This window comes from Cotesia typhae, unplaced genomic scaffold (genome assembly GCF_013202065.1).
Source record: "Cotesia typhae breed Kobodo isofemale line unplaced genomic scaffold, CoteBio_Ctyphae contig_81, whole genome shotgun sequence".
Classification (NCBI taxonomy): Eukaryota; Metazoa; Arthropoda; class Insecta; order Hymenoptera; family Braconidae; genus Cotesia; species Cotesia typhae.
In genome coordinates this window covers 366,145-431,782 of record NW_027423768.1, presented here as the reverse complement: position 1 = coordinate 431,782, position 65,638 = coordinate 366,145, and the positions used below count along the sequence as shown (strand labels likewise).

The window sequence follows — 65,638 nt, the reverse complement described above, 5'->3', positions numbered from 1 at the left end:
GTTCGTGGATGTAACTAGTTTGTTATCTAAAAGGAATGATTATTTAGGGGGAGAGAGGAAACGTATGTTTTCTTGCAGGATTGATTATTCTTTGAGGGAAAGAAAAAAAATTTTAAAGAAAAAAAAAAAATGTAGTAATTTTTGGAGGAAAAACAAATGATTTGCTTTTTAGCTTTATATTAAAAAAATTGTTTTAACTATAATTGGAAGGAGAAAAAAAGTATAAGAGAGAAAGGAAAAGAAGCGAAGAAAAAAATTTGTATTATTCAATTAATTTGCGGGATTTCTTTGTCGATTTTCTACAAATTATCTATTTATCCTTTTTCTAATGCGATTATCAATCTAACTTTTAATTATACTCTACTTTTTAATTCTAATTGGGGTATTAAAATATTTTCTGGTTAAGAATATTTTTCTCTCGAGATTTTTATGTACAATAGAGAGAGAGATAGAGGGAGAGAGAGAGAAAGATAGAGAAAAATATCTTTTTACATTACTTATTTATATATTTCTTAAAAATAAGATAAAAAAACTTAAAAAAAGGAATATATTGTTAAAAATTAGTGCTACTTTTATTTTTATTATTTACTATAGAACGATTACTATGTACTCTTGTTTTTTTTTTTTTTTTTTTGTTGATTAAGTAATCATTTAGTTTTTATCCGAATAATGCGTTTTACTTATAATAGTCATTGTGACTATTTATTTTTAATTGTATTTTATTTTCTTTTAAAGGGATTTGTTTTGTTTTTCTCTATTATCTAGAAGATTTTTTTATTTTTACCTCGCTTATACGTATAACGCTCTGTGTTTTATGCGTACGTGTTACGTAGCATCGTTTCTTGAATTTTTTTTTATTCTGAAATAAATGTACATCAATTATTATTTCGAATTTTCATTGTTTCTCGTTAATTAAAAATAATTGTTAATTTTATTATTAACATTTTTTTGGAAAAAAAAAGGTGTTATTTTATTAATTTCTCTTTTCGACTTTTGACTATATAGGAGAAAAAGTGTTTTATATTTATATTATACGTTTAAATTGGTAATTATTTAAATAAATTTTGTTTTTATTTAAATAAAAGTGGAAGTTTTTATAAGTTTCTATAGGAAAATTTATTAGTGAAAAACGAGAGTGAAATTTTTCTAAGTGTCGTTTTCCGGTGGTGGGGTCATCGGTCCCTTGTAGTTATTGGTCAGTGCGTTGCGTGGGTGTGTTTTACTGTGTCTTTGGGTAGTTTTCCTGGGAATGATTTCTGTAGTGGGGGTTTTCTTTTGTATCGCCTAGCTTCTTTAGCTGTTCAAGTGCGTTATTACTTCTCTCTGTTTACGATTTATAAACTGTCTCTTTTTTTTTTTTTTTTGTTTGAATAAAAGGACTTCAAAATAAAATATTTTTTTTTTTTTTTTTTTTTATAAAAAATGGTAATGGAATGGGGAGGAGGGAAATTTGCTGATTTATGGAAATAGTTTTCTTTGAACTGTTTTGTCTGTCTGGTCGATGTCTACTTTATTTGTCCCCGGCTCTCTTGCTCTCGGTCTTGATGTCTCCGGTTGTTCTTCTTGGTCTTTTTCTTCTATGTCCACCGTGGTTAGTTTTGACATTATTGGGTTGTTGGCTGTTTGCTCTTTTTCCTTCTCGTATTTTTGTTTTGAATGTAACAAGAAGTTTGTTAACGAATCCCATATAGACCCTAGTAACCATAGGCGCCATCCGAATACGGAGTGTAGTGCCAATGCGTGTATTACTGTGTCGGCGGCAAACTTGAAAGCTTTTATTATAATACAGCCTGCTATTATCGCTGAACTGTAATCTCCAATGACAGTGAAAATGCCATGTATTTTTGCCAGCATGTTTTTAATTTTGTTTTCTATATTGACTTCGTCGATGAATCTATTTATGTTGATTCCTGGCACATTTATTTGTCTGCCTATTGCTCCTCTGGCTATCGTGTTTACTACTGCGAATCTTTCTACTGGGAACATCATTGCTTCTCTTAGTTTACTCAGGTCTTCATTTGAGTATAGCCCGCTTTTTGCTAAGTATTCCGGTGCTGTGTACTTCCATGTTGCTTTTGTGTTTGGGCTAATTTCTTCTGGTTCTATGGTTGGCGTCAGTTGGGGTAGAATTTGGTACCATGCATTATTGATGTTAAATGTCGCAGGCGTCAATGTGTTGCAATCGATCTGATTTCCGGTCTTTACAAGCAGATGCGTTCTAGGTAACATGAAGAAGCTACCGTTTCCTAGCGTAACAGGTAGTTCTTGATAACATTCTTCCGTTTTCCTCGTTTTGACTTCGACTGGTACGCATTTTGATATTCTGATGACTTCTCCAGTGACGCTGGCCATATATCCTTGTTCTTTCATGAATTGAAACGCGAATTCTGCAGGCGCTATTGACGCTAGTGCCAGAGAATTTCGTAGTACTATTTTTTCTAATTCGCATTGTTGTTTAATGGCATCGTTATAACTCGCTACAATGTCCTTTCTCAAATGTTTTTCTAAATAGACTACTTTCGAATTTACATATGCGAATATGTCCATGTCTGATGTTGTTAATTCTGATTTTTTTAGTAAAAAATTATTGTCGTCACTTTCTATTATGAATAATCTGGGTTCCTCTGTGCGTAAGAATTTGTGGCCGCATACTGAGAGTGTTTCCTGTCTTGTTAGCGCAAACGTTATTTGATTTGATGTTACTGCGAAGAATTCGACGGTTTTATTTCCTGAACTATCCCTGATTCTTTGAGCTTGACCTTGATAAACTACCTTGAATCTTTCTGTTTCGCAGTCGTCTTTCCTTATGACGTCCCAGAACGTGTAGCCGCCTTCTGTATCCAAACATTTCTCTGATCCATGCCAACATCTTATTCCTGATTTTAGGATTACGCTGTTTTCTTTGAAGTTTACTGGGGCTAGGTAATCACGGATTGTGATTTTTATCTGTCCTTGTACCACTACGTCTGAGTATGTCCCGTATGGATCCGAGTATTTTCATCCTTCACAGTTTCCGGAGTTATCTGCTCTTCCTGCAAAGAGTAGAGACCTTATCGTCGTTCCGTTCGGCTGTATGTCTCGAATTGCCGTGTCGTACATGAAATGTGTTCGGGTCTTATGTATATCTTGACAGTAAGGTTTCGATATCTCTTCTATGTATTCTATGTGTGGATTTGCTACTGTCGCTACGTGACTCCAGGAGCCGCAATAATAGATTGATCTTTTGATTTCAATTTTACACTGAATTACTTTAGTGTGGGAATATTCTACTGTCTGTATAAGCTGAATATTAGATTTTGTTATGTTAGGAGTCGTTATGGGTTTTTCGCATTCTTTTATGTTGATTAATGACAATGTAGTAAAGTTTGTCGCTGCTGTTCCGCAATCGTATGCGATGAATGCATTTGTCGTTGTGGTTAGCATCAGCAAAGTGGAAAAAATTTTGGACGCTTCCATTTCTTCCTGTAAGAGAAATGTATTTATGGTAGTTGTTTTCGCTATCTGCATTGTTTTTGTACTATTATTAATGTGCGATTTTCGATCTGTCACAATGGACTATTTTTCTTTTATCCTTCTTTATTTCTATTTCGATATCGTTTCTGTCTGGGAATATTTCTGTTATTTTATATGGTCCTAAATAGTTATCGTCAAATTTTCCTGTCTTTTGGTTCTTAGCTAAATATATGTTCTGACCTATTTTAAATTTTACTGGATGTATATTTTTATCATATCGAATTTTTGATTTCTGTTTAGCTTTTTCTAGGTTTTCTCTGGCTATCTTTTGAGTTTCTAAAAGTCTGGTCGCGTGCGTTTTGATATAGTCTGCGTAGGTCGGTATTTCATCAAGGTAAGAAAATTCTGACGGTAATCGGGCTTCTTTACCGAAAACTAGTTGATAAGGTGTAAATTTTATACCTTCGTGTACGCTAGTGTTATATGCTAATGTAGCTTGGGGTAACCACTTATCCCAATCGTTTCTGCTAGTATAATGTTTAATGTAGTCAGTCAAAACTTGGTGACTACGCTCAAGAGCGCCGTTTGACTGTGGTCTAAATGCTGTGGTTTTTATTTGTCTAATTTTAAACGTTTTTGCTAAGCACGTCATTATTTTTCCTATAAACGCTTGACCTTGATCTGTTAATATGACTTTTGGACAACCGAATTTACATATAAAATGTTCAACTAAAGCTTCTGTGATATCTTTCGCGGTCATTGTTATCAATGGTATCGCAAAACAAAATTTTGATAGATCGTCTTGCATGGTTAAGATGTAAGAGTAACCATTAGCTGAAATTTTGTTGGGAACTACTATATCTAGAGCTAATTTATCCCAAACTTGGGCTGATGTGTCAGTAATGACCATCGGTTGTTTAGTTTTTATTCTAACTAGTTTCTTTTTCTGGCAACTAATACATTTTCGAACGAAATCTTCTACCTGTACTTTTATATTGTCCCAAAAATATCTTTGTCTTATTTTCTTGTATGTTTTTGTCACACCTTTGTGTCCTGACATAGGAGGTTCATGGTTTTCTAACATTATTCTATGTCTTTCTTCTATGGGGGGTATTATGATTAATTCTCTGCAAATAGTAAATTTTATTTCTGTTCCTGCGAAAATTTTTGTAATGATACTTTTAATTTTTGACCAAACTACTTCGCTTAAGTTACTGAGTCCTTGTGATACACTAATTGTTTTGATATTATTATCTATAAGAAATGACTTCAAGTTTATGAACGCTTTTAAATAATTTGATTCTAATGGTTTTTCTTTATCATGATTTTGTGTTACTACGGCTATAACTTTTCTTCTTGAAGAACCCATTTTTATTATGTCTCCGATATCGTGTTTGATATTTGGATTTAATTTATTTAAATGACCTACTCTAATTAATTTTCTCCCTATTTCACTAGATACGGTGCTATCTGCGTTTATGAAGCATAGATGACTGTTTTTCTGCATTAGTAGATTGTCTTTTGTTTCGAAGTTATTTTCGTTACTAAAGTCGTTGATATTGTTGAGTTTTCGGATGCTATAGAGCTATCTGAGTCGTTTGTTTTGTCGTTATTTAAATTATTATCGTTTCTTGGGATTCTGTTTGTGTTGTTTTTCTGTGATTTCTTTTTGTTTTGAGATTTTGTCTCTTCGTTATTGTTTATTTGTTCTTCGTTGTCAGTGGAATCGTTATTTATTGATAAACTATTTATTTTACTTGTTGATTTGTTTTTCTTTTTGTTTTTAATCCTATTTCTTGTTCTATTACTGTTATTTAATGAATTTTCGCTATTTGAGTCTGTAATTCCTGTTGGATTTATGTTGGAAATGTTTAGGGAAGGTTGTCTGAATTCGTGTGATTCGCGTGTGGTTGAATTGTATGTTCTGTTAGTATAACTATTACGTTTATATGAGTTATTTGTTTTATCGGTTGATTTATTATTTCTTTCTTTTTTTGTTTTGTATTTCTTTATGTTACTATTTTCCATTGAATCTTTGCTACTTGAATCTGTGCTTAGTATTGGATTAGATAAGTTTAGGGAAGGCTGTCTAAATTCGTCTGACTCTAATATAGTTGAGTTATATGTTCTTTGGCTAATATTTTGTTGAGTGTTATCTATTATTATTTTATTAATGTCTGAGTCTGTGTTTGGCGTATTTGGAATGGGTTGACAGGGATTTTCTGTTTCTGATTGTGTAACTGTATGTTGGCTTTGTATGTTTTGTATGAGTATAGGTGTCTGTGTTTTGTCTTCTTGTTGACTTTTACTTGTTGTTGTTTTTAATATTTTGTTACTTGAGTCTAAATGGTTAGGGATGATGGGGTCTGGTTGTATGTGAGTGTGTGAGTTTTTCTGTTTTCTTGATTGTGTTGATTTTCTTATGTTTTTGTTTTGTTTGCTTTGTTTAAGTACTTTTATTATTTTATTAACGCGATCCATGTGTTCGGGTATTGATGACAATCTCTTATTAATTTTTGTTTCTTTTATTTTATCGTAATTATTTGAATACTTTAGAGATTCTAAAGTAATCATTATGTCTGGTAGTTTTATGTTTTGGTTTTTCTTTGTGATTGTATTGTGTTTTATTTGATTTTTGTTAATTAGTTTTCTGATTTGGTGAGGTATGCGTTTGTGTGTGTGTACGCGTGAGTCCGTGTTCGTTTCACAAGAGCATGTTTTTGGTTTTCTTGTTCTTTGTGACCTGCGTAAGGGTAGAGGGTTTTCTTCTACCTGTGTCTGTATATTATTTTTGTTTATGTCTTTGTATGTGTGCTGTGTGTGTAATGTTTGAGAGTTTTCGTTTGGTGTAGTTGTTGTATGAGGTTGTGCTGAAATTGTAATATCGTTTTGATTGTTATTGTTTTCGATTACTGCTTCTACGGTAATGTATTGGGGTCTGTCTCCACCTTCTTCTGAGGACCATGGTACTGCTCCTCCCATATCATTTTCGTGATTTGTTGTCATGATGGGAATTGTTTCGATGGGGGAATCTGTGCTAATATTATCTGAATAATTTGAATATATTTTGGAATTAATAATTTCTGATTCGTCCGTATTTGATTCGTCGTCCGAACTGTCAATTATTTTGAAAATTTTTTTATTAATGCTTTTATTTATTTTTTTATGAGTACGCGAGATGGGTGATGGTGTAAAGTCTGCGTATTGTCGTGTTCTTTTGTATTGTAAGGGTAAAAATCTGTTTTTAGATCTTGTATTTTTAATTTTTTTTGAGGAGTCTGTGTTTCTGTTGTTATGTCCGCCCGAAAATTTTTCTTTTTATTTAAAATTCCCGCTTTAGTTAGAAGACCCACCTATGCGCGAAAACCACTTTAAAATTAATATCGTTGCGACTGCCGACTGACCGATGGGGATTTCTGCAAGCTAAGCAGCGGGAACTTTTAAAAGAGGCGGCAACCACCGCCCAACGTCTTTTAACTAATTCAATTCAAGTATCTTTGTTAACTGGCCCACGTTCGTAGAGGCTTTTGGTTTAATTTGCACGGCACTTAGATCAAGCGGGTCCTCGTTAATACGGCGAACGTGATAAAACTAAATTCAGGTCTTTTAATTAATTTGCACTGCACTTAGTTAAAGCGGGCCGCCGTCTGTAAGTGCTTTTATTCTAATTTGCGCCGCACTTAGTTCAAGCGGGTCTCGGTCATCCGGCAGACGTAAAATAGATAAATTCGTTAATATAAGGGATTAACCGTTTAATTTGCTCCGCATTTACATCGGTTCGAATCCATTAAGTTTAATTATTATTCGGTCAGTTACGCACTTTTTCCTGCGGGAAACTGGAAAGACGTTAACCGAAAATTAAAGCGTAAAATTTAAATAATTAGTTCATAAGTGCTAAATAAAATTATCGTGAAAGTGTAACATCCCGGTTGCTGCTGTTCTAATAAAAACAAACTACACGAATCTCGAGTCGTTCTTTACTGAGAAAGCAGCCCTTAATCATCCATTCCTGGCCCTCAAATTCAACATCCAGACTCGAGAGCGCTTCCAGCTGCCCTTCGAGGCCCGGATCAGTAAGGAACAAGCCATCTAAAGGTAAGTGAAAATTAATCTATTAAATCTAAGAAAATCAAATCTCTACAAAAATTCTCAGTCTCTTCAAAAGGCGTGGTATTTCGTCTCTCGAAAGCTCCCACAACAAATAATTTAACAACGAGAATAAAAACCCCTCGATGTGTATTCTTAAAAGTTAGTCCGATCCTCCACCGTAACTTCGCTACCGCATTTTTAACGCCTACGGACATAACATAAGAAAACTGGTGGCAGCGGTGGGATTTCGAACACGAAATTTCTATCGTTCTTTTTGAAAAACTGAGGAATTTTTAAATAATTTTTAAATTTCTCTAAATTTTAAAATTTTTACTTTCGGAAATATTTTTGCGCTATTTTCTATTTGCGATTTTTCTAAATTTTTCAAAACCAATATAAAAACATATTCCTCTTGAAATATCTCTAGCATTTCCTAAAACAAAATTTTTTTTTATTAACAAGTTGTCAATTTCGAAATCATCAAATATAATTTATACATACCTCGGATCAAATTTTATAAATTTATTTTTAACATTCGCTGATCTCGGGGTTTCCGTATAACAATTGATCGCGTTGGCGACTCCGTGATACGATACCCGCGAGCTCGTTTCAGCTCAAGACTCTCGTCAGCAAGTTTATTAATATCCTGAAAATAAAAGTCCAAGCATTATTACAATTATATCAATAAATTGCCATCAGCAATTTTAATTAAATAAATACAAATTTTTTTTTTTTATTTTAAAATATCTCGCTTCTTTTTGCAAAAAAAAAAAAAAAAAAATATTATATTCGAGTATTATAAAGTCTGATTTCGTTTTCTAATCTTATAGATCACTTTCTTTTGTCCAAGTGGCAATTATTTAGACGCGGGCGTCTTATAATTTGCTACAGCCGATATTCAAAAACGCGCCGTACAGTTGGCGATTCTCGTTATCTGCAACGGGACTCACCTAAGCCGATTTATAACATCTGGAGGAAAATTCTAACGATTTATAGTCGAGACATTTCAAAATTGAATTGTGCAAAAAAAAAAAAAAAAAAAAAAAAAAAAAAAAAGTTTTTCTTGTACGTAGAAATTTTTTTGTTATTATAGAATTCTGTAAACAATAACTTTAACGAGGTTAATTAGTTTTCCCCCAAGTTTTTATTTATTTGCTGACCAGAGTACTCCTATGGGAAAAGAGGTAAGCGCACTGGATTAAATTACTAGTTACGGAAAATTCACGCAGAGTACACATCTGGCAAAGTTTACCATCGCCCATTGATTGAATGGAACTATTGGGAAGAAAACCCAGTTCCTAGACGTACTCTAGACCAATTCCGTATAAGCACTACCCGACCCCATATAAAAATAATCGAAGATACTGTCGATTCAGTCGGACACTTTATTCCCATCGCGGCTATCGAACGAATCCGGAAAAATCAACTATCGGTAATCGATAACGCGACCAAAGATTCCCATCTGAACCCGCGGGGGGGTATCAAAATTAGACGAATCCTTTGAAAATCCATTAACCACTTCAACTTCCAAAAAAAAAAAAAAAAAAAAAAACAGGATAATTGATCCCTATAACATTTTCAAAGTAAACATGGCCGAACCGCGACCATTCCGGTTAGAAACCTCGTTAGCGGATGAGAAGATCGAACCGCATCACCTCTCCTTGGCTAAGGAGATGTTCGAGGCCCTTCCATATTTTAACGGAGAAGGAGCTAACGCGATCAGAGACTTCGAAGTCTTCGAAGGAATAATTCGGAACTGGCTAACGATCATACCATTAGATCATCAACAGCATTTCGCACATCGTCTCACTCAGAGAATTCACGGAAGAGCTCGCCGCATGATAGAACACACGGACCTCACCACCGTCGAAGACATCCTTCGTAAACTAGCTACGAAATTAAAGGGAGATCCATATCTCCTCTGGCAGAAGTAGTTAGCCTCAGCGTCCCCAGAGGAAGGCGAGAACATCGAGGAATTTTATTATCGATTAAGAGACATCCTACAAGGCATCAGCGACACTGCTCCGGAGGCCGATCGAGAGGTCGTCCGAAGGACTTTCGAACTATCAGCCGCTCACTCCTTATACGAGCATCTCCCGGACTTCCTGAAATGTCTGTGTAAAATTCAAAAATCAAAAACTCTTGATGAAATATTTAAGGCCGTCGAATCTGAATCATATCGATTTCCCAAACGCCGACATCCAGCTTACGACGAACCATCTCGGGCTAGAATCTTACCACCAGGATCAGATCATTTTGGAAAATCAGGCCCAGGTCAGCACCGATCACAACCGTCAAGAGGACCCAGATACGATGACCAAGGCAATTATCTCAACCGGGGTAGGGTTTTAGCTTACCAAGAAGCAAATCTAGCTCCCTGTGATGACTACTATTACTACGATACCTACCCGGATAACGCTTACGAGAGCCCACTAATTACATCGACACTAGCATATCTCCAAGAGCACGGTGTGCAGGGTCACCCTCGACTAAATTATTCCTATCAGTCCGGAATTCCTACAGGATATACATCGAATCCAGCCTTCCTTCCTCAAGTCGGACATACGCCGAAAATGGTGCATTTCGAACAGGATCTAAACCCTGAAGAGGAAAAGCTACGTCATAAAACCGACCCGAATATCGTTTGTAATTGTCCATTTTGTCCTAAAGGAGAGTTTAGAGGACTTCAGTCGGTTCCTTTAAACGAACGGGGCGCCCGTCAACCAGCCTCCTCGTGGTCCAATGCCTTATCCAATGAGACCCTACAACTCCCAATACCAACCACGCCCCCAAGGATACCGAACCTACCCACGGCCGATCCTTCAAAATACCAATCACTCCTACCCCTCTCACCAGATTCCAGCTACTCAAACAACTCCTCAGGAAATCTTGAATCCAAACCTACAGTTGAATACGACCCTTCCTCCGCAAAATCTTTCCTCCCTTCCTCAAAATTCAACTCCGCCTCGAACTCAAGCTCAGGCGATACCAGCGAAAGATCTGTAAATCCAACACCCCATGCTACTTGTCTGGCCACGGGAAAGGGCCCCATTATCAAAATAGTCAATCAAGAACTTAAAAATGGAAGAACGATGGCCCTTCTAGACACAGGCTCAGATTATAACCTCATCTGTATACCGGCACTTCTCGACACTGTGCTCTGTCATAAAGTAAATAATGGAAGCATAGGAGGTATAGGTCAAAGCAGCATGCCAATCAAAGGAAAAATCACATTACAAACATTAGGAACCGAAATAACATTCCACATCGTACCAAATCCCCCAGGAGGTTACAATGCCATCTTAGGTAACGAATTCTTTAAAAAGGAGCAAGCTAACATCTCATTTTACTGGAACACACTTGTGCTCCGTAAACGGCCTATAAAACCTATACCTATTATCATGCCTAAGGAATATCCAGAAAAACGAGTACTGGCATTAGGAATAGGCCCAAAGGTCTACCTATCCTGCAACTCACTCCTTGGCGATTATCAACGGTTTTTAATCGATACAGGAGAGGACGCTTCACTGACCAATTTATCAGCCCTTAAACCTACCACACCTATAAACGCAGAAAATTCGATACAATTGAGAGGACTCAATGGTTGGCCTTTAAAAACCAAAGGCACAGTCGATCTCAAGGTTTTAGGTTTAACAGTCATATTTCAAGTGTGTGAAGAGGATTTACCTTTCCCTGGAATCGGTATTTTAGGAAACGATTTTCTAAAACGAGAAAAAGCTGAAATATCTTACCATCAGCAATCTCTGAGTCTCATATCTCATCCGTCGAAAACAATTCATTTCAGTCTCGAAACTCAGCAACCCTCTAGGTACACCATACCTCCTCGAATGAAGATGACAATCTCGATCCCGATCGGAAATCCGGAAATAACGGAAGGATACCTGCCAAGAATACCTCTGCCTCAGGGAGTACTTTTAGGCGAAGCACTTGTGACAGTCGAAGACAAATTCGCTATGTGCATGGTAACCAACGTCACCAACGATGCCCAAGAATTAGACATCCCACCTCAGACGCTCGAGGAATTCGAATTCGACCATTCAGACTCAGAGGGGGACGAATCCAACGGACCCGAATCCTGCAAGTCCTCAAAAATAACAGATCCAAAATCCAGAATCGCCTACATCATGGATAAAGTAAAACTGAATCACCTATCAGAACAGGAAAAAGAAACAGTTAAAAATCTAATTCGTAATAATCACGATATTTTTCATATTCCTGGAGATAAATTAGGATGTTCCAAAAATTTTTCTTGTAGAATCGAAACGACTTCAGATATGCCTATCAGAATTAAACAATACCGATTTCCTCCCGAACAGCGAGAAGAAATAGCTAAGCAAATCGCGAACCTCGAAAAACAAGGGATAATAAGACGATTCAATTCTCCCTACACTTCACCGCTTTGGATAGTCCCGAAGCAATCCACTGATCCTCATGTAAAGAAATGGAGACTGGTCATTGATTATAGACAACTGAATAAAATCAGCAGGGGGGATGCATATCCACTTCCGCTTATTATAGACATCTTAGACCAATTGTCAGGAGCCAAAATCTTCAGTGTATTCGATCTGGCCAGCGAATTCCACCAAATACCGATGGACCCAAGAGACGCTCATAAAACAGCATTCTCCACACCAGACGGGCATTGGGAATACTGCTTTATGCCTTTTGGTTTCGAAAATGCTCCAGCTCAATTCCAAAGGATGATGGATTCAACATTCAGTAGACTTAAAGGAGTAGAACTGTTCGTTTATATTGATGATCTCGTCAGCTACGCGAAAACGCTCCCCGAACACGAAGCAAGGGTACAGAGACTATTCAATCGTTTAAGAGAAGCCGGATTAACCCTCCAACCAGAAAAATGTAAATTTTTCTGCCCCGAAGTAGAATATTTAGGGCATATAATAACAAAAGAAGGAATAAAACCGGATCCTAAAAAGATAGACTCCCTTAAAAATGCCTCAATTCCTCGTAATCATACTGAAGCTCGCAAATTTATGGGTTTAGCTAATTATTATCGCCGTTTCATCCAGAACTTTGCCGAAAGGGCGAAACCATTACGGATCTAACACGTAAGACTAAACCATTCGTCTGGACGACAGAATCACAAAAAGCTTTTGACGATATTAAAAATGCCCTTTGTGAGGACTCCTTTTTACAATACCCAGACTTTAATCAACAATTCATCCTGGCGACCAGCGCTTCAGATACCGGGATTTCGGGAATTCTGAGCCAAAAGACCCCTTCTTCACAGGAATCTACCGCGTCAAGCCTAGAATCCGAGGAAAAGATCGTCGCCTGCGTCTCCCGTGTCTTCCATGATACCGAAACTCGTTATACTGAAATGGAAAAACAAAGTCTAGCCGTCGTTTATGCCATACAGCAATTTAGGGCATACCTTTACGGAAAAAGATTCATCCTTATTACCAGCAGCCCGTGCGTAGTCTGGTTAATGGACAGCATAACAGTCACCGAAAGGATGGCAAAATGGAGGTCAAAAATTAACGAATACAAATTCAACGTTATTGTTCGACACAAAATCACGGAACAATATGCCGAGGGACTCTCCTATAATCCCAAAGGTCGTTCATTTCCAGAACATGAAACGGAAGCCGATCCTCTCGCGCTTCCCTTCTCGGTTAATGAGAACAAAAGACTAACATCTAAAATAACCGATGACCAAGCCATCAATGCTGTGAGGAGACCAGGACGCCCACCTGGAACTAAAAACAAACCAAGAATTAAAAGCGCACCTGAAATTCGGGATACCATAGCTTCTAGATTACGAGTGCGTGCACAGGGAACGACGCGAGTACCCCCGAAACAGAACTATAAGGAATTGGAGTCCAGCCACGTCGAAGATGATGTTGATAAAACCCAAAAGAGGGGGACGACGAGGTCTTTAAAATCCATCCGAACGTCGAAGAATCGGCGCTAGACAAGGGACAAGAGGGGGACGACAAATCAGAAAAAGATCAAGAAACACTTGCCGCTCCAAAGCTCCGTAGGAAAACTCAAGAACTCGTTAAAATGTTCGACGAAATGTTAAAAAAACGTCCTATTTCCCAATCCAGCTATCGTACAAAAGCTCTCGAAAATCTTGAGCGTGAGGAACTGATTAATTAGTATACCGAAAAAACGACAGCAATCGACCTAATTGAAGGGCTACGTAACCTCCGCGCAACGATGTACGATTATCAAATTCATTCCTTTCGCTGCGCAAAGCAGGGGGACGAATTCGATGATTTGGATATCAGAAAATATTTAAGCCAAGAACTGAGGGACTGTCCTGCAGTCATAACATTGTGCGAAGGAAACGTCGAGGTCCCTGAAGAACCTAAAAGGACCGACATCATCAAAGAAAATCACAGCAGCCTTGTGGGTGGGCATAAAGGTGTTGTAAAAACTTACTGGCGAATCAGAGAAAGATTCTATTGGCCTGGAATGAAACAACAGATTTATCAATTTATCCAGCGATGCGAAGTCTGCCAGAGGAACAAACTAACACGAATAAAAACCAGGTAACCCATGAACATCACAGATACTCCCCTAGAACCGTTCGAAAAGATAAGCATTGATACTGTAAGGCCATTATCAATGACCCCTGATGGAAACGTGCATATCCTCACTATCCAGGACAATTTTTCCAAGGCAGCAGCCGCAGTACCAATTCCTGACATTCGGGCAGCAACAGTGGCAGACGCCCTCTTAAATCATTACATCGCAATCTATGGGTGCCCTCGGATAATACTTTCAGATAAGGGCACCTCATTCACCAGTAAGCTTATTCAACAACTAGCCAAAACCTTAAAAATCCAAAGATTGACCACCTCCTCCTATTATCCCCAGGGAAATGCACCCCTTGAACGCTCCCATCAACCTTTAGTTGACTACCTGAGAGCCTACGTAGATAAATTCCAAGACTGGGACAGATTCGTACCTCTCGCGATGCTAAATTATAATACCACCGTGCATACCGCGACTAAATTCACACCATACGAACTTTTATTCGGGCGAAAAGCGAAAACACCGACGCAGTACCCAAGCTTTGATAAAATCGAAACCTATAGTGACGACGTAGCCGACCTAATTAGCCGGTTATCGGAAATCCAACGAATAGCCGCGGAAAACTTGATAAAAGCCAAACATGATTCTAAAGAAAGATTTGATAAACATATCCACCCGGTAAATTTTCACGTAGGAGACACGGTATGGGCCCTAAAAGAGCCCCGTAAAAATAAATTAGACCATTACTATACCGGTCCTTACAAAATCGTCGAAATTAATGACTTCGGAAACCTTATTATAGAAAAAGACAACGGAAAGAGGAAAACCTTAAATCCGAACAAAGCCAAGCTTTCTAGTATCGAACAAAAATCTAAAATCAAATCTAAAGAACTCTGTTAAAGGCTTTACCGATATGAAGACGCTCTTGATCCTTCTCATTCTTGGGAGTGGATGCATGGGGGAAGACAATCCAGGAGAGGGAAATCAACAACCCAAGGGTAAAGTCACCATAAAAACCCTACCTTCAAACCCTGGACTACTACTCGACCCATTCAAAAGGATCCACCTGGTCGAAGAAGAATGGAAGATCATTAGCTCCATCAACATCCGGAAGCTAATCGAAATAGAACCGTACAACAATCACCAGTACGAAACCACAATAAATCACTGCGAAAGATATTTTATGAAACAAGATTGCTACCTATACCTCAGGATACAAGTATTCAGAGAAACCTACGGCGAAGTACAAGATTCAATCCACCGATTAAGCCAATTACTCGAAGAAACACAAGAAAAAACCGAGGAATCTCGCATCCGAACCCAAAGGGGACCTTGGTTTGGATTCGTAGGAAGTATGGCCCGCAAGTTATTTGGAACCATGGACTACGACGATAATGAGCATATCAACAAAGAATTAAACAAGCTCTACCAGGACAATCGAGAATTGGTACAACTGACGCAAAACAACACACATATCATTCGCAGTGACATCAATCAAATCCTGCGACACGAGAATAACATATCCAAGAGAATCGAGACACTGAGCCAGGAAGCCGATAAGATGCAGCACTCTATGACCATGGAGCTCAAGAACATCAGGCGTATTCACATGTTCTGCCTAATAGGAAACGAAGCAGTTCAAGTACTCACTCATCAGCTAAGAGCCCTAAATGACGCCGAAAGAGCAATTGAAGAAGCGCAATTAGGCAGAGCATCATACATGAGCATCTCCGCTAAACAGCTTCATCAAGCCACACTCGACATGATGGCAAAACATCCGCATCTTAACCGGCCTCAGCCTCTCGACCGTATGGACATCCCTGCTTTAGTACGGGTATGCAGAATAGAAACAGGCAGAGCAAACGGTCACTTCTTAATAATCATCACTGTACCCTTGCTCAGTAAAATGCCTTGGCTTAGCTACGAACTAAAGCCTTTACTGAAACCGGAGTTCCTGGGAGACAAACTATCAACGCTCACGATCTTACCGTCAAGTAAATATTTATTACTGATCTGGACCACAAAAATTACTTCCTCAATGGCGTCGAATTTATAAAAATTGCAAGCCTATACAACAGGACCTAGTTTGCCCACCAGACACTCCAATTAAATCAACGACCGAAAATCCACAACTAGACTGCGAGATGAAAATGCTGATGGATCCGAAAGAAATCATACTTCGAAGCTGCAACGTACGAATTATACCCAAATGTGTATTGACGTGGAGCAAGATCAACGCAAAGAACACATGGGCATACTCCACATGCAAAACTGAAAAACTAGTGTGGTCATGCAAAAACCAACCTATGCAAACCACAACCATTAATGGTACCGGTATCATTCAACTGGAACCTGGCTGCAGGGTAAAATGTAACGAATTTTCATTCCATGGTCTTAGCCAAGACATCACGGAAATCGAATACATAATTCCCCAGATTAACCTGACCCTGGAAACCTTAAATTCAAGTCTAGCAGTCCAGACTCCAAATCTGCTACTAAAGGACAGCAAAGATGCAACAGCAATCACAGATGAATTCGCGCCTTGGGGTCAAGGATTGTCCGAAAACGAAGCGAAGATGTCCCTAATTGCACTAGACCACCAAGAAGACAACTTACACAGGAAATTAGCAGTTGGTTCAGCAATCAGCATTCTAGGAATAGTCCTCACCGTCGGTGCAGTTTGCTGCTGGAGAATTTTCCCTGGCTACCTACTGGCATGGAGGAAGACCTGGAAAAAAGAAAAGGAACCAGTAAAAGGCCCTACTACAGAATTAAATGAAATTATATATACCATCAAGACGCCAGCACCAGAGAAAAGACAGCCACCAGTCTGCCCATCACCCACAATTCAAGCGAGTACTTCAACTTCATCCAAGGACATCTCTACGGACACCGAAGAATTTTCGAAGTCAGGAGTAAAACCTTTCCAACTCAGCAAATTCCAGTCTCCGTGAAGAACAGCAGCAGCTCACAATAAATATCGTGGATAAGTCAATAATATATTAGTTACTATAAGGAAGAGCAGGTGATTCGTCCTTGGCAAAAGGTATATTAATAAAAAAAAAAAAAAACCCAAAGACCAGTCACCCGCTAATATAAAAATTTAAGTCATTTAAGACGCGAAATAGAAAAAAAAAAAAAAGAGGAAAATTCGGATTTTGAGATTTCTGTACAAGAATTAATTAATACAAATTTTACCTACTTACGTAAATCGCCAAATACTAGAAATAATCCTTTTTCAAATTTTTTTTATATACAATTAGATCCCGATTTCTTTTTCTAATTATCGAAAAGGTCGTCACCTTCAGAAACGTCACCACTGAAAACAGATCTTGACAATCGCTGAATACCCAGCCATTATACAGAAACAGCAACAAACCCTCGATATATAATGGTCACCTATGGGAAAGAGGGAACAGTAAGTTGATGCTAATAACTTTCAAAGAATAAAATCAACTATAAATAATTACCTTTTATCACCATACTTACCTGGCAATCTAATAGGTAATTAGATCACAGAGGATTCAGAACTTTATTTTTACATAAAGATTTCTCCGAAAACTACTGTGTATCAGGAATGAAATAATTTCACAAAAAAAAAAAAAAAACGCTCTGAAGCTGTTGCACTTCTTACACCGTTCCAACAATAATCCCAGAATCACAGCGAAAAAGATCAGCTTTTCCCACAAAACCGCTAAACCACAAAAATAAGATTTTTAATTTTTTTTCCTCTTCTTAAACAAGCTAATAAAAGCGATGTACAGATATCTCGAAGGCGAAATAACAAAAAATTTTTTTTATTTTTAATCGCAGCTACGTCGATACCAAAAGCGAACATTTTGAGCATTTCCGCTCTTGAGGGGACGAGATAGAGCAGCACTTAAATCAAAATTTTTCTAATTAAACTGAATTTTTATAATTTTTTTTATCAGCGTAAATCCTATCACTCGCACTGTATACTATAAGATAAATATTTTTCTTGACAAATGCCACACCTCAAATGAATGAGAGAGTAAAATTTCGCTTACGCGGTAAAAATTACATACATCGCACAAATAAAAAAAAAAAAATAAACTCGAAAATTTAATTACTAATAGAACAAGTTGCTTTAAAATTTTTTTTTAACAATTATAGGGAAACTCCTATATGAAGCAGCTCTCATTAAATAAAAAAAAAAACCTATTTACTATTATGCATTCGATTTAATCTAAAATTAATGTTAATAGTCATATCTAATTCTAAAACGTCGTGTACCTAGAGATCGACAGAGAAATAGGGCATTGCGAGCCATCTAGTAACGCTCGACAGTAACCTAATTACCACGGGATCTACTGCACATTGATCAATGAACGGACTAATTACCACATCTGTACTGGGTCGATAATTAGGCAAGTTGTAGCATGTATTGTCCCCTAAGCCGACTCGGTAGATTCACTAACATCTACACAATAAATAATAATAATTAATAATTCGCAAATGAATAATTAAATGAGAGTCATAATAATTAATTAACTAATAATGAATAATAACAAAAAAAAAGGGGGAGGGATTGGAAACTTTTTTTCTTTTAAACAAAAAAAAAAACATGCGCAAAAATGCCTAATTACCGACCGTCACTGTAATCAATCTCATACCAACTCCCTATGACCAATGCACTACTCTCTGTCCATCTCCACTATATGAACACCATATGTTAACGTAATTTATATTAAGTAGCAATATCTTTTATTACAAAAAATTATATATTCATGATGTAAGTGGTTATCGCTTATAGGTGAGGTAGACATAAGGAAAGCAAGTGGGCATTCTTACCCTCTCGGTTTCCGGGGGAATGTTATGTCCGCCCGAAAATTTTTCTTTTTATTTAAAATTCCCGCTTTAGTTAGAAGACCCACCTATGCGCGAAAACCACCTTAAAATTAATATCGTTGCGACTGCCGACTGACCGATGGGGATTTCTGCAAGCTAAGCAGCGGGAACTTTTAAAAGAGGCGGCAACCACTGCCCAACGTCTTTTAACTAATTCAATTCAAGTATCTTTGTTAACTGGCCCACGTTCGTAGAGGCTTTTGGTTTAATTTGCACGGCACTTAGATCAAGCGGGTCCTCGTTAATACGGCGAACGTGATAAAACTAAATTCAGGTCTTTTAATTAATTTGCACTGCACTTAGTTAAAGCGGGCCGCCGTCTGTAAGTGCTTTTATTCTAATTTGCGCCGCACTTAGTTCAAGCGGGTCTCGGTCATCCGGCAGACGTAAAATAGATAAATTCGTTAATATAAGGGATTAACCGTTTAATTTGCTCCGCATTTACATCGGTTCGAATCCATTAAGTTTAATTATTATTCGGTCAGTTACGCACTTTTTCCTGCGGGAAACTGGAAAGACGTTAACCGAAAATTAAAGCGTAAAATTTAAATAATTAGTTCATAAGTGCTAAATAAAATTATCGTGAAAGTGTAACATCCCGGTTGCTGCTGTTCTAATAAAAACAAACTACACGAATCTCGAGTCGTTCTTTACTGAGAAAGCAGCCCTTAATCATCCATTCCTGGCCCTCAAATTCAACATCCAGACTCGAGAGCGCTTCCAGCTGCCCTTCGAGGCCCGGATCAGTAAGGAACAAGCCATCTAAAGGTAAGTGAAAATTAATCTATTAAATCTAAGAAAATCAAATCTCTACAAAAATTCTCAGTCTCTTCAAAAGGCGTGGTATTTCGTCTCTCGAAAGCTCCCACAACAAATAATTTAACAACGAGAATAAAAACCCCTCGATGTGTATTCTTAAAAGTTAGTCCGATCCTCCACCGTAACTTCGCTACCGCATTTTTAACGCCTACGGACATAACACTGTATTATTTTGGGTCGGGTTTTGTGGGTCTGGGATTTCTTTATTAATTTTATTAGGAGAGGTTTGGGGTAGTGGATTTTGATCCGATGGGACAGTCTCTGTTGGTTCTTTGAGGTAGGATAAACCGAAGTCTGTTGTGTTAGAATCATATGATAAGTTATTTGTATTATTTTTGATTAGTTTCTTTCTTAATTTTTCTCCTCTAGGATCACTGTTTGATGATGAATATGATTTATCAGAATAATCGGATAATTTGCTCGCGTTAACTAACATGATAAATTTATCGCTCCTATTATCTTCTAATTTATTACTATTTATGATTTCTGACCGTGTTTTATTACTTGAGTTTGTTATTTCTAGTTCTTCTTGAGATATTTCTAAATTTCTTATACTATCTTTGCTCTTGTTTAAGTTTTCTTCTATAATTTTTCCGCTATTATCTAAGCTGGATTTATTTTGATCCGCGATATTTTGATCGATTTCTTGAATTATACTTATTTTATTTTTATCGGTTATTTTTAGTTTGTTATTTTTATTTTTATATTGGTTTTTATTATTATTTTTATTTTTCTTATAAGGGATATATTGCCTATCTTCTGTGTTGCTTCTTCCTTCCTTTTCTCGCCTTGTTGCTGACCGTAGTTTCATAGGGTAGTTAGTCCTATTCTTATCTTCGATCTTCCAAGGGTCATTCACTTGGTCTAGCTGCTCGTCTGTGGAACTGCTAATTATTTTGTATATTCGTTGTCCCCTTGTAGGTTTTGACATTACCTTAGTATATCCTTCAGGTAATTGAGATGATTTATTCATTGATTGTTTTTCTACTGAATTATCTAATTTTACCGCATGAATAATTTCGTCGCGTAATATTTTTATGTTTTTGTTACTACCCTTGTGCACTGGGGTGGTAATATTTTTATTTATTTTTTTATTTGTATATTCAGGTTCGTTTTCTTCCGAATATATCAATTTTTCTATGTTTTTCGAATTATTATTTTTATTTTTGTTTATTTGTAAGTTCTCGGGTTCGTTTTCTTCCGAATTTATTATTTTTGATTTTTTTGTTAGTACTGGTTCGGAGCCAGATGGGTCAGACGTTCTGAGTCTTGCGATTCCTGGTTTCCCTGTGGGACGCCATTTAAATTTTATTGGGTATGCTTCCCGTTTATTTTCTACTGGATTTCTAGATAAAGCATCGGCTTTTGTGTTTATTTTTCCTGCCTTGTATTGTACTGTATAGTCGAATTCTTTTAGACGTTCTCTCCATCTCATTACGCGTGAGGTCGGGTCGTTCATTGAATTTACCCATATTAATGGTCTATGATCCGTAATGAGTGTGAATTCTCTACCGTAAAGATAAGGTCTAAAGGTTTTCATCCCGAATAATGCTGCAACCATTTCTTTTTCTGTAGTTGAGTAATTTTTCTCATGTTTATTTAGGACGCGAGAGGCTGCTGCTATTATTTTATCTTCACCTATTTTACCCTGGGAAAGAATTGCTCCTACTGCGTAGTTTGATGCATCGGTCGTTAAAATAAAAGGTTTTGAAAAATCCGGATACTGTAATATTGGAGCCGTGCATAGTTTATCACGTAAATTTTCAAAGATTACTTGATGTTCTTGTGTCCAGACAAATTTCGCGTTTTTACTTGTTAGGTCTGATAATGGTTTCGCTATTTTTGCAAAATCTTTTATGAAACGTCGATAGTAACCCGCAAGTCCGAGAAATTCTCTTACTTGAGTGGTATTTGTAGGAGTTTTGTAATCTTTGATTGCTCTTATCTTTTCTGGGTCTGGTTTCACTCCATCGGCAGAAATAAGATGTCCTAGATATAACACTTCTTTTCTTAAAAATTCGCATTTATCGGGCTGGAAACTTAGATTCGCTTTACGTAAACGTTCGGCTAACTTTTCGAATTTAGTTCTATGTTCTTCGAGCGAACGCGCATAGATTACTATATCGTCCAGGTAGACGAATAGATCTACACCTTGTAAACCTCTAAGTACTAAATCCATTAGTCTTTGAAAGGTAGCAGGTGCATTTTTGAGTCCGAAAGGCATCCTATTGAATTGATAGTGTCCTCGCGGGGTCGTAAATGCCGTTTTATGCTTGTCCCTATTGTTAACTTTTATTTGATAAAAACCCGATTTCAGGTCAAAAGTAGAAAAGTACATAGCTCCTCCTAGTTGGTCGAGTATATTGTTTATCGTTATATTGTATATCGTTATATTGTATATATATTGTATATCGTTTATGAGCGGTAATGGGTATGCATCCCCAATCGTCTTATCATTTACTTTTCGATAATCTATAACTAGACGATATTTTACGTTTCCTTTTGAATCCTTTTTCTTTGGAACTATGAAAAGAGGTGAATTATATGGTAAAGTTGATGGTTCTATAATATCCATTGAAAGAAGTTCTGTTATTTGTCTTTCGATTTCATCTTTATGCGCGGGTGGGTGTCTATATTGTCTAGTATTTACTGGGATGTCATCTTTCGTGGGTATTATGTGATCAGCCACTGTGGTTGCCTGCAAATTTTCTGCCGTAATGTTGAAGAGGTCGGCGTATTTTTCAACAATTGAAACTATTTCTTCGCGCTCTTCGTCATTCAGATGTTCTAAACGCAAGAGACTAATAACTTTATCAACGCGATTTTCCCTGGCCATGGTGCTATCGCTTTGTTGAACCGTTTCATCTTGCGATAAGTAAGTGCTATCTTCTTCGCTTGTTCCAAATGGGTACAAGGAGATTGTTGGCACCTTTACTTTGACATCTTCACTAAGAGTATTTATTGCATACAAATAAGCTATCCCATTTCTATTACTCACTGATTCTTCTCCGGCAAATATACCGTTTCCCATATCTAGACGAGGCACGTACCCCTCTTTGAGATTACTATCTATCCGAACGAACATTGCTGTTTTAGTACGAGCTTTTAAAACAAAATATTCTCCTTCTGTCAATGAAATTTCTAAATTATTTAACTTCGTAAACGTAATCGTATTTTCTACTAGGTTTATTATTCCGCCGTTTTCGCGTAAGAATTCCATTCCTAATATACCTGAATAATCTAGGGGGAAGTCGTCGGGATTACGTGAAGGTCTGTTTCTGTATTAAAAATTTGTATTTTTATTTTACCTAGAATAATTGCTTCTGATACTCCGTTTAAATTATAGCAATATGATTCATCAATTAGATCTTTATGTTTGACTTCCCCGTATTTTATTAGGTTTAAATTACATCCCGTGTCTAATAGAATTTTCCCGTAATAATCGTAGGTGACATTGCGCCTACAAAGTATGTTTTTGTGGGTATTCTGGTATTTAATTTTGGGTTTGGCTCTGTTGCGTTGAGGTGTTTCCCCTTGAAGAGCCTGGAAGGGCTCTTTTGTCCGTTTCCCTGAACTGTTTGTGCGACATTTAAACCTGCTTGTCTACCATAATCGTAAATTTTCTTTTTACAAATTTTTTCTACGTGTCCTATCTTTCTGCAGTACGCACATTGTATTGGGGTCCGTTATTATTATTATTCGTATTACCACTGATCGGATTATTATTATTCCTAGTGTAAATATTGTTTGTACTATTGGTGTAATTGTTATTATAACGATTGTAGTTTTTATTGTTATTATTATTATTATTATTATTGTAATTGTTACTTGTCATATTACGATTATTTCTGTTATTGCTATCATAGTTTCCGTAATTTCTAAACTTTAAAAATCTGCAATCCTCTGTATTATGATTGTTTCTTTTGCAATTTGAACAATATTTGTTTGTATTAATAATGTTATCTTTAAGTTGAATTTTGTCGTCGTTTTTGTGTGTCACGTCTGTATTAGGAGTACTTTGAATAGCATGGCAATTTGTGTCATTAAAGGTTTGAAACATAGAGTTAATATTGCTCATCGATTATAATTTTCTTTCTGCTTCACGAGCAGCGGTAGCGGCTGACTGACGGTCGTTATATTCTACCTGTCCTAAATATAATGCTATTTGCGGGTATAGTCCTGATAAAAATGTTTAAATTGCTGTCTCTGTCGCTATTATCGTTTTCTCATTCGAGTTTTTACATTTTGAATTTTCAATTTCTAGGATTGTTTTTCTTAAATGTTCATCTATTCTACTATGAAAATCTATAACTCTCTCGTCTTTTCTTTGTTTAAAATGTGTTAGTTCGTTTAGTAAAACTGAGATAGGTTTACTCTGTCCGTAATTTAGTGTTAATGTTGAAATTAAGTCGTCTATTGTTTTTATATTAGCGTTTAATAGTCTAACTATCGGTCCGTTTTTACATTTTGATATTAATAATCGTACTAGTACTTTTTCTTCTACGTCTGTTATAAAGTTCTTTGCTTCTTTACATATTTCTGTAAATGATTGTACTGGGATTGTGTGTCCGTCAAATTCAGGAATAGTTTTTATGAAAAGATCGAATTTATTATATTTTATACCGTTATTATTGTTACTATTATGTGTTGATGTACTTTGTCGTGCATTTAATTCAGCTTTAAACTGATTAAGTCTGTCTAATATTACATTGTCGCAACGTTTTTCGAAGTCGCTTTTCATTCTCTCTCTTTCATCTAACAATTCTTCTATAGCTTTTTCTAAAGCTGCTATTTTTCCTTTACTTTCTAATATAGTGGTTTCCATTTCGTTATCGTTATCTAAAGTCATTTTGATTTATTTAAAACAAGTCAAAAAAGGAAAAGAAAAAATATTTTGTTTTTTTTTTGTTTTTTTAAATATTCCGTCAATTTTTTTTTGAAAAGAGAAAAAAAATGTATACTGCGTGGGCAGACAAGGGGAAAAATTGTAATTTTTGATGAGAAACAAATAAATTCGAATTAATAAATGACTTACTACTTCGTTGTATATTCTTATGTTGTTAATTATATTTAAATGCTTGGGTTGTCCTTTTTCGGATTCGTGAGCTGCCTCTCAGGTGATGTTGGATTTGGGCTGCTTGGCTCTATCGTTGTTGTCCTAGGTCGTCACTGCTTGGCTGTAGTTGCTTCTGCTTGAAGTTTTTAACTAGATTCTTGGTGATGATTCACTTGTTTTACAATTTAATGGTTTTTATTTTTCTCTTTGCTTATTGTTTGTTGAATAGTCTTTTATTTTATTCGTTGTTATTATTAATTTTATTTAATTTGTAATTTGTTTTGATATACTTTATTTATAATTAAGCAAAAGAAAATTATAGATTATATAAATTTTTCAAAAACTTCTCACTGATTTTTGATTTTTAACTTTTCACTAACTGTATCACTTTATATATTTCTTCTCGTTGATTTTTTTTTTTTGAAGATTTGTATTTTTTTTTTTTGATTGTTCCCGGAAAAGAAATTTTCGATTTTTGAGTTGATGGTGAATTAATACTTTCGGAGATGAAGATCGATGTTGAATTTTATACACAAAAAAAATTTTGCGCCAGTCCTCTTCGGAGTGTGTTCGAATCCGTCGCTGCCACCAATTTATTATATTAATTAGTTGTTACGTCCTCGTAACCGCGCGGTTTGAGAAGAACCGGCCCTAAATAATATAAAGGGGTCTGGAGAATTAGGATGAGACGACCTCCAGTGTCGTCAGTAGGTGGACTCGAGTTTCCTCCGAAATAAACTGATTTAATTTGAAATTAATAGTCTCCGATTTATTTAATTAGTAATGCGATACAATTTAATTATCAGGAGGGAAACCGTCGTACAGTGTAATGTTTATCGGTTTCTAGAGCAGTACTTAGTAGCTTAATGATATTATGAAAAAGGCCTCGAGTTCCCGATGCAACTCGCTTTTATAGACTCCCCAAGGGACGCGCCCTTGTAGGAGTAGGGTTGCTTATCAGGTTCTCGAAAATATAGAATGCTCTAGACTTTGGAGTTCACGCTTCCTGCGTCATCAGGGTGAGCTGGCTCATCGGCTGATGCCACTCCAGAGTCTAGTCCACGTAATTGTTTGTTGTTGACTTAGGACATTCTTTTCGTGAAACTTTCTGATGTTGCCGCGTACTGTACTCTAGTTTCCCTTTACATTTTATTATACATTTGTGTTATCGTTAAGCGTTCCTTGTTGGAATGTTAATGGTAACTTAAAAACAACTTATTTGTTCTACTGCGTGTTGAATCATTGTTAGATAATTCTTAAGTGTTCTAGTATCTACTAGTTATTCTTTACTTATTGTTATGGTCCCTACTTATAGTTCTATAATTATAATCTATTATCTATATCTAATTATATGTTTTAGTCTAGTTTGTAATATTTGAGATGAGCGATAGTGACATCTGCGAATGAAGGTGAGGACGTAACAAAGTTATTGAAACATCGCTTTAAAACATAGATATTTAGGATAATTATTTAGTCATAATTGACTAAATTAAATATAACTATGAAACGAGGTCCTTATAATTCACATTTTGCTTATGGTGGTGACAGTGTTATGCCTAAATCTACATTTTATGACAAATTAGCAAAATGTCGACGTGCTGTAAATACTCTAAGTACATTTATTTACTTTTATACAATAAGAATTTAAAAATATAAATATATTTATTTTTTTATACTTCTTTGATAAAAATTACACAAAATATCAATGTAGGATTCATGAGCTTGTAGTCTTTTTTTTTTAATATTTTTATTGCCACTTATTGAAAGAAACATCTTTACAATATAATAATTTTGTGAAATTTGAAGCGACTATCTGACAATGTGTAGGTTAAGTACTTCCCCGTTAATTATTTTTAACAAAAATTTCTACTAAAGACTCACAAATATAAATTTTTTCATGGGAGGTATCGTGTATTATATAATAAATGACGATATCTCTTATACTTACAAATTTATTTTTTTTTTTGACACTAACAACCGGTTCATAAGTTTATAATTTATTATTATATTTTATATTTTTTATTATTATTATATTATTATATTTAATTTATTTATTATAATTTATTAATTAATTACTTATCAGTTCACCTGAAGTAAGAGAAAAAATTTATAAATATTTCCTCAATGTAAAATGTATATGCACCATTCAAATCTAATATTTTCTTGTGTTTTCAAAAAACTATTAATGATTTAAAATTTCTTGTCTTAATAGAGGTTTAGTTACATCACTTAATATCCAAAATTATTACATTATTATGGCCACAGGTGAAATAAAATTGTACATAGCTTAAAAAATCATTTACGTAAGCGTACGTCTAATTTTGCATCAAATCGTCAAATCATTGTTATTAAGATAGCTTTTGAAAAAAAATTTAAAGAAAATCAATCCCGCAAAAAATATGTCGCAATCTTTTAAATGTATATTTATTTACGTAGATGGATTTTCGTTAAAGTTTTGTTGAACTAAATTGAAAATTAATTTAAATGTCATAAATACTTCTTCCATTATTTCTAAGTTTTTGTTGTTCAATTTTGATTGATACTCTTGACTTAAGCTAACAGGCTTACGTTGAGAGGTGAGTCATTTTTTTACCCAATTGCACACGTGTTATATTAAATTAAATAAATACGGTAGTTCCATATAGTTTTGATTACTCATGATAACGTGTTAGTTGTGAGGGTGTATAATTACAAAGTAAAGCAAACTATTTACAATAATAATAGAACAAAGTAAAACATTAAATGTTTATTAAATAATATGCTAATTCCATGTGCGACTCAATATGATTAAAATAACTCAATCGATTGAAGTTGTCATTTAAAAGTTGTGCCGATGATTATGATTGTCATTAATAACCACCATATTATAAGCTATAATTAAGTAAAGTTGTCCTTGGATCAAAACTTTTGTCAATCGTTAAAATTATATATTTTTTGATTTTTTTTTTTAATTTTGAAATTTTATAATTACGATTACCTTATGAAATTGTATTCTTATAAATTGCTTTATAGGTTACACATCTTGATTGTGGTGTACTTCTTCCTGACGATAATGAAAATATGAATGCAGTGAACCAATTGGATACTACAGAAATGTCCAGCAATAGTAATTTATTATTATAGTAGTGTTTTAGTAATTAATTATTATATAGTAATTTATTAGATAGAAGCTATTGATGATATTATTTTACCAACTTGTCAGGACAGTTCAATTCAAATATCTACAGAATCGGTTTCGTGGATTCAAGAAGAATATGATGAAGAGATTGTAGATAGAGAAATCTGGTTTGAGGTATGCTATTAACATGTATTTTAAAGGATTATGAATGACGTTTCATATGCGATAATATTTTTAATCGAAAGAAAATTGTCATGAAAAAGTATAAGCTTGCGAAAAAAATTAAACTCGGAAATTAAAATGATTGCCAACTACAAATATAAAATGAAGAGTAGATTTTTATGACAGAATTTTTTTCACGCTTTTAATACTCTCAGATACTACTTCTGGTAGTATGAAAGTATACTATGATAAATTTTTCTTAGAACCGTCTTAATAATAATGTTGTAGTCTGAAAACCAGAGAAAAATTTTTTTAATTTGTTAATGATATTCTCATCCATGATTATAAATAACTAGAAATGTTCATTGGCGCGCCCTTTAAATTAGTATTAAACGTCAATTTTCATATTTTTTTGAAATTAATTCCACAATTTCACACGCTTTTATTGGTTTCGCCCGTATGTTTGTATGTTTTTATATTTGCAACCGACTTCTTTACAGTTGATTTTGACCCACTTTAAACGTCAGATTTCATGTAAATTTCGTAGAATTGTCGAGGACTGATGACAATACATTAATTTGATAAGATTATTCCATTATTCGATTTCCGGAAAACGAGATTTGTTAGTTCATATAACTTTCATGTATGAACGATAAGGATTTGATGTTAATTATAATAATAATTATGACTATAATAATAATAAATAATGATAATACGGGCATTTAACGAGATGAATTTTTCTTAATACTCGAAAACAAATGTAGCATCAGTAAATTTTTCGGATAAGAAAGTGTTGTTAATGGTGGTCACAATCATGGCATTACTCGTTTTCCGGGTTTAACATGGCTAAAATGTGTTGAATTCGTTAGATATCAAGCGTTTTTTTCCACGTACGATTACTGCGAATGTTTTCATAAATTAATAATGCAAATTTCATAATGAAAATGTTATGTCACATTAACAATTCTTAGTTCCAGGATTAAAGTAAATCGAAGTGTAGGATAAAATATACATTTCATGAAAATTTTCTATGAGTAAAGTTCTGTAAATACATAATTTTTTACCAAATCATTAGACCTATCATTGTTCAAGTAAATTTTCAATGAATCCCAAGATTTTACTCTAGACATAGCAACGTACAATTGTCCATGGTTGAAGACGTCTTTTTGAAGGTCTATCCCTATTTTGTTGAACGTTTGACCTTGAGCATTATTTATACACAGTAAAAAATTTTGCGTCATTTTTAACACAAATCTTGTGTAAAAAAAAATTTAACACAAATTTTTGTGTTATTTTAACATAAACGTTTTATGTTAAATCAATAACATACTATTGTGTTAAATTTTACACAAATTAATGTTAAAATATTCTACAGAGGAACCTAAAATTTTTGACGCACCTAAATGTTAAATGTTTACATATTAAAATGTTAAAAAGTTATTTTCCCAAATTGAAGCAGCCAAATGCATAACCTCAATAGTTATAGTTATAGTTAAAAACAATTAAAGTTTTAAAATATGGACTATTTTTATATCAAACAGGAGACTAGTTGATAATTCATAAAAATATATACAAAAGTAAATTTTTTTTTTTTCAATAGTTTGACAGTTTTATTTTTATTATTACAAACAGTAATTAGAATAGTTATAAAAAATATTCCGTTGGGATAACAAATTGTTTATCACTAGTTTCATATAATTGCCAGTTTTTAGTGTAAGGCAAGTCGGATATTTTTTGTATAAAAGTATTTGAATTATTAACAATTAAATATCTTAGACATGATGTTGATATGCCTATTGTTTTCCATGATTCACAAATCATAAACAATTCATCATAGATAGAAAAAAAAAGTACAGATCTACTGAAAACGGGTAAATTATTTGAAAAGGCAGTACAGATAAATTTATTTGTCAAGAGTTCTGAACCCATGAATTTAATACGTTTCCCAACAGTAATTTTTATTTCTTCAGATAGTGAAAAATGATCTAAAATGATTAGTTTGTATTGTAATTTACTAATACTTATTTTTCGAGTTTCTATAAGATGCGATTTACAATCAAGTGATTTAATATCATTATTCCAAAAACATGACTTGGATTTCTGATTACGCTCAGCTAATGTAAATCCAATGTCTATAAAATTTTTCAATTTCTCAGCATAACTTTTGAGAAAACCGTTCTTACTTTCGTATCGCATAGTCCACTGATTTTTAGGAGGACCCATTTTTCTAATAATCATTGGATAGTGAGTCACAATATGATCTTTAGGTGTTAGATTTACTGCGTAATTATTAATTAAAATATTGTGATGCATTGTCGTACTTGTTTCTAAATCTTGCAACATTTCTAAGGTAATTTTAGGCGCTAAGGCAATTTTCAGCATTTTTATTAGTAACAATATCATGTACCATTTAACATAATCATTTTGTTTTATTTTCAAAATCGTATCTTTTATAATTAATGGTAGAAAAGTAATCAAGCAAAGAGTTTGTGCGGCATGTTGTCCAATACTATTTGACGTTTTGCTAATTTTAATACCACTCGGAATATTCGGTATATTATTCAAACCATAGTCAAAAGCTTGTATTCGCTCATTCAATTCTTCTAGAGAAATTAAACGTGTTTCAATTAGAAAAGTAAAAAATAATTGCAAATCTCGTTGGCAAATTCCCTCCAAGAAATCGTGCATCACATCAATACTATAGTTTTCAGAAATTCTAAAATGGTTAAGTTCACAAAGAGGAGTAAATTTTTTTATCTCAAAAAAATTCAAAGTTTCACTGTTGGCACAGTTCAGTCTTTTAGATAAATAAATAAAGCTCTCAGATGTACGTAAAATTTTATCATTAGCCTCACACGTCTTCTGAGCATCAGTTTTTAAAATTGTACAGATTCGGCAATAATAATTCGAAGAAAACGATTCATTCATACCAAGTAATGTAGCGCAACCTAAATTATCACAGGATAATGATACTAATGTACCTTTCACAATCGAATTCAAAGAATCTACATAAATTCCCTTTGATTCTAGAATTTTTATATCTTTAACAATTACATCTAATACAGGACTGATACCGAATTGTTTTATGTCGTAATTGTAACATAAAGCTAGTAAATGTATGTGATTTAAATTAGAATTTAAATGAGAAGGCAAATTTAAAAGAGTAAAATAAAATGCACCGATTTTGTGAATGCCAGTTTTGGTTCCTAATGGATTACAAACTTCAAACTCATCAAAGTATAATTGCAATTGAATAACATGCTTATTTTGTTTAAAAAATTCATTTTTTTGATAAACTTCTCCATCTATAAAATGTGTATATTCTGTACTATTGGGTTCTCGAGGATTAACAAAGTAATTACTAATAGATTCAGAGTTGAAAATAAATGTAAGGGTTTCTAATAATGGTACGTAAGTAAAAGTACTGGTCACAGAAAGTTGTTTGTAAGATTGTTGAATTTTGTCATATTTTTTGTCTATACGAATACCATGTGCTTTTTTAACAGGTTGGACCATCAATTGCTGAAAGGCTTTATTCCGCATATACTTTGTCAATTTATTATTAAATGGTAATCGAAATTGATTTATGAGATTAAGTCTGTCATTAAAGTCATTGCATTTTATTAGGTTGTCAATTTTGTATGTATTTATCAATATTATTTTGCATTTCGTTATCGTTTAAACTATTACTGTTAGTTTGTTGATTAGCATCATTAGTCACTTGATAATTTAAGTCTTTTGGAGTATTGAAGCTATTAATATAACTATGAGATAATTTTTCTTGGGTACAATTTTCAGTAAATAGAACCGCTGTATTTTTTTTCATGCACATTTCGAGGTGTGTTTTAAAACTATCATAAGTCAAATAAGTATTGGAGCAACCAGCACAACAAGTTAAAACCAAATTTGGTTTTTCAACTAACAAATGGTTGATTTGTAAGTGTTTACACAAAAGATCAATACTATTCATTTTCATGAAACATAAATTGCACTTTAAAGACATTTTAAAAGAACTTGAGTTTTAAGAAATTTTTAATATTATGAATGCAACTTAAAATCAACTAAGTTTTTATTAATTAAAACAATCATAGAGTTCAGTACAACTAAATCAGTCTTTGAAAACTGCGTAATCTTAATATTATATTATGTTTTACTATAATGGACTAGTTAACGTCGTTATAAATTTTTTCCTCTAAACGTAGGTAACTCTTATATAAATAAAAATAAAATCTTCAATTCCAAGTTAAGCTTCAAGTTTCAATTTAGCTGCTTCCAATTTGCTGATAAAATCAATAATTTAATTGGTACATTGGCTGGATATACCATAAAAATTATGCTGCATAAAAATCCAAAAGTTTTTCAAGTCGACGTCAAACTTTACATTGAAAACATAGTGCGCCTTGAATAGTGCATCAATTGCTTCTACAATACTCTTTACTTTTAGAGAAATACAATGATTGTCAATACTGATATGATATTGACTAATGGCACTTTTATTCAGTCCTACAGCAAGCAATTTAGGCTGAGGAGATTTTGTACTATCTTTTAATTGTAGTGGAGTTCCAAACTAAAAAATAAAATATTAATTTTAACGTAATTTAATTTTTGTAAAATGTATATCATTTTTATCGGTCACAAATATTTACCGGTCTAAGCACAATCAGCTTGTCGACTATTAACTTAGTTTTCACTCGAATAGCATTTTTTTTCCCCTTTGCGGTTGGTGGTACGAGCTGAGTCAAAGAGATTAGCGAATTTGTCACTTGATCCCAATCTACAAAGTACGTTTCATTATTAATTGTAAATCAAAATAATTTATAATTGTTAATATTAAAACTCATCAATGGTATAAACACCTAACATTGATTTGTCTCGTTTTTCAACTTCATATACATCTAAAGCGGCGAGTATGTATTTAGGAAAAGTTTTTATAAAAATGTCAGAAGCTATCTCAGGAAAGAGGAGTTTAAATTCAACGTCAATCTATCAACATAAGTAAATTATTAATATTGTAATAATTTATAAACTACATACATAGAGTTAACATGTATATTTACTTACTAATTCAGGGACATCTAAAAACCTAGGATATACTGTGAAAAAGTTCTCATTCATGTGCAAGAATCGCCTGATGTCATGTATTAGCTGAATTTTCAAAATAATATCATCTTTCTGGTCAGGAACAGCACTTTTCATAAACTCTATGGCATCTTTAACGTCTACTGTCTCATTTACTGCCTGCGTTTCAGTAACTTCACGAAGGACAGCATCAGATGACTTATCTTTTATACTTTTAACACAATTGGAGCCTGGTTTTTTTCTAGAACTGTTCGATAATCCCGTTGCTATATAACCCGAAGAAGATGTAGAATCGTAAAAATGTTCCTGTTGACAGAATTATGATGGCATGAAAGAAAAAAAAAAACATTCCCGTTTAAAGGAAAGCTGTTATGACTAACATGGATGTACTTTAGGGTGATTAAAAAAAAAAGAATATTTTTTTTTTCGTTTGGTACTCTGAAAAATAGGTTCCTAGACACCTCTAAGAAAGCCTCTCCAAGCATGAGTTCTTAATTGTAACGGGAAGGTCCTCCTTCTTACAGTTTTCTATTTTTTCTTATTATCAGATAGAAAAATTTATATCTCGCTTCCAACTACTTGAAAAAATATCTTGTTCCTCAGATTTTGTAGGAAATTGAATGCTCTACAAAAAGGTCTCTTACGATTTTTTTCGTAAACCCAACCGTTTAAAAGATATTAACGGTTAAAGTTTGATTATTTTTGGGAAAATTTTTTATTTCTTATGAATTTTATAACTCAATGAAAAAAATCATTATGAATGATGAAACTCATAGTTTTGTAGGAAATTTACTGCTCTATAAAAATGGTCTCTTATGATTTTTCGATCAAGTTGAGCGTTTACGAGATATTCATCGTCAAACATCAATGCATATCAATTTTTCTAGTTTTTGATCAATAATTCGAAAAATTTCAATTTATTCTGTGAGTTTCAAGGAAATTTAGACAAATTTGAGTTTTTATTATAAAAGCAACTCCTATAGATGTTTTCTGTTCAAAAATTCATTTGAAAGTTTTTATTCTAATAATATTTTTTTAATTTTATCTTTAATAATTTAAAATCTTAATCGCGTTGTCATTTATTATTATGAAATTTGTTCAGTGCGTATTTTTAAATTGTTTTTCACAAAATATACATAAAATTTTCGTTCGAGGGGATTTTTGTTTTGAATTCCATTTCTTCTTCTGTTTGTCTTCTGAAACTAACGCCATCTATGTTTTTTACTCTCAACTATCTTCAGTATCTACCCATTTCATACCGTATTTTCAGTGTTCCTAAAACTGATCATCTTGAATACGTAATAAAATAATTCATTTTAAATAAGTCTTATAATCATCACATAAATTTATTTATCATCAATTAACCTACAATGAATAAAGAAATACGTTTTATCGGAATACCTCTACAAAGAATTTCGGAACGTAAGTTACCAAAAGTGAAAGAGGTTATGCGTGTGTTTTTCTACCAACTTAAAATTTTAAAGTATTCAATCAAACAAAGTGCTAAAAATTCAGTTGACCAAGTTATTGAACTGTGGAGAAAAATCAGATTCCAACTAGTGGAGCTCCTAATGCAGTCAAAAAATTTCTTCGCTATCACAGTCAATAGTTAAAATTACAAAAAAATTTCGATAAAAAGAATTCAGCGCAAAACCAAAAGGAAATGAAATTTCAGACTGATCTTGAACAATTATTCGACATTGTGAGCGAAAAATCCTTAAAAGTGCTTGATGATAATATTAGAAAGTTGTATTTGGATCAAAAATTCGGTACCCATAAAGAGATTCTTTCTAATAATGTACCTGTATCAAACTTAACCACAACTATGATGGGAATAGATGAGAGTAGTAAGTATCTGAGATATTTAATTATTATAAAGTCAGGTAGTAGTGTAACTTTTCATAGATGACTAGATGACATTTGACTAGACAATTTTTGGAGTCCTTTCTTAATTATTTGTCATCAAAATGAATAAATTCTATACATTTTCTTCGTTTAATTTATAAAACAGATCTTATTCCAGACTTAGATCAACCGTCTACCAGTCATGCGATTGTTCCAAGTGAAAAATCAGAGTCGTTCTCTACGTATACATTAAGTGGAGTTACAAATTTTGGATCTGATTCAGAGTATGAACCTCCAATTCCGACAAAACGAGCAAAACTTGATGTCTTAACTCCTGAAGTCATTTTTGGACTCGACCGAGCTAATGTCAGCAGTAGAAATGCGATGTTTATTATTGCTCCGGTTTTACTAGCAGTAGGTATTAAAATTGAAGATACAACGCTCAGTTATAGTTCAATTCAACGAGCTCGTATGCTTCAAAGAGAAGACATTGCTAAAGGACTTAATGACAACTTTAAGACACACGATAAATACGTTGTGCATTGGGACGGAAAAATGCTGAATGACCTTGTTGGATCAAAATCTGTGGAATGGCTACCAGTTATTTTAACTGCATTTGGTACCGAACAATTACTTGGGGTTCCAAAATGAATTCTGGGACGGCAGACAATCAAACATCAGCCATTTTATCGACATTGAGTGAATGGGGTATTACTAATTATGTTAAGGCGATGTGTTTTGACACGACGGCAGTTAATACAGGTAACTTATCAATGATAATTTAATCTAAAAAATATTTAATTATTAACGTTCTAGTTTAATTTTTATTGCTTACTGAATTTCACTTTTGAAATTATTGAGAATTATTTACTCATTTGGATTTTAAATATAATCTACAATTTGTTGAAAATATTAAATTTAACGATAGTTATCTATTTTCTTTATACAGGAATTTATAACGGTACATGTAAGGCAATTGAAAAGACTTTGGGAAGAGAGTTAATGTGGTTACCATGTCGTCACCACATTTTTGAGATCATATTGAGAAGTGCATTTGAAGTATATTGGCCTGTGTCATCTGGGCCAAACGTACCAATGTTCGGAAGATTTAAAAAATCATGGGATGAAATAAATAAAACTAATTATAAATCTGGAATTGAAGATACTGTTGTTGCTGATATCATTTTGGATAAAAAAATGAAATATCTAGTTTAATTGCACAATCCTTACAGGTATGATTTAACTGCGATTTTAAGAAAAAAATTTTCTTGTTTCTGACAAATTTTTAATTGTTTTTGGTAGTTACTACAACCCCGAGATGACTATAAAGAATTGTTGGAATTGTCGTTGATTTTCCTTGGAGAAATGCCTCAAGAAGAAATTTTTTCAAACGTCCTGGTGCAATTCATCATGCTAGGTGGTTGGCGAAGGCAATTTACAGTTTAAAAATGTTTCTATTCAGAAATGAATTTAAACTTTCTAATAAAGAATTGGACGGTCTTCGGCAAATTTGTATATTTATAGTTACACTGTATTTAAAAGCTTGGTTTTCATCAACTTCTGCAACAACTGCTGCTAATCATGACTTGCAGTTTTTGAAAAATTTATTCGAGTACAAATATATCAATTCATTGATTTCTTCAGCAACTTGTGAAAAAATGATTTTGCATTTATGGTATTTAAGTGATGAACTTGCCATTTTATCATTATTTGACGATACCGTTTCATTGGAAGTAAAAAAATATTGTTGGAGCTGTTAATACTCGTAACGGCACAGATTCTAAAGCTAAAAATTTATAATTGATAAAAACGATTTGAATTCATTAACGCAAAAAGTCTGAGTGACTTTGTTTCTAAAAGTCTTTAAATCTCTTTAAAATCTTTGATTTACCATATGACTTCCTTGATAAAGATATTGAATCGTGGCCTACTAATGACAGTTACATTGAAAATAAAGAATACTTTAACCAATTGAAAGTTGTTAATGATTCAGCAGAACGAGCTGTTGCATTAGTTAGTGAGTATAATCAATGCTTGACAAAAATGAAGAGCAATTCCAATACTTATTGCAAATTATCAAAGAACATCGAAAAAACTACCCAAACTGCAATAGAGGAAATTATTTACAGTAAAAGTGTACCGTTATGTTGAAAATATTGAAAATTATATGGCAGTTGATAATTAAATAAATAAATTCTTCGATAAAAAAGTGAAACACACTAAATTGAATTATATATTTAAAAAAATGCACTAATTTTTGTTTTAATGTAATCAAACATGTCCAAGACTAAAAAAACTAATTAAAAAATAGTTCATAACATATTTCTATTCATACAAACTCAAATTTGTCTAAATTTCCTTGAAACTCACAGAATAAATTGAAATTTTTCGAATTATTGATCAAAAACTAGAAAAATTGATATGCATTGATGTTTGACGATGAATATCTCGTAAACGCTCAACTTGATCGAAAAATCATAAGAGACCATTTTTATAGAGCAGTAAATTTCCTACAAAACTATGAGTTTCATCATTCATAATGATTTTTTTTCATTGAGTTATAAAATTCATAAGAAATAAAAAATTTTCCCAAAAATAATCAAACTTTAATCGTTAATATCTTTTAAACGGTTGGGTTTACGAAAAAATCGTAAGAGACCTTTTTTGTAGAGCATTCAATTTCCTACAAAATCTAAGGAACAAGATATTTTTTCAAGTAGTTGGAAGCGAGATATAAATTTTTCTATCTGATAATAAGAAAAACTAGAAAACTGTAAGAGGGAGGACCATCCCGTTACAATTAAGAACTCATGCTTGGAGAGGCTTTCTTAGAGGTGTCTAGGAACCTATTTTTCAGAGTACCAAACGAAAAAAAAAATATTCTTTTTTTTTGAATCACCCTAATGTACTTACATATCCTAACTTTCCGTGTGGGTTTCGAAGATTAGGAAACAACTCAATCACTGCAGCCGCACATTCTGCTTTATCGTTTGAGGACAGCGTTCTTTTGATCTTGTCCTTATAATCAAGAAGATACTTGACAATCAACCTTATGATTTTTTTATGATTAGCAGTTGATAAATACTGATTCTGATCATACTCTTTCATAAGATCATCACCATATGCAGTAGCTAAAATCAGTCTCCGGAGTTTCTAAAATAATAATAAAATATAAATGTAGGAGTTTTAAACAACAGTCAATAGATAATAATTTTATACAAGTTTCATTAGAAGACATGAAATATTTTAAAAAACTAGACCAACATACTTCTTTATCAAAATTCTTTAATGCTTGACGATCTTCAATATTTTTTTTCTTGGCAGGTGGACTATGCAATGAATCATTATCATCATCGCAAGAAATATTAGGGTCCGGGGTAGTAGTAACTTTTTCAGAAGTATAATTTTGCAGAATGTTCGGATTAGATAGATTATTATGATCAATATCACCTATTAAATGATAAATAACTAGTATTAATAAACAAAATAAAATAATTAGCTAACTAAGATATTGAATAAATATTCAATGTTTCATTAGACAATCGATAAGTTCTTATTCTTTCAAAAACTTACAAATAACAACGTCGTCGTTGAAGGTTTGAATTTTTAGTGTCACGCCTGATGGATTTCCTAAGATGTAATCCACTAAAATATAATCAAGTCTGGCATCATTGATGTCAGTAAAAAAAAAAAAAGAATTTTTTAACAATGGGAAGACTTCTTGAGCTACAAAAATAAAAAATTTTTATTATAAATAAATTTTCTATGGATAAAAAATTAAATATTTTTAATAAAAAAAAAACCTTTCATAAAAATTTGATCATGGACAATCGGTGTCGCCAATTTAACCCAAACTTTTTGATTATTTAGTTCTAAAATAACCAATCTGTCTCTTAATTGATTTGAATCAGTTGGCAAGCTGTCATTAATTGACATGGAATTATTCATCTACAAAAAAAAATTTTTTTTTCTTAATCACCATAAATTATTTTAAAGTAATTATAAACATAAAAAAATTTTTATATCTTCAATAAAATAAGTCTTCGACAAAAATATTGCGGTTTTTGAGGTTAGTTATTTTTTATTAAAAACATTGTAAACAAAAATTAAATATCACTTACGTTTATTACTTCTAATTGGTTTTTTCATTAACAGAAACACATTCAATGAAATATACACTTAAATATTTTTTTATAATAAATTTTAATTAGATATATCACAACGGAGAAATATGGCGTCGTCTATCCCGCCAAAACAAGTGGAGTCGCTAGGGAGAGCTTGGACGTCCTCACTCCACTTATTTCATGTCAGTTTTTAACACAAAGTTGTGTAAAATCAACACAAATTTATGTTAATTTTATAGTAACACATTTAAAATGTTACTTTCATGTAAAATAACACTTTTTTGTGTTGATAAAAAATAAAATCAAATGACACAATCGTATTGTGTTAAATTGACACAAAAAAGTGTTAAATATTTAACACTAAAATTTTTAACACTAGACTTTTTTGACGCAATGACGGAAAATTTTTTACTGTGTGTCCCCAATATTTGAACGGTTTATTATAGTTCGAGGACATGGGTTCAAAATTTGTATTCAATTCCGAGCGAATGTATATTATGAGGTCAAATGTATACTTTGGGGTCATATGTAAACTTTGAGGTCTGCTCCCGAAATATCAACTAATATCCAGTGTAGTCGTCGGACTTTATGCATATTACTGTAAGGTACTTTAATGAAAATTTCGGGTACTGACCTTAAAATTTGTACCCAATTTTTTTAAATGTTCCTGAAATTTATACACAGAAAAAAAGAATATCCTGGCCCAAGTAAAAAAATTTCTTCCTTCCTTTGTTCTTGGGCTAATATCAAAAAGTGATTTTGATTGAAGAAAAAGGTTTTTTGGAACTAGAAATTTATCACTTCACCTAAGTGTTTGTATTCTTGATACAAAAAATTTATACTTGGCCTAAAGAAAAAAATTCTTGAAACAAGAAATTTTTTCTTAACATAAAACAGTTAGTGTTTCGATTTAATATTTTAATCTTTTGGCCTAAGAATTAAATTCTTAGCAGAAAACAAATTTAAATATTTACAATTGTTTCTATCAGCATGATAGTTTTTTTAATGGTTATTTGTCATCGATATTATGAAAATTACTACAATCATTCTGATATTATTAATTATTAATAATTATAGCATTTATTGATACATTGATTTAAGAAATTAATCAACACGATGGTTGTTGAATTAAATTTAATTTAATTAATCAAATAAAAAATAATTTTTTTGAATCGTTGACATTCAATATTCGGAAGTCATTCGATGGCTAATAATTTTTATTTTTTCGATATAAATTCTAATATTAACCGTGCTTACGATATACTCTAATCATTCTACAAAACTTAAAAAAATTTTTTTAGAATTATTACGTGTTTTTCCCTAGTATTTAATACCTTTGACAAATCTATGTTTGTCTTCAAATCATACTTTTCGTGAATAAATATTATGGGGACACTGTCCCCGCTTACACATATCAGTAATGATGTCCTCAAATGAACCTTTATATTGACGGTGTATACTTTGAAGACAGTCCTGAAAGTATACGAAATATAAATAGAATTATGAGGACTGTCCTCGAAAAAGCCACACGTGCTCAAAGAATACTTTATATGAGCTAATATGGTCTCATCGTAACCAAGAGACAAACATATAAAATATATGAAAAATGCGTGTACGTACTCGAATGAAAGCTCTTGATAAGTATAACACTCACCTGAACTTATATCGTTTGAAATTTCAATAGTTCACAAAATACAAGGTTATTTTTAATTAATTAAGACTTTTAGAATATATAAAATCTTTCGTTAATTATTGACATTATTTGAAATTTGATCTCATCTTTGTGTTACACTCATTGAAAGCTTCAATTTGAGTACTCGCATGAATTTTTGATATATTTTTTATATATACATGTAAATAATATATACAGGGTGTCTCTGAAGTGGCGGGAGTAATTGTTGGGGTCGATAGAGAAAAAAATACTGAATCGAAAGTTCCTGAGCCAAAAATTTTTTTGGGCCATAGAATTTGAGTTATGAATTAAAAACGATAGCCAATCAGAAGCGCGCTATTCGAGAAATGAAAATGAGCGGGGAAGTAGAGGAGACGCGAGAGTGAGATGCTGCAATAGCAGCTTACTCGCTCACACAAAGCCGAGCATGAGAGGGGATTGTGACGCTATGAGCCGAGTACGTAAGTGTGAATGAGTGGATGTATGAGGTCGCAAGCGGACGGCTTAATGTATGAGTGTGTGTCCGTGTATCGCAGCATTATTGGAGGCGTTGTAACGCTGAATTAAAGCTAACCGGGTACTCTAAGACAGAGGAAAAAATTTTAATTTTTATTTTTATTCGAAAAAATTTAATAAAAAAATAAAAAGGCCCAAGATTTAACCAGACCCACAGAAACGGAGAGTAAATTTTTAATTCTCATTTATTTTGCTGGGGATTATTTTCAAATACAAAAAAAAAAAAGGCTAAGATTCAACTGGAATCCAAAAAGAGATGGATGAAAAAATTTTTTTTTATTTTTAATCAGCAAAATTATTTTTCTTTAAAAAAGAGCCCAATCTCGACTGGAGCAAGAAAAAATGATTGAAAAATTTTATTATTAATTTTCAATCAACAAAATTATTATAAAAAAATAAATGGGCCCAAGTCTCAACCGGACCCAAACAAACGGATAAAAATTTTTATTACTTACTTAATTTGCTGGAAATTATCTTTAAAAACGAAAAAATGCCCAAGACTCGATCGGATCCAAAAAAATAACAGTACAAAAATTTTTCCTTATTTTCAATCAGCAAAATTGTTTCTTTTAAAAAAGGCCCAATCTCGACTGGAGCAAAAAAATGATTAAAAAATTTTATTATTAATTTTCAATCAACAAAATTATTTAAAAAAAAATAGTCCGCAGACTCAACCGGACCCAAACAAACAGATAGATAGTTTTAATTACTTATTTATTTTGATGGGAATTATTTTAAAAAACGAAGAAAATCGCCCAAGACTCGACCGGACCCAAAAAAAAAAATAAATTGAAAAATTTTGTTTTCATTTTCAATCAGCCAAATTAATTTCTTTTCGAAACAAGGCCCAATCTCAAACAGACTAAGAGAAACTAATTAAAAAATTTTATTTTTTATTATTAATCAAATATTATTTAAAAAAGAAAATAAGCCACAGACTTAACCGGACTTAAACAAACGGATAGAAAATTTTTATTACTTACTTAATTTGCTGGAAATTATCTTTAAAAACGAAAAAATGCTCAAGACTCCATCAGACCGAAAGGAGATGAATAAAAAAATTTTACTATTCATTTTTAATCATCATAATTAACTTTTTTATAATAAAAGGCTCAATTTCGACCGGACCCAGAAAAAATGATCCAAAAATTTTATTTTTATTGTTGATCATCAAAACTAATTAAAAAAACAAATGAGGCCCTAGACTCAACTGGACCCAAACAAACGGATAAATAATTTTTATTACTTATTTATTTTGCAGGAAATTATTTTTGAAAACGATAAAAATGCCCTAGACTCGACCAGACCCGAAATAAAATAAATTGAAAATCTTTGTTTTTCTATTTTTAATCAGCAAAATTATTTTCCTTTGAAAAAGGGCCTGATCTCGACTGGAGCAAGAAAAATAATTGAAAAGTTTTATAATGAATTTTTAATCAACAAAATTTTTTAAAAAAGAAAATAGGCCCCAGACTTAACTGGACCCAAACAAACGGAAAGAAAACTTTTATTCCTGTTTTTTTGTTGGGAATTATTTTTCGAAACAAAAAAATTGCCCAAGACTCGACCGGACCCGAAAAAGATAAATCGAAAATTTTATTTCTAAATATTAATTAACTAAATTATTAAGAAAAAAATAGACCCAAGACGCAGCAGGACCCAAATAAACGGATAGAAATTTTTATTACTTGATCACCAAGATTAATTTTCCTTGAAAAGAAAGGCCCAATCTCAAACAGACTTCGAATAACTGATTGAAAAATTTTATTATCAATTATTAATTAACAACATTATTCTTAAAAAAAAATTAATAGGCCCCAGACTCAATCGGACCCAAACAAACGGATCGAAAACTTTTATTTCCCATTCATTTTGCTAGGAATTATTTTTAAAAACGAAAAAATGCCCAAGACTCGACCAGAGCCAAGAATAGAAGAATGCAAAAAAATTTATTTTCTCTTTTCAATAACAAACAAAAATTTATTGAACAAAAATCAGCCTAATCTTGACAAGACGATAAAAAACTGATTGAAAAAATTATTATCAATTATTAATTGACAAAATTATTTCAAAAAAGAAAATAGGCCCCAGACTCAACCGGACCAAAACGAACAGATAGAAAATTTTTATTACTTATTTCTTATGCTCGGAATAATTTTTGAAAACAGAAGGAATTGCCCAAGACTCAACCGGACCCAACCAAACGGATGGAAAACTTTCATTTCTCATTTATTTTGCTGGGAATTATTCTGTAAAATAATTTTTCAATTAATCGTCAGGTAAAATGTCAAAAAATAAATTAAAACAAACATTGAACTCAAGTCCCAATAATTTTGATATTTTAATTAAAATTATTTTTTAATTAATTGACAGGTAAAATGTCAAATAAGGAATTGAAAAAAAAATCGCTCTCGAGTCCTGATAATTTTGATATTTTTATTAAAATTATTTATCAGTTAATTAACAGGTAAAATGTCAACTAATAAATTAAAAAAAAAAATTGAACTCAAGTCCGAATAATTTTGATATTTTTATTAGAATTATCTATCAGTGAATTAACAGGTAGAGTGTCAAATTATAAATTAAGAAAAAAATTGAACTCAAGTCCGAATAATTTTGATATTTTTATTAGAATTATCTATCGGTGAATTAACAGGTAGAATGTCAAATTATAAATTAAGAAAAAAATTGAACTCAAGTCCGAACAATTTTGATATTTTTATAAAAATTATTTTTAATTAATTGACAGGTAAATAAATAATAAATTAAAAAAAAAAAAAAATTGAACTCAGGTCCTGATAATTTTGATATTTTAATTAAAGTTGTTTATCAATCAATTGACTGTTAAAATCCTGAATAATAAATTAAAAATAAATCGCACTCATGTTCTCATAATTTTGATCTTATAATTGAAATAAATTTCTAATGAATTGACGGGTAAAATCCCAAGTATCAAATTAAGTAGTAATCGCACCCAAGCCCTGATAATTTTGATATTTTAATTTAAATTATTTATCACTTAATTGATAGGTAAAATGTCAAATGATAAATTAACAAAACATTGAATTCAAGTCCTTATAATTTTGATATTTCAATTTAAATATTCTTTTTATTCACTGACAGGTAAAATGTCGAAGAAAATATGAAAAAGAAATGGCATTCACGTTTTAGTAATTTTGATATTTTAGTTTCCCTTTTTCTTAGCAAAGAAATCATTTCAAAAAAATCTACAGGTGTTTCGGCAGTTCAAGGATAACTTTACTTTAATGTTATTAGTTTGCATTCACATCATTACACTTTACTCCTTTTATTAAGCAAACGTGAATGTAAAAATTCGGCGGTCTTAAGGTCGACTATTACTACTTAGTTTCCTCTAGTACTCATTCGATTAATAATTCTGATGACTTTCATGCTTTTTACTACGTGCAAGAGGTTCCATCCTTTCTGTTTGCAACTAATCTTTGGCTTACTACAAATTGCCTGATTCATTTTATCAAAAATAAAATTTTTTTACTAATGTGAATAGTCATATAAAATGCAAACTAGAAAATTTTATTATTTTTCCCTAATTTTATAAACAACAAATTAATTAAAAATATCTTCGAGTATTCTGTCACTGTTTTATACTTATTATTATTATCCTAATTGTTGTCAGAGTTTTTCTGTCTCTGTTTCTGTCTTTATTCCTCTCATTCAGCGATGTTCGTCTCTTTAAATTTATTTTTTCCGCGGATTTCCCTGATCGCTTTTTTTTCTCTCTTCTCGTTGACGATTTTATTTGTTTTGAGATTTCATTTGTTATTATCTAATTATGGGTTAAATTTTGCGTTCATGTCAGTCTTACAACTCATTTTCTGACAGCATCTCATTACCTCTGCATACTTTTATTGTGTTTTATTAATTCTGCGTTTAATATTAATTACCATTATGGCTTTTTATACAGCCGCTGAGTATACTGAAATGTTGATCATTTACGGTGAGTGTAATCGAAACGCTGAAGCTGCTGTCCGTGAATATCGCGAAAGATTTCCAAATCGCGAACGCTTTCCCAACCGCAGTGTGTTTTTGCGTTTAATTCAACGGGCTCGCGAAAATGGTTGCCTGGTACCCGTTGATAGTGAGCGTGTCGGTCGCCCTCGTCGGATACCTGTTCAGGTAGAGGAACAAGTACTCGATGCCGTCAATGCTGATCCCGGTACCAGCACTCGAAGACTCGAGCGTCGGCTTCCTGTTTCTCGATCTACGATTAACCGTATCACCCGTGCAAATAAGATTCATCCGTACCACAAACGAAAGGTGCAGAAACTTGAAGCTGGTGATTATGCTTTGCGGAGAACGTTTTGCCAATTTATTATCAACAGCCACGCTGCCGATCCGACGTTTCTCGAAAATGTTTTGTGGACGGATGAATCGTTATTTACTCGTGAGGGTTGTTTCAATCCGCACAACGTCCACTGGTATGCGGAGGAGAATCCTCACATGACGGTGAACCGTAATTTTCAGAACAAGTGGAAAATCAACATGTGGGGAGGAATAATCGGCGACACTGTGCTACTATACGAATTACCGGAAACCATGAACGTAAGTTTAATTAAAAATTTACACAATTAAAAAATTTCGCGCTTCAGAAAATTTTCTCCACTCAGTTTACCGTTAAAACTTCAATGTAAAATTCTTCGACACTTTGCAAATATTGAAATTATTCGAATAATATTTTTGTGTTTGAAAATAAGATTTTTATTTTTGTAAATTAATTCTTTATAATACCTAATTTTTCATAAAAATTCTTTGGAAGAGTTTTTCTTTCTTAATTTGTTAAAATAAAGGAAAATTTTCTGGGGTAACTTCTGTTGTTGATGCGAAAATATTTCGAAAAATTCGTTCAAATAATTTTTCATTAAAATTGAAAAATCCCTACGAGTAAACTTCGTTTTATCTGTTAAAATTTTAGAAAATTATTTTTAAAATTTTTAACAAAATTTCCCTTTGGTTTAAATTAAAGAAATTTTTAACTCCCTGATTTTCTCACTTTCACAGTCGAAATTTTTCGTTATTACAGAGTGCTCAGTATCTCTTGTTTTTGGGAGGAAATTTACCCCAGCTTCTAGCAGGAGTTAATCCTCAACCGACGTGGTTTCAACAGGATGGTGCGCCGTGCCACTCATCTGGGGACATAACCAATTTCTTAAATGCCCAGTATGGCCAACAGTGGCTGGGGAGGTATGGTCCAGTGAGATGGCCACCAAGATCACCAGACTTGACTCCGCTCGATTACTACTTGTGGGGTTTCATGAAGGAAGGGGTATATTTTGATGAACCTGCAGATCAAATGGAAACAATGGCAAGGATCATGGCTGCACGAGAACTAATAACGCCGGAAATCCTGCAGTGTGTTCGGGAAAACCTTTTGGAGCGGTGTCATCGGTGCTTAGAAAGGAATGGAGGCCATTTTGAGAACCTTATGGATTAATGATTTTTTTTTTTTTTTAATTTACAAATTCTCAATCAATTTTATTATACAGATTTTTGTTATTTTTGTTATTTTATTGTTTTTTTTTATTTTTGAGAATTTGATAATAAAGTTCATAATTTTAGTACAGAAAAGGAATTTTGTTATTTGAGGTTTTACCTATCAATGAATTAATGAATAATCTTAATCAGAATATGAAAATTATCAGGACTTGAGTGCAATTATTTTTGAATTTTTTTATTTGACAATTAACCTGTCAATTAATTAGAAAATAATTTAAATTAAAATATCGAAATTATTAGGACTTGAGTTCAATGTTTCTTTTAATTAATTTTTGAAATTTTACCTGTCAATTAATGGAAAACTAATTTTAATTAAAATATCAAAATTATCACGTCGTGATTGCAATTTCTTTTTATTTTTTTATTTGACATTTTACCTGTCAATTAATTAAAAAATAATTTTAATTTAAATATCAAAACTATCAGGATTTGAGTGCAATTTTTTAAATTTTTTACTTGGAATTTTACTTGTCAATTAATTGAAAAATAATTTTAATTAAAATATCAAAATTATCAGCTCGTAATTGCTATTTCTTTTTGATTTTTTTCTTGGAAATTTAACTGTCAATTGAATAGGAAATAATTTTAATTAAAATTCCAGAATTATCAAGACTGAGGACTGATTTTTTCTTTAATTTTTTGATTTGACTTTTTACCAGTTAATTAATTGAAAAATAATATTAATTGAAATTTTAAAATTATCAGGTTTTGAATGGAATTTTTTCAAATTTGTTTACTTGGAATTTTACCTGTTAATCAATAGAAAAATAATTTTAATTAAAATATCAAAATTATCAGGTCGTGATTGCTATTTCTTTTTGATTTTTTTCTTGGAATTTTATCTGTTAATCAATTAAAAAACAATTTTAATCAAAATTTTAAAATTATCAGGTCGTGATTGCAATTTCTTTCTAAATTTTTTATTTGACTTTTAACCTGTCAATTAATTGAAAAATAATTTTGATCAAAATATCGAAACTATCAGGTTTTGAGTGCAATTTCTTTTTTATTTTTGTATTTGACATTTTACCTGTCAATTAATTGAAAAATAATTTTAATTAAAATTTTCAAATTATCAGGTCGTGATTGCAATTTCTTTTTTATTTTTTTATTTGACATTTTACCTGTCAATTAATTGAAAAATAATTTTAATTAAAATATCAAAATTATCAGGTCGTGATTGCTATTTCTTTTTGATTTTTTTCTTGGAAATTTAACTGTCAATTGAATAGGAAATAATTTTAATTGAAATTCCAGAATTATTAAGACTGAGGACTGATTTTTTCTTTAATTTTTTTATTTGACTTTTTACCGGTCAATTAATTGAAAAATAATTTCAACTAAAATTTTAAAATTATCAGGTCGTGATTGCAATTTCTATTTTATTTTTCTATTTGACATTTTACCTGTCAATTAATTGAAAAATAATTTTAATCAAAATATCGAAATTATCAGGTTTTGAGTGCAATTTTTTCAAATTTGTTTACTTGGAATTTTACCTGTTAATCAATCAAAAATAATTTTAATTAAAATATAAAAATTATCAGGTCGTGATTGCAATTTCTTTTTTATTTTTGCATTTGACATTTTACCGGTCAATTACTCGAGTAAATATTTTGATTACAATATCAAGGACTTGAGTGCAAGTTCTTTTCAATTCTTTTATTCAAGATTTTACTAGTCAATTAATCAATCAGTAATTCTAATCAAAATAATCAAATTGTCAGAACTTGAGAACAATTCTATGTTAATTTTTTCATTTGAGATTTTACCTGTCAATTTTTCGACATCTAAATTCGATTACAATAATAAATCCATCAGGACGAATGTAATTTCTGTATTTCAGATTTTACATGTCAATTGATTAATTAATAATTTTAATTTAAATAATTAAATTATCAGTAGTGGAGTACAATTTCTTGTTAATTTTTTGATTTTAGACTGTACTTGTAGATTGATCAATCATTAATTTTAATTGAAATAATAAAAAAATTATCACGTCTTGAGGGCAATTCCTTTTTAATTTGTTATTCGAGATTTTGCTAGTCAATTTATTAATTAATAATTTTAATTTGAATTTTGGTGATTTTCTAATTATTTAAATTTATTGACGCTAACAAAATCAAGAAAAAAATTCTTCAATCCTTTTACTTAGGTCCAGTCGACTCTTGTGCCTTCTTTTAAAAATCATTCTTTATTCGTCAAAAGTAAATAATAAAAGTTTCCAATGTCTTTTCGAGGTCGAGACAAGTCTTGGCCATTCTTTTCGTTCTCCATAATTTCCCTTCCAATTCAAATGAAAAAATAAAAATTTCTTATACGTTCATTCGGCTACGGTTGAGTCTAGGGCCTCATTTGTTTTTTTAATTAGTTTTGATGATCAACAATAAAAATAAAATTTTTGGATCATTTTTTCTGGGTCCGGTCGAAATTGAGCCTTTTATTATAAAAAAGTTAATTATGATGATTAAAAATGAATAGTAAAATTTTTTTTATTCATCTCCCTTTCGGTCTGATGGAGTCTTGAGCATTTTTTTCGTTTTTAAAGATAATTTCCAGCAAATTAAGTAAGTAATAAAAATTTTCTATCCGTTTGTTTAAGTCCGGTTAAGTCTGTGGCTTATTTTCTTTTTTTAAATAATATTTGATTAATAATAAAAAATAAAATTTTTTAATTAGTTTCTCTTAGTCTGTTTGAGATTGGGCCTTGTTTCGAAAAGAAATTAATTTGGCTGATTGAAAATGAAAACAAAATTTTTCAATTTATTTTTTTTTTTGGGTCCGGTCGAGTCTTGGGCGATTTTCTTCGTTTTTAAAATAATTCCCATCAAAATAAATAAGTAATTAAAACTATCTATCTGTTTGTTTGGGTCCGGTTGAGTCTGCGGACTATTTTTTTTTTTAAATAATTTTGTTGATTGAAAATTAATAATAAAATTTTTTAATCATTTTTTTTTGCTCCAGTCGAGATTGGGCCTTTTTTAAAAGAAACAATTTTGCTGATTGAAAATAAGGAAAAATTTTTGTACTGTTATTTTTTTGGATCCGATCGAGTCTTGGGCATTTTTTTCGTTTTTAAAGATAATTTCCAGCAAATTAAGTAAGTAATAAAAATTTTTATCCGTTTGTTTGGGTCCGGTTGAGACTTGGGCCCATTTATTTTTTATAATAATTTTGTTGATTGAAAATTAATAATAAAATTTTTCAATCATTTTTTCTTGCTCCAGTCGAGATTGGGCTCTTTTTTAAAGAAAAATAATTTTGCTGATTAAAAATAAAAAAATTTTTTCATCCATCTCTTTTTGGATTCCAGTTGAATCTTAGCCTTTTTTTTTTTTTTTTGTATTTGAAAATAATCCCCAGCAAAATAAATGAGAATTAAAAATTTACTCTCCGTTTCTGTGGGTCTGGTTAAATCTTGGGCCTTTTTATTTTTTTATTAAATTTTTTCGAATAAAAATAAAAATTAAAATTTTTTCCTCTGTCTTAGAGTACCCGGTTAGCTTTAATTCAGCGTTACAACGCCTCCAATAATGCTGCGATACACGGACACACACTCATACATTAAGCCGTCCGCTTGCGACCTCATACATCCACTCATTCACACTTACGTACTCGGCTCATAGCGTCACAATCCCCTCTCATGCTCGGCTTTGTGTGAGCGAGTAAGCTGCTATTGCAGCATCTCACTCTCGCGTCTCCTCTACTTCCCCGCTCATTTTCATTTCTCGAATAGCGCGCTTCTGATTGGCTATCGTTTTTAATTCATAACTCAAATTCTATGGCCCAAAAAAATTTTTGGCTCAGGAACTTTCGATTCAGTATTTTTTTCTCTATCGACCCCAACAATTACTCCCGCCACTTCAGAGACACCCTGTATAAATGTGCAAAGTATATCAAAAATGCTTGTGGGTACTCAAATAAAATCTCTTAATAATTATAACATTGAAATGAACTTATATTTTTTGAAATTTCAATAGTTCACAAGATACAAGGTTATTTTTAATTAATTAAAACTTTTAGAATATATAAAATCTTTTGTTAATTATTGACATTACTTAAAATATGAGCTCATTTTTCTGTTACATTTATCAAAAGCTTTAATTTTAGTACACACATGTATTTTTGATATATTTTTCATACATTCATGTATATAATATACATAAATATATAAAATATATGAAAAATGCATGTGGGTACTTAAATGAAAGGTCTTGATAAGTATAATACTCGAATGAACTTATATCTTTTGTAATTTCAATAGTCCCCAACATACAAGGTAATTTTTAAATAATAAAAACTCTTACAATACATAAAATATTCTATTGATAACTGACATTATTTAAAATATTAGCTCATCTTTGTTTTACACTTATAAAAATCTCTAATTTAAGTACTCACATACATTTTAGTTATATTTTTCATATATATATATTTATATAATAAATATTTTAAATATATGAAAAATACATGTGAGTACTCGAATAAGAGCTTTTCATAAGTTTAACACTAGAATCAACTTATATTTTTTGTACTTCGTTCACAAGATACAAGATAGTTTTTAAATAATTAAAACTCTTACAATATATAAAATCTTCTGTTAATTACTGACATTATTTAAAATTAGTTCAACATTTAATAGTTTAACATTTTATTTTCTTTTATTTGAATTGAGATACATGAATATAATAATAATAATTATAATTAAGTAATTAAGTAAGTTAATAGTAATTATGTAGTAATTAGCAAAATACAAACAAAACCATAATTATTATAATAATATTGTTTAAAATGATAGTTATATCAATATATGAAATAATTTTAGAAAAAAAAAGCTTGAAAGAAGATTAAATTAAGTTTTTAATGGCTACGTTGTTTCAAATTTTGAATATGAGACCTTATTTGTGCCGCAGTTCTGGATTTCAGGACATCATTTTCCTTAATTATAGCAACGCATTGTTTTACAGATGGTAATGTTACCATCTTACAAAGCTTGCCAAATTTTTTCTCTAATATTTTATTTTCTTCGTTTGTCCTCCTGCGACGTAGAATCTTGCTGGGTTTAAATCCTATAATTAAACAAAAAATATTATTTTACAATTCTTGTGGCGAGAGATATTATTATTATTATTATTATTATTATTATTATTATTATTATTATTATTATTATTATTATTCGCATACTTTTAGATTTATTAACTTTAGACTCTCCACTACTACTATTATTATCATCAGAAGTTTGATTATCAGTCAATGAAGGAGCATCAGTACGAGAGATATTTTCATCAGCATCGTCATCGTCGTCACTACTGTCACTATTCTCGTCCTCGCTGACATCGTTAGGGTCATATGTGTTGTCATCATCATTACCTAAGGCAGCCAGTAACATCTTTGACACTTCCGTTATTTCAGTCACTGGAACAGGGATCTGGTAGTAACTTTTATGAATTTCTTTCGCGTGACCCATAAAATTCGCTAGTTTATTAATTTGGCAATCTTCTACATTCAAAAGTGATGTATAAGTGGCAACGTGCTTTCTTAAGTTTGTGCCGCGAAGGGCACTTGGCATTTCCGCTCCACAATCATTGGCAAATCGTCTCATTAACGGACAAGCGCGTATATATTTTTAGCACTACTGTTTAGTCCCGGTACGCTAAAGATAAATTCATTATCATCTTGAACACCTGCTTGTTTCCGAAAAGCTAAGATTTGGTCGAGACATTTTACTGCCAGAGGATTCAATAGCACAGGAAGGAACCTCCCTCGTTTACCTCTAACTGTTAACCGAACAAATTGATTTGCAAACTTCTTTGAGGCATCTGACAGATTGTTGTACATTTCGTTGTCAACATGGCCCTTTAAGCCTTCTTTATTTTGGTAATTAGTTATTGGTAGTCTTTCAATCTCACCTGCCCTACGGCGATTAAAAATTTGAATTGAAATGAGAGTACATTGGGTTAGAAGTATCCACGCATGTAAATTAAATCCATCTTTCAAAATTTCTAAGCAAGTTAAACTTTCTTTATTTAAGTAATCATATAATAATTTGATGTCTTCCTTGGAAGGAAGAATTACTTTTTTCAATAGTCTTTGCTCATTTCGATCATCTTCAGCTTTTTTGTTTATCAAAAGAGGAACTTCTTCCAACCACAGCAACAGAAAATCCTCTGCTAACTTTTTTCTTTATTCATCTTGTATTTTCACACATTCAGCCCGATACTTTTTGCAGCACTTAATCACTAGGGTAACTAAATTTTTAGCTACAGCTGGAGTTTTGAAAGTCATCGAAGCTGTATCCCAGTTTGCAACATTCCTTAAGCTTTTTATAATCACATCATAGTTTTGAGGTCTGAAAATATCTTGAAATTCAGTAATTTTATTATCATTTGACATAATTTCTAGTTTTAAGCGTCCTAACAACCGAAGTTGTGCTCTCATTCCGTCATGTTGATGCTTCAAAGCATATTTTTCAGTCAGCTTGTTACCAAATTTAATGATTAGCTCATCATAACGAATTGATCTTGAAACATCGTCATCACGTAAAATGGGAAATATTTCATTGCGCAGCATGTCATTTGCTATCTCATGAATAAAACCGGTAACACGACGGCCTGAAACGAGAATATCACGAGCTAGCTTATTACGTCCTGTTTGGCAGTTTTTGGCATGAAACCGAATCGTTTGATTTGGAAAAAAACCTTTACACATTGTACAGCATGTGTAATCTTCTGACGTATTAGTTGAGTTTTCTTGGCGACGTCTTGGGAGTATCAAAATACCAGAATTTAAATCTTTATCAGTATTGTGAAGAAAGTCACCTTTTCTACGAATCATATCGATGATCTTCAGTCGTTGAAAATGATGTTTTGGTAAAAAAAGAAAACTTCTAACATCTTTTTCTGTTTTATGTTTCAGCATCAAATGACGAGCAAATTTGCTTTGTAAAGTTTTGCAATATGGACAAAAGTGTTTCTTAGTTTTGTGTTCCCGATGAGCAGCTTGAGGACCGTTAGGATTAAGATCATTAGCATTAGCAGTATAAGAAGCATAAGGAACATTTAACTTTCGTATATCTAATGAACTTTTCAATAACGGTGGTGATTTTTTCAGATTAATTTTCTTCATAATAGGTGTTTGTAAAGGACTTTCGTTTGTAGTATTCAATGGGTTGTACGACGAATCTTGAGCTTTGGTCATACTTTCCCCTTTATCATTGCTAGCATCGGTGATACTTTCCTCGTTATCATTTTCTGTCAAATTGGTTATTAAGTTATCAGGAACGTTCGTCACACTATATGTATCATTTGTATTGATATTTTCAGAATTATGATTGGAAGAATGCTCTATACCCTCGGTAGACTTATCAATGTTGGAATTATAAGAGTTGACAACATTTGATTCGACATTCTCTGAAGAATCATATGGCCAATTAGGTCCTAATTTGTTCAATTCTTCTGAATAACCACTAGGTGGTGGACTTTCATTCGTACTATTCATATTATTTTTGTCAGTTAGATTCGAAGCATCCAAACGAACTGAAGTGTTAGATAAACTATTCGTAGGTGTCTCAGGAACAAAATTATTTATTTTCATATCGTGATGTTTTTTAGAAAAATCAGAAAAATCAGACTTATCATTATTAATCATTTTACTATCCTCAAGGATCGATGATAATCCTAGATTATCCGAACAAGTAGATGAAGAATTTAAAGGTGTTGAAGAATTGACACAATATCTTTTAGTATCTTGAGTTGAACTACCAAGTTGGGAAGAAGGAAGAAGCGTTGAATTATCAGCTGTACCAGTCTTAGAGTCTTGAAGGACCATTTTGGATACTAAATAAAATAAATTAAATTAATATTTTATAAAATAATTAAAAAAACTTCAACGAACTATGTTATAAAACATTATATACTTTGATAACATTCAGACTATGATGATGTTATGATACTATACAAGTCAATTTATTTTTGCATTTAAAAATAATGAACTATTTTTTAAAAATTTCAGTTGTTTAGCTTCTTGAAAGTAATATATCTATCACTTTACTATACGAAAATAAAAAAATCTAAATTTTCAATTATATAATTTCCGTGTATTATAATTCATAACTCTTTCCACATTAGGAATGAAAAACTATCAATCATAAAAATTCAAAATAAAAAAACTCTATTTTTTAATTTCTATATTTATAACAAATTTGAAAACAAATAAATTTAATTTCTGTAATTTATAATACTTTTTAATTTTATAGGAGATTATAGAATCTACGAGCCTACAGAAAAATTAATGTATTTAATAAGTTAATAGTTATATTCGATTGAATTAAGTTAATAAATTAATGTATTAACTATAAAAAAAATTGAGGTAATATCTTATTTATGAGATAAAAAAATTTTTGAAAGAAAAATTTAGACAAAAAATACCAAATTTTCAATAATACAAAAACTTGAATATTTGTTGAATATATTCACATAAAACTATTTCTTAACAGTAATTATAAAATTCTATACTTGCTGCTTTTAAAACATCTGTAGTATTCATAACTTGATCAGTTTGATTCGTATTCTGATCAGTAGAGCGGCTGACTGCTGATTTTTTTTTACTGGAGATTAATTTCACCGGAAAGTGATTTAAGTTCTGCTTCGTCAGGAAATTATTATCAATCTTGCCTAGCACTAAACAAAAATTTAGGTTAATAGTTATAAAGAAATAAATAAAATATTCGAAAAATATTTACTTTTCAGAACATGGGAAAAATTTTTTTAATTATTACATGTCTTATATATCATCAATAATCAAATCGTATCTCTATTTTCTAATTTAATTATAGAATATTTGGAAGCTAAAAATATTAAGGAATATCTACTTAGATAACAAAAATTTCAAATTTCAACATCAAATAGACCGATTAAATGCTTTATTAGCTTTAAAATTTAGATTGTATTTTACCTGCTATTTGTGATAAATTAACAGTTTTCATTTTCTTGCTAACTTTAATCAAATTTTGATCAGAAGGAAAAATAATTTCTGATTTTTTTCTTATAGTAGTTGACTTCAACGAGTTGACATTCAATTTTTTATCTTTCACATCACCCTCTGAAGATTTAGGTAACGCTGAAACATAGACTTAATTAATAAATTAAAAATAATCGCGATAATATGCTAACGCTGGAATGGAAAAAAATTTTAAATTTTATTATTCATTAAAAATAATTCAGAATATTTTTTAAGCTTAGTTTATAAAAAAATTCCTTAGAATTCCTAAAAATAAATTAACTCAATTTTTTTTTCTTTAACTAATCTATTATTATTATATTGTTATTCTGTTTATTTTTAATTTATTATTAATATGTTGTTATTATTTATCTGCTTTTAGTAGCTGAGAAAATTTTATTAAATTTTTTTTTTTTCAAAAACATACTATTTTTATAAGTATTGAAAGAAAAACCCATCTAGAAAATGTTTAGAAAAGTAAAAAATAGGAATACGTAAATTAACTTTTAGTTCTTCAAAATTCCACAAAAAAATCTGTTGTTTGAGCTGCCTTAATTAAAATTCCAAAAATCATTCAATAGTAACCATCAAATAATACCAAAAAAATAAAAAATTTTCAATAATCACCTTGAACTCTCAATAAATTTTTAACGCATTTTTTTTGATCGGGTTGTTGATTAGAACCTTTGTTTAAAGTTCTAGTTGCAGTTAGCTTGAATGCATCGCATGATAATTTCTTTTCAGCAATGTCATTTGATCTTTTGATCTACAAATCATCATTGACAGTCTTTCTTGATGCTGGAATAATAACTTTAATTAATGATTTCAAAATAACATAAATAATACAGTAATGCTTGAATAGAAAGGATTCATTTTTTTTTATCGAAAACTATTTCATTACTTATTTTTAATGCTACATGGAAAAAAATTGACTATTAAATCCGGAGAAAAAGATGCTACCTTATATTTATTTATTCAATATACCAAACATTTGTATCTTCAAAAATTTAATATGTTTCTTTTTTTCGGGAATTTTTCTTTTAATAACTTTATTCTAACAAAAAAAAAAATTTTTTTTTAATTATTAAAAGATAAGCTATCAATAGTATGATTAGTAATGAAAAAATAAAATTATTTTAAAACTACTATTAGTATTGCCCAATTATCAAAAAAATTTGATTCTATTCAATTAACAAGGTAAAAATTTCAGAACTATTTAATGAGAGTTATGGAAATGAAACGAAAACAAAAAAATGTCATTTAATTACATACCTGGAACTTCTAATGAATTTTTTGTACTTTTTTTTTGGTCGGTTTGTTGATCAGAATATTTTTTTGACGCTCCAGTTGCAATTAGTTTACAAGCGTTGCGTGAAGATTTCTTTTTAGTAGTGTCATTTGATTTTTTAATTTTTAAACCATTATTGGCAGTCTTTCGTGACGCTGAAAAAATAAATTTAATTAATAATTTTTAAATAATTTTAATAATATGGTAATGTTCGAATGAAAATAATTTCTAAGAATTTTTTTCAGAAATTATTTCGCAATTTTTTTTTTTGAAGTAGAAAAAAAATTTGTCTAATTTTAATAAAAGAGTTCAAATAATTTTTTTTATCTTATTCATAATTAGATTAATTTATTGCTTTAAAACTTTCAATTGTTAAGTTTTTTTTTATTTCTCTTTTGAAAATTTTTTTTTTTGGTTAGACGGAAAATTAATTTTTTAAAAAATCAATCATGAAAAGTTTATCTACAAAATGATTAGCAATATGAAAAATAAAAATATTTTAGATCTATTATTAGAACCGCGCAGATACCACGAAGAGTGATTTTATTAAATCATTAGGAACAAAAATTCTGAAACTATTTAATAATTTTTAAGCACATGGAATGAAACACAGAAAAATATAAATCAATTAAATACCTGGAACTCTCAATAGATTATCAACGCTTGCTTTTCGGTCAGCTGCTTGATTGGAATAGTCGTCTAAAGTATTAGTTTTTAAAAGTTTCATCGTATCATTTGATATTTTCTCTTTTGCGTCAATCAAGAATGATTCAGTATCTGAAATTTTTTTATTTAGTTAGTAAAACATTTTCAATATTTAAACAATAAATAAGTAGACTTGAAAAAATATCATAAATGTACGAAACTATTTTTTTTAAGTATATTAATTATATATATATTTGTTAAGTAATGATGATTACATACCTGATGAGTCCAGAACATTGGCGCTATATTTGGCCCCACCAATATAGCGCACAATGCAATTGCTTCCGTCAGTGATTTTAATGCGCTTACTTGATAGAACGCTTAATTCACCATTATCAAATTGTACTAAGGAAAACATCTAAAGAAAGAATTAATTATTTACATTGTAATAAAATTTCATTCATTCATTTCATCAAAATTTTATGAGTATATAAATTCTATTAAGAAATTATAAAAAATAAAAAAAAAAAATTCTACAATGTAATACACTGATTGTTTCATTTTAAGAAAATGTAAATTCAACATACCTTGGATCCGTAAGTCCTGTATGAACCGTAGATATCAACTGACAAGTTGTATTAAGTAAATTTCGTTGTTTCAATCTCGGGAGTTGTAGGTACTTTTAACACATACTTATATTCGTTACAAAATTTCTTTTCCAAGAAAACCAACACCACGATTGACATGCTAAAGTGAGCATATCTCATCAATACTCACATCGAGATATCTACTAATATTGCCATATATAGAGCACCATCGGAAAAAAAACTCTCGCTATTTATTTTTTTTCCTGGAACTGAACGACTTCTCGAGCTGAGTTTCATTTATTTTTTATACAAGCAATAATGTAAAATCATTGTTATTTTCTTTTTATTTTCACAAAACACAGTAAGGCAGGAACTTTATAATAACCATATCAATACTAATTATTATTACTAATAAAAGTTATAATGATTTATTTATAATAAAAAAAAAAACATTTTTTCGATATTTTACCAATGAAAAACCACTTTTTGGTTTTTTGGATTAAAAAAATTAGAAATTTAAAAATATTAAATTTTATGCATATAGAGCTATTCTATAACTTAAGCTACACCCTTTCAAGAAAAAACTAATAAAAAATTAAAAAACTAATAAATTTTTTTTTATAAAAAAAAAAAATTTCAAAATATTAATTTTATGCCAGCAGCCCCGTTTATATGATGAGTAAAACAGAGACAGCAATATATGTTTGTCACTCCAAACGGTCACGGTACGCTGTTTGAGGGGTGACGAACGAGAGTAGAGGAGGACAAACATATTTTGCTTTCTCTGTCTTACTCATTATATAGACGGGGTCGGTGGCATAAAATTTATATTATGAAATCTTTTTTTTTATGAGAAAAAAATTTTTGTTTAATAGTTTTTTTTTTGAGAGGGTATATTTTAAGTTAAGTAATAGTTGTATATGAATAATATTTAATTTATTTGAATTTCTGATTTTTATAATTAAAAAAACAAAAAAACTTTTCAATGGAAAAAATCGAAAAAATTGTTTTTAGATTTGAAACTTTTTTGTTCATCGGTCCGAATTCTAAGACCTATGGATTGGAAAAAAATTTTTTCATTTTTTCATTTTCAAAAAGTTCCGGGTAATTTTTACACGTTTTTATGCTTACTGAATTTTTTTATTTATTATTAATATAAAAGATCACTGATTTTTTAACTTTTAGGAATCCAACTTTTTGTTACCAATTTAAAAATTTAAATTCTCGCCAATTTTCAAATTTTATGTTAAGCTCATACTGTGTTCGTACTTTTAACTTTGTAACGTTCGGTTGCCTTGTCATTTCGATTTTAAGCCTTGATAATTCAAATTAAAAAAAAAAAAATATTTCTTTCAATAAACAATCTATTTTTGTTTATTGGTTCCTTGGAGCTCTTACACCTGAACTTGGAAATGTTAAATAATGTTCACGAAATACATAAATAGATTCAATTTTAAATGTATAATTTCCATAATCAGTTTTAGAAATATGCATTTTCACACATGTGTATAAATTTAGAGTAATAGTTCTTAAATTATTCATCTATTTGTTTGTCAAATTTTGAGGACAGTCCTGATATTGATTATAAATTGTAGATCTGTCCTAAAAAGATTAACTAAAATATAAGGACAGTACACTGAGAGGATTTGTTAAAGAGTAATATAATTATCTCAACGAACCAAATCGTATTGATTTATATTCAATAGTTTATCCGAATCAATACGATTCTATTGGATTTTCGAAAAGCCTAAGTTGTTTTCTACCGACCATCTTAAAATTCTGCTATACCGACGGTTGAAATTCGATAGTTTTTATACGAATTTAAAAATTTTTTTAATTATTTATTCTATTCCAAGGAAGCTGCAGAATGGTAATTTACCTACTTTTGATATGGAGGAGTCATTGCAAACTTGGAAATATTTGTGAGTTAAAATCTAATAATAATTAATATCAATTATAAAAAATTTGATTCAAGATCATCTTAGATCCAAAAAATAGTGGTAAATTTAATTAAAAAATAGAAGTATCAAAAAGAAATTAGTACCTGCAATAGTGGCTACTAATACATACACGGCTTAAGAATTGAAGCAAGCATTAAGCTACTGGCAGGATCAATTGGAGATTTACGTGCGTTTTTCATAAGTAAAAAAAAAATTTTTGTTTCATGATCGACAAAATAAGCTTTATCAGTCAATAGAAATAAAAATTGAGGCGTAAACAATAGTTAAAATTTTAAAAATACTTTCTTAAAGAAAAATAATTGAAAATGAAAAATGATTTCTATACTTAAAAGAAATGATTATTTATTATAAATTCATTTTTTAGCAATTAATTGGTAATTAAATAATCAGTTTTATTAAATTGCACTGTACTTTTTTCATTATTTATATTTTTAAAGATATAAGTCCACCCTGACATTACACTTATCAAAAGCTTTCATTTGAATACTCACATCAATTTTTCATGCATTCTCTATATTTATATGTACTAAATATATGTATATGTAAGAAATGCATGTGACTACTCAAATGAAAGTTCGGATTAGTGTAATGGTGGAATGAGCTTATATCTCTAAGGAAACCAATTGTCGGAAAGGTACCAGTTATTTCTTAATGATGCAACTAAAGATAGAGTATTTTTAAACGCAGCAAATATACTTATTATAATTAATTAACTATTACTGAAGATGAAACCTTGGAAAGGCACAAATTCAAGATAAAACCATTGCAATGACACTAAATTTCCCTAAAAAAAATACCGATTATCATATATGACTAGATTGGAGATAAAATTTTTCTTATTTTTTTAATAATATAAATTATAAATATTATTACTACTATATTATATGATTTAGAATAAATTTCAAAGAATTTTCGTAATTTGTAAGTCTACGCATTGATACGGCACATGCGTAATCAAAATAAATGAGACTATATGAAAAAAAGTTTATTATTAAATTACAACAAAAAAACGTTCTGTGTAGATTTTTTTTTTTTAACTATAACGACAGCACGTGTTATTAGTGTTAATAATCTGGAGAATTCAGTGACCTAGATATTTTCTCTGCACAGAAAAAAAGAATATCTTGAACCAAATAAAAAAATTTCTCCCTTCCTTTTTGCTTGGGCTAATATCAAAAAGTGATTTTGATTGAAGAAAAAGGTTTTTTGGAACTAGAAATTTATCACTTCACCTAAGTGTTTGTATTCTTGATACAAAAAATTTATACTTGGCCTAAAGAAAAAAATTCTTGAAACAAGAAATTTTTTCTCAACATAAAACGGTTAGTGTTTTAATTCAATATATTAATGTTATGGCCTAAGAATTAAATTCTTAGCAGAAAACAAATTTTTTATTTGAAACAAATATTCACTTTCTTACGACAAGAAATTCACTTTCTTCCGACAAGGATTTTATTCTTGTCACGAAACAGTAAGTTTCTTGCTCCATTTATTTATTAAACTGTGAAAAATAGTAAAGTTATAAACAGAAAGTGTTCTAAGTTTATCTCATATAATTTGACAGTTGCTAAAGTCTGAGCTGCTATGAACGCACATGCGTGTAAGAAAAACTTACTTGCCACAAGAATGTCGCTGTTTTAGAGAAAAGATTTACTTACTGGTGCCAAGTAAGCTTTAAATTTAACCCAAGAAGAATAATATTGTTTTAAGAAATTGAAGTGTACATTCTTTTCATAGTTCTTATCTAAATTATAAGTTAAATTCACATTAGTTGATATAAATGACAGGAATTCAGGGAGAATTCGGCAAAGAAAGTATGTTCTCCGATGAATTCTAATGATTATAGAAGATCATCTAGTTACAGAGTATCCTGGACCCTAGATATTATCACGGTTGAAATCATGGGAAACCTACGGAGAAGAGTCTTATTTACCAAATTATTCTTAGATCCCTGTCAGTTATGCCAACTGATGTAAAGTTAGCATATTATTTAGATGAAAACTACACACAGAAAAAAATCTATACTTGGTTTAAAAAAAATTTTCTTCGCCCAAGAAAGTTTTATAGGTCGGGAAGGAAGCTCGAAATTTTCTTGGGACAAGTAATAAAATTTCTTGACGTTAACCACTTTGAATTAAGAAAAAAATTTCTTGCTACAAAAAATTTTACATTACTTGATTCAAGGATGAAACTTCTTATGAAAAGAACATCAATTTCTTAAAACAATATTTTTTTTCTTGGGTCAAATTTGAAACTTACTTGGCGCAAGTAAGTAAATCTTTCATTTAAAACAGCGACATTCTTGTGGCAAGTAAGTTTTTCTTACATGCATATGCGTTCACAATAGCTCGGACTTAGCAGCTGTCAAATATTATAATATAAACTTTGTAACAGGGTAAAATTACCCTTAATCGATAAGTCACCGAATATCGATAATTATTCGACATAGCACTGGCGCGTCTCGATCTTCGGGCCTAAAGGGAGAATAGGAGGGGGTGAGTTTGGGTTAAAATATGTGAGCCGTGCAGCGGAACAGGGAGAAGTAGTGTGACCGCCAGACTGAGTGCCACGGAAATCAAAAAGGACCGTTCCCGAGAGTAGTGACGAGACGAAGGAAGCCAACTACAACTAGGACTTCATCCTCAACGAGTGAGTTAGATCATCGTTTTGTTCGTCAAGGTGTCAATTATTGCTCTGTGGGAAGGAAGTGGACCGCGGTTTATCCAATACCCAGTTACTTCTCCTAATTATTTATCAATTGGATCGTTTAATCGACGATTATTAATAGATTAATAGTGAAACATTTGCTAGTTTTGGATTTAGTGATTTTCATGGGGGTTTATACCCGAGGATCACTCGATCGTCCTTGCGGGGGAAATTTTTAATATCTAAAAGTTTTCAATCAATTAACTAACATCTAAGAAAATTTATTAAATTAATTTTTCAATAATTAACTGAGTAAAATTGATTAACTTTTGTCATTGAGAAAAATAGAAAAATTTTATTCGTGAAATTTTCGTCAAGCGTCAGTTTTGTGTCGCATAAATTCCAATACCCAAGGTCAAGCAAGACTTGACTAGCGAATGTTCTAGCAAATAAATTTGACTATTTCGACTCGTGTCAAATTTATATAAGTTATAAGACGAGTAGAACGCTAGTGATAATGTTTTATATCAAGAATTAATTATTAAGAGTTCTATATTGAGAATTAATTATCGAGGATAATATAGAGTGGAAAATTATTGAGAATATTATATTATAAGATTATTCCGTCAAGTGTGAATTTAATAATTTTGGGATTAAGTCCGTGAATTAATTAAATTAATTTTGCTCTAATTTGATAATTGTCGGCGTGGATATTAAGTCCAAGTAATCAGTTAATCGAGTCAAAAATCGTCACAGTAAAAATTTAATCAGAATTAGTTAATTAAACTTATGTTAAAAATTTTGAAGTGATTGTAAAGGTTTATATTGTGATTAAGTTAATTCAAGGAATTAAGCCTCTGGTTCTGTAGAGATTAGTTCAAGGTTAATTGAAGTAAATTGTTAAATTGGAATTATTGTTTTTGCCGAATACTAATGATTGAATAATTTGATTTGGAATATTTAATTGAAATTAGTTACAGTCAATTTTTATTAAAGTAAAATTTATAAAGTAGAGTCAAGTTAGTAGTGTGAGTGTGAGACAAGTGTGGGTTATGTGTGAGTTGCAGAGTATCTAGGTCCATGTTTCGTCGCTGGGCTGTTACTGCTGTAGCTGGTGTGGGTTATGAGAGTGTGCTGCAGAACATCTAGGTCTATGTTTCGTCGCTGGGCTGTTGTTCTGTAGTAAAGTGTGTATAAGCTGCAGGAGTATCTAGGTCTATGTTTCGTCGCTGGGCTGTTACTCCTGTGAGCCGAGTCAATGAGCCCGGTATATGATTCGTCTCTGTGCGGGTGATTGTAGGTTTAGAAATCGGGTAGACGCCGAAAGGGGCCCGTCACGTGTAGACGCCGAAAGGGGCACGTGTTAGAAATCGATGGGTAGACGCCGAAAGGGGCTCGTCGAGAATAAGTTAGAAATCGACGGGTAGACGCCGAAAGGGGCTCGTCGAGAATAAGTTAGAAATCGACGGGTAGACGCCGAAAGGGGCTCGTCGAGAATAAGTTAGAAATCGACGGGTAGATGCCGAAAGGGGCTCGTCGAGAATAAGGATATTGTTAAGTGTGGTTAGTGTGTGTGTGAATGAAATTTGATAACTAATTTTAAGCCAACTCTGTTAAGTTTTATTTTTATTGTTAATAAATATCGATCGATCTTGTTAATTAAATTTTTATTATTTAACAGCAACCTTCCTCCACTCTCTCTACCCTAAGATAGGATTTTCTCAGCTCTGGACCGGTTCCAGGAACCGTGATTAATAATCCTGGTGGCGCCATGATAATTTTTATTGTTGTTAGTTTTGTTAGTTAATTTTAAAATTGATTAGGGGCTAACCTGAGCAGGTAAAACTGTTACAACTTAAACAATTTCTGTTTATAAATTTACTATTTTTTACAGTTTAATAAATAAATGAAGCTAGAAACTCACAGTTTCCTGACAAGAAAATGAATTTCTTGTTGTAAGAAAATGAATACATGTCGCCAGAAAGTGAATACTTGTCTCAAATAAGAAAATCATTTTCTGCCAAGAATTTAATTCTTAAACCAGAAAATTAATATATTAAATCGAAACACTAACTGTTTTATATTGTCTTAAGAATTTTTCTCTTCAGTTCCAGAATAAATTTTTTGTATCAAGAATATATAAACATATAGGCGAAGTATATAAACACACAGACGTAAGGACACCATCGCGGAAACAGTCAGGGCAAATTCTTGTGACCTTGAAACGTCGAGATCTGATGAAAACTCGATTTTTGCAAAATAAGGTGAAACTAAGAACTTCTAATTTTTGAAAATCTCCAATTTTCGTAGAGGGATTTTTAAAAAATTATACATTTAGAAAAATGAAATTCTTGGAGAAAGTAAAATTTCTGAAAAACAGGAACATTTTTTGAACAATCGAATAAAAACAAATATTCGAAATAATTGCAATTAATAAAAATTTCAATATTGAAAAAAATTCAAATTTATTAAAGATTTGAAAAAAAAATTAAGGTTAAAAAAAATTCAGAATTTTTGAAAATCTCAGAAAAATTGAAATATCTCAATTTCCGATAAAGTAAAATGTTTAAAACAATTGAAAAATAAAATTTTTTGAAGAAAAAATTTTTAATCAAGATGATTACTTATAGAGATCATAGTAATCAGGGGAAAGAT

General features: G+C 31.3%; 7 protein-coding genes across 7 annotated transcripts; 2 read left to right on the top strand and 5 right to left on the bottom strand.

Moving 5' to 3' along the window:
* Positions 1 to 1,458: 1,458 nt before the first annotated feature.
* On the bottom strand, positions 1,459 to 4,537 carry LOC141533020 (uncharacterized). The gene is made up of 3 exons (XM_074251670.1): positions 3,926 to 4,537; positions 3,009 to 3,462; positions 1,459 to 2,966 (listed from the first exon to the last, which is right to left on the bottom strand). Exons 1-3 carry the CDS (start codon positions 4,535 to 4,537, stop codon positions 1,459 to 1,461), a joined length of 2,574 nt encoding a protein of 857 aa, XP_074107771.1.
* A 25,167-nt stretch (positions 4,538 to 29,704) lies between these two features.
* LOC141533032 (uncharacterized) lies at positions 29,705 to 31,658 on the bottom strand. The gene has a single exon (XM_074251688.1). The coding sequence runs from the start codon at positions 31,632 to 31,634 to the stop codon at positions 29,736 to 29,738; it is 1,899 nt and encodes a 632-aa protein (XP_074107789.1). The 5' UTR covers positions 31,635 to 31,658; the 3' UTR covers positions 29,705 to 29,735.
* Positions 31,659 to 32,387: 729 nt separating this feature from the next.
* On the bottom strand, positions 32,388 to 39,974 carry LOC141533033 (uncharacterized). The gene is made up of 8 exons (XM_074251689.1): positions 38,819 to 39,974; positions 38,589 to 38,741; positions 38,284 to 38,465; positions 37,929 to 38,168; positions 33,153 to 33,476; positions 32,948 to 33,074; positions 32,738 to 32,865; positions 32,388 to 32,658 (listed from the first exon to the last, which is right to left on the bottom strand). Exons 1-8 carry the CDS (start codon positions 38,961 to 38,963, stop codon positions 32,389 to 32,391), a joined length of 1,569 nt encoding a protein of 522 aa, XP_074107790.1. The 5' UTR covers positions 38,964 to 39,974; the 3' UTR covers position 32,388.
* Positions 34,719 to 35,666, top strand: LOC141533009 (uncharacterized). Its single transcript, XM_074251658.1, has 2 exons — positions 34,719 to 35,017; positions 35,182 to 35,666. The coding sequence occupies exons 1-2, from the start codon at positions 34,834 to 34,836 to the stop codon at positions 35,664 to 35,666; spliced, it is 669 nt and encodes a 222-aa protein (XP_074107759.1). The 5' UTR covers positions 34,719 to 34,833.
* LOC141533008 (uncharacterized) lies at positions 35,663 to 36,378 on the top strand. Its single transcript, XM_074251657.1, has 3 exons — positions 35,663 to 35,777; positions 35,965 to 36,247; positions 36,318 to 36,378. The coding sequence occupies exons 1-2, from the start codon at positions 35,663 to 35,665 to the stop codon at positions 36,228 to 36,230; spliced, it is 381 nt and encodes a 126-aa protein (XP_074107758.1). The 3' UTR covers positions 36,231 to 36,247; positions 36,318 to 36,378.
* Positions 39,975 to 51,563: 11,589 nt separating the features above from the next.
* On the bottom strand, positions 51,564 to 52,479 carry LOC141533035 (uncharacterized). The gene is made up of 2 exons (XM_074251691.1): positions 52,044 to 52,479; positions 51,564 to 51,928 (listed from the first exon to the last, which is right to left on the bottom strand). The coding sequence occupies exons 1-2, from the start codon at positions 52,459 to 52,461 to the stop codon at positions 51,720 to 51,722; spliced, it is 627 nt and encodes a 208-aa protein (XP_074107792.1). The 5' UTR covers positions 52,462 to 52,479; the 3' UTR covers positions 51,564 to 51,719.
* A 23-nt stretch (positions 52,480 to 52,502) lies between these two features.
* On the bottom strand, positions 52,503 to 56,594 carry LOC141533034 (uncharacterized). Its single transcript, XM_074251690.1, has 4 exons — positions 56,484 to 56,594; positions 55,812 to 55,976; positions 55,373 to 55,537; positions 52,503 to 54,694 (listed from the first exon to the last, which is right to left on the bottom strand). The coding sequence occupies exons 2-4, from the start codon at positions 55,840 to 55,842 to the stop codon at positions 53,043 to 53,045; spliced, it is 1,848 nt and encodes a 615-aa protein (XP_074107791.1). The 5' UTR covers positions 55,843 to 55,976; positions 56,484 to 56,594; the 3' UTR covers positions 52,503 to 53,042.
* Between the last annotated feature and the right edge of the window lie 9,044 nt (positions 56,595 to 65,638).

Coding starts and splice junctions, on each gene's coding strand:
- LOC141533032 (XM_074251688.1), bottom strand. CDS start 31,634: ATGCGGAATAAAGCCTTTCAGCAATTGATGGTCCAACCTGTTAAAAAA.
- LOC141533008 (XM_074251657.1), top strand. CDS start 35,663: ATGAATTCTGGGACGGCAGACAATCAAACATCAGCCATTTTATCGACA. Junction 35,778..35,964: donor CACGACGGCAGTTAATACAG/GTAACTTATCAA, acceptor TTCTTTATACAG/GAATTTATAACGGTACATGT.
- LOC141533034 (XM_074251690.1), bottom strand. CDS start 55,842: ATGAAAACTGTTAATTTATCACAAATAGCAG. Junction 55,538..55,811: donor TAATTTATCACAAATAGCAG/GTAAAATACAAT, acceptor ATTTTTGTTTAG/TGCTAGGCAAGATTGATAAT. Junction 54,695..55,372: donor AGATGTTTTAAAAGCAGCAA/GTATAGAATTTT, acceptor TATTTTATTTAG/TATCCAAAATGGTCCTTCAA.
- LOC141533033 (XM_074251689.1), bottom strand. CDS start 38,963: ATGAATAATTCCATGTCAATTAATGACAGCTTGCCAACTGATTCAAAT. Junction 33,075..33,152: donor TTTTAGATGTCCCTGAATTA/GTAAGTAAATAT, acceptor TTATGTTGATAG/ATTGACGTTGAATTTAAACT. Junction 32,659..32,737: donor AGCTGATTGTGCTTAGACCG/GTAAATATTTGT, acceptor TTTATTTTTTAG/TTTGGAACTCCACTACAATT.
- LOC141533035 (XM_074251691.1), bottom strand. CDS start 52,461: ATGAGACGATTTGCCAATGATTGTGGAGCGGAAATGCCAAGTGCCCTT. Junction 51,929..52,043: donor TAAAGTTAATAAATCTAAAA/GTATGCGAATAA, acceptor GTTTAATTATAG/GATTTAAACCCAGCAAGATT.
- LOC141533009 (XM_074251658.1), top strand. CDS start 34,834: ATGAAATTTCAGACTGATCTTGAACAATTATTCGACATTGTGAGCGAA. Junction 35,018..35,181: donor GATGGGAATAGATGAGAGTA/GTAAGTATCTGA, acceptor TTTATAAAACAG/ATCTTATTCCAGACTTAGAT.
- LOC141533020 (XM_074251670.1), bottom strand. CDS start 4,537: ATGTTAGAAAACCATGAACCTCCTATGTCAGGACACAAAGGTGTGACA. Junction 3,463..3,925: donor CATTAGCATATAACACTAGC/GTACACGAAGGT, acceptor TTTCTCTTACAG/GAAGAAATGGAAGCGTCCAA. Junction 2,967..3,008: donor AGCAGATAACTCCGGAAACT/GTGAAGGATGAA, acceptor GGACATACTCAG/ACGTAGTGGTACAAGGACAG.